The sequence below is a fragment of the Quercus lobata genome, chromosome 8, assembly GCF_001633185.2.
Source record: "Quercus lobata isolate SW786 chromosome 8, ValleyOak3.0 Primary Assembly, whole genome shotgun sequence".
NCBI classification, from domain to species: Eukaryota; Viridiplantae; Streptophyta; class Magnoliopsida; order Fagales; family Fagaceae; genus Quercus; species Quercus lobata.
In genome coordinates, this window is record NC_044911.1 from 32,011,911 (window position 1) to 32,083,999 (window position 72,089).

The 72,089-nt window shown below is 33.8% G+C and overlaps 2 protein-coding genes and 1 pseudogene across 4 annotated transcripts; all 3 read right to left on the minus strand.

Annotated features, from left to right (window-relative positions):
* Nucleotides 1-5,977: 5,977 nt before the first annotated feature.
* On the minus strand, nucleotides 5,978-11,346 carry LOC115957327 (annotated as a pseudogene). The gene is made up of 9 exons (XR_004084342.1): nucleotides 11,047-11,346; nucleotides 10,566-10,890; nucleotides 10,069-10,194; nucleotides 9,240-9,356; nucleotides 8,922-9,108; nucleotides 8,601-8,663; nucleotides 8,183-8,358; nucleotides 7,413-7,763; nucleotides 5,978-6,561 (listed from the first exon to the last, which is right to left on the minus strand). The product of XR_004084342.1 is annotated as a cellulose synthase-like protein H1 (transcript).
* Nucleotides 11,347-34,165: 22,819 nt separating this feature from the next.
* LOC115956738 lies at nucleotides 34,166-36,618 on the minus strand. The gene is made up of 3 exons (XM_031075038.1): nucleotides 35,743-36,618; nucleotides 34,681-35,646; nucleotides 34,166-34,552 (listed from the first exon to the last, which is right to left on the minus strand). The coding sequence occupies exons 1-3, from the start codon at nucleotides 36,616-36,618 to the stop codon at nucleotides 34,328-34,330; spliced, it is 2,067 nt and encodes a 688-aa protein (XP_030930898.1). The 3' UTR covers nucleotides 34,166-34,327.
* Nucleotides 36,619-51,547: 14,929 nt separating this feature from the next.
* LOC115956001 (cellulose synthase-like protein H1) lies at nucleotides 51,548-57,704 on the minus strand. Of its 2 annotated transcripts, none has more exons than XM_031074440.1 (9): nucleotides 57,324-57,704; nucleotides 56,777-57,116; nucleotides 56,391-56,510; nucleotides 54,501-54,617; nucleotides 54,174-54,386; nucleotides 53,920-54,013; nucleotides 53,517-53,680; nucleotides 52,679-53,029; nucleotides 51,548-52,397 (listed from the first exon to the last, which is right to left on the minus strand). In XM_031074440.1, the coding sequence occupies exons 1-9, from the start codon at nucleotides 57,581-57,583 to the stop codon at nucleotides 51,843-51,845; spliced, it is 2,214 nt and encodes a 737-aa protein (XP_030930300.1). In that variant the 5' UTR covers nucleotides 57,584-57,704; the 3' UTR covers nucleotides 51,548-51,842. The 2 variants fall into 2 exon arrangements, with proteins under 2 accessions (XP_030930300.1, XP_030930299.1); XM_031074439.1 differs by having other exon boundaries at nucleotides 53,899-54,013; nucleotides 57,324-57,703.
* Between the last annotated feature and the right edge of the window lie 14,385 nt (nucleotides 57,705-72,089).

The following is a 72,089-nucleotide window of genomic DNA, read 5'->3' on the forward strand; positions in this document are numbered from 1 at the left end:
ATACTCTATCTCACTCACTACCCTTACAACAAAACCCACCTAAATACAGGGTTACTAAATGCTGAAATACAAGCAAATTTGGCACGGAATAAAGCCAATAAGATGGTTGATTAAATTCAACCTTACAACTTCTCTCATATGTTCATTTGTTTGTTGTGGTTTTGTCATGGATTGCCAAAGGGGAGATTGTTAAGACATATATGTTTCACATGTTAAGAACATATGTCATGATTTTATGTAATTGGCTTACCCTTTGACAAAACACACTTTACTTGTATTTGGGTAGATTTAGGATGTTTTAAATACTTCAAGAAACCTTGTTTCAAGATCAAGTATTGAAACTTTCAAGTCTGTTCAAGAAAAAAAGTTCAGAGTGCAAAATCATTAAAGCTCGACAGCTGCATCTATCGAGCTTAAGGAAGCTGTTCTTCCTTTGGTGTTCTTGACAGCTGCTCGACACCTGCTATTTGTCGAGATTTAAGATTGTCAGAATTCCAATATGATTTTCTTGGGATTCGTGAATGTGTCTTTGGGCTTTCTTTTCTCCTAACCCTAAACATATAAAAGGATCAGTTTAAAGGTCGTCAAAGTGTTCACAAGTTGCACAAGCCTTGAGCAAACTCTGTTTAAACAAATTGTGACCAGAGATGAAGTTCTTGTCCTAGTTCATCTCTTTCTCTTGAAGAAGTTGTTGTGTATGTGCACCATAAGGTATTGTGACCAAACATCTTCTTGATCTTCATCGTGTGGATGAACTGAAGAACTTTGCAACCAACAACCTTCTTAGTTGGTGATTGAAGTCGCGTACTGGGATCCGCACAATTGGTTAGTCACGTACTGGGAGTCGTGCATCTGAAAGGGGAACTGTCACTACAGAACAAGTCCAATTGGGTATTGGGGTAAGGGTTCAACTGTAGGTTGGTAAGGTACTTGGATTCCTTTACTTGTAATCGCTTGTTGTGATAATAGTGGAGTTTTGGAAGTAGTGACCTGAAAATCACCCGATGGGATTTTTGCCATTAGGTTTTCCCATTCGTAAACAAATCGCCGTGTTATTTATTTTCCGCTGCATATTTAGTTTATTGGTGATTTGTTTGTGCTACCACACATTTGCATGATAAATTGATTAATTAATAACTTGGCTAATTAATTAATTAATTTATATCACAAGGGGTCATTCAGTTTGTGGCCTATCAGTGCCTATGTTTCCTCTCAACCAGACCATTTTGCTATGGGGTGTAATGATAAGAGATTTGATGTATAATGCAATGTTGCAGAAGATAGGATTTAAAGGCAAATGAAGTATATTCACCACCTCCATCAAATCTGAATGTTTTGATTTTAGAGGAGAATTGAGTTTCAATCATGGCTTTAAAAAGAACAAACTTGAAAAGGACTTCAACTTTAGACTTAAGCTGGTAAATCCAAGTAAATCTTATAAAGTGATCAACAAACAAAACATAATATCTAAAGCCATTTTTTGATTGCATAGGTGTAAGACCCCACACATCATAGTGTATAAGTTCAAAAGAAGAAGATTGAATAAACTAAGATTTTGGAAAAGGAAGATTATGCATTTTACCATACAAACAATATGTACAAGAATGATTCAAATTAGTATACTTATTCAATACAAACTTGAAATCAAGAAAAAGAAGTTTGAGAACTTGATCATGAGGATGACCAAGCCTCATATGCCAAAGTGTTTTATTGAAAATAGTGGACTTAGCAGCATTGTTACAGCCTTTTGAAGACAAAGTGAGTTGAGAAGCTTTGTAAGGATAGATGGGGTAAACTCCATCTTCACTCTTGCCTTGGTAGAGTACTTTACCCTTGGTCAAAGCTTGAATTTAAAAGATATTTTTATTAAAATAATACCAACATTTGTTATCATGACAGATTTTATTGACAGAAGCAAGATTTGAGGAAATGGAAGGAACTCTAAGCACATTATTTAGATGAATGGTTGAATAGGAAGAAGGAATGAGAGTGTTATCTATATGAGTGATAGGTAGGTTTTGCCCATTGCCAACAATGAGGTGGTCTTGACCATTGTAAGGCTTGGGAAAGCTGAGTTGATTTAGGCTTGAAGTAACATGATCTGTGGCTGCACTATCAGCAAGCCAAGGTTGCTCTTGTCCAAGACAAGCATTGGATGCAATAGTCATTATTGCAAGCTTGGTAGGTGGATGCTTGCCTTGATAGGCATAATCGATCCTATGATAGCAATCTATTGATAAATGTCCAAGCTTGCCACAAATCTGACAAGTTGGCCTCTTTGATCTTGGACCAACAACAATAGAATTGGACTGGTTTTGTTGGAAGTGAGTGAATTGATTATACGAAGGTAGTTGATTACTTCGACCTCTACCTCCTCTTACACCTCTATTGTTATAGTTCCTTCTAGCCCTTCCTTTGTTGTATTGATTGTAACTATTTCCATTAGGTTTTGAGGTAGCAGTTGCTGCCATAGCAAAGATAGGATCTTTGAAATCCAATCCTTCATTTAGAGACTCCTCTTCTGCATTTAGCATAGTTGAGAGTTCATCAAAGATTAATTGAGTACTTTTGGTCCGTATACCAGACCTGAAAGCATTGTACTCTTTAAGAGGCCCTTAATTGTAATATGCAGTAGCTTTTCATCATCAATGATCGCACCAACTCATAGTAGTTTATCTCTCACTACTTTGGTCATTGGTAGATAAAGATTCACAGTATCTGCTCCCTTCTTGAGATTATGCAGTTCACCTTTAAGGTTCATTATGTGAGATCTAGAAATGGAGGAGAACCTATTTTCCAAGACTTTCTAGACCTCCATAACAGAAGTGCAGTCAATTGTGAGTGCTAAGATGGAAGGAGACAAAGTAGAGCTTATGAATGTAAGCAAAGCTTTCTCCATTGATCTCCAGAGTAAGTAATTTGGATTCAAGATTGAGGTGTATTCACCAGAAATATCCTTAAGGAATTTATCAAGGATCAATTGTGGCTCTTCTAATAGTTCAAACATTCTAAAACCATTGAAATTTGATGCTTCCACACAATATAATTTGTGTTGTTTAGTTTGACTGTCATCATATTCGCCATGTTAGATAGAAGCAAAAGTGGCTAATTCATCACATTTACTGAGGAATTCGAAGATGTAGAAGAAGAAGTTGAAAAAGCCATTGTAGACACTCGATTTTGCACCCATGATTTAATCAAGGAAGATGACTACATAATATTATTAGCTAAGTTTATTGATAACAAAAAGCATATATGTTTTGAAGATGCAGATAATGCTAAATGGCAAATTGACGAAGGAAATTTCTGCTAGTCAAATTAAAGTATATATGATTATAACACTAAGTCAAAGGGAAACTAAACTTAATTTATTGGTAATCATAAATAATAATTTTCTTTTTTCTATAATCCTTCCATGGGGTGGGGTTGAGATGGAGGGGGGATCATATTAAATACATGCTTGCTTCGATAGATTTAAACTCTTGAACCATAATATCTCTCATGCATTAAGGAATATTATTACAACTTTTGACTTTCTAAATTATAGTTTGAGCCTAATGTGAGAAACATCATAATTTCATGACCAAAACCACAATCCATAATGGCCAGAAGCTTAACACCAAATACACACTACAAAATACCTCCCCTAGCCCTAACCCATACCCATCATGAGCTAGTGGTGGTTGCAACTTTAGCAAACTCACAACCAGCGCTGTCAAGTGCACCACCAAGATGGTTGTACCTGGCACGAAAATTGGGGACTCATTGAAGGTGAATCTTCCCACTTCAGCATCACTGGCATCATCATTAGATTGGTCTTTTTGTGTTACCTATAGAGCACCTATTAAACTACTTTATCAAACAGAAGAAAAACTAAGAAAACATAGAAAAGAGAAAGAGAAATAGAGAGAATAAAGAAAGAATCACAGATGTAGATGCAGATCTATTAGTTGTATTGGTGGTGTAATTTGTTGCTGATGAAGAAGAAAAGTGCAATGAAAAAAAAAACTCAATCTATTGTCAATGCCAAAGTCACAAAGAGAAGGTTTATTATGATTTTTTAATGAATGAGCAAAATTTTGAAACATTTTTTTTTCTTATAAAATTAAATATTTTCAGAGTAGTGTTACTAGCATAATACTTTTTTTAAAAAAAAAATTGCAACAAAATCTAGATGGGAAGTTGTTAAAGGTAAGTAAAAAAGTTATATTAGTTGTGGATCCACATAAAACTAGTTACAACTTATCACTTAAATTTTATTGTGAAAATATTGTGAAAGTAGTACTAAGATAATCATATTCAAGTTTATTTCAACTGAGTTTAAAAAAAATTAGGATCAAGGTGTTCAAATTTTTATTTTAAGGGATCAAAACAAAAAATATATATAATTTTTTATATAACTTTTTTTGGTCTAAGCTAGGGGCTCATTTGAACCCTCTCACTTGTATGTAACGCTACTCCTGGTTGAACAAGTAAAAAAAATTAATTGAAATCCTCTTAAAACTCTCCCAAATACTCTAGAAAATTCCTAAATCCAATTCCCACAATCTAAATCAAGGTCTCCAAGGGTATAATCTCTAAATTCTCCCTTATTGTCATTGTTTTCAAATTCTTTTTTGCTTAATTAAAGTGTTTGTTTGCATGAAGAATGTGATTGAACATGTTTTCATTGACATGAATGGGTACTGCCATGCATGATAAGATTAGAATTTGATTTCAAGCTGATATCTATCATGCTAATTCTTACAGTAATATGAATATGTTCATTACTTCATTCATCTTTGCAAGCATGAATATCATTTTATGCTTGCATCACATGTTATTTTGATTATATGGCTTACCCATGTTCTTTTATGACTTACCCATTATGTTCTATCTAGTTGGCTCTTGGAATAATATGTGATGGTTTTTTGAATAATAAGCTTGACTGATTGGATCGATTTATCTTTACATGTAGCTATTCTCTTGATCTGATCTAATTAAATTTGTACATGGAGGCTAGATGGTATTTTATTTGCATATATATGACATGCATGCATATATTTCGATATTAAAATTGCTTGAGTCTTGGTCAGGACTCAAGCAATTCCAATATCTAAATATATTATGCATACATTGTGAACTTAATGTTTGGTTCATAGATCCATTTATACAAGCATGATTTCATACAAATTTTCACTTCTTTAAATATGGATTTGCGTACTAGTTCTTTAGTTAGTATTGTAAATTCCACAATTCCCACACCAAAAAGATTGATCTAAAAGAAGTTTTCAAAGTGATTTTAAAAGCTTTTTTTTCAAATGATTTTCGAACACTTTTTTTCAAAAGTATTTCTCAAAGAGTGTTTCCAAATCACCTAAAGCTGCTTGTATTGTGAAAATAATTTTCATGGAAAAGTTTCTTCAAAAGTTTTCATGAAATCCATTGATTTAACAAATGAACAATCAAAACCCTTGGGTCTTCCTTTTAAAAGTCCTTTTCCAATAAAAAAAAAAACTTCTTCCTAAAAACCGTAGGAGGTCTTATAAAAATCAAGAACAAGTGGAAAGAAGAGGGGGGTGGGGGGAGGACAAGTAACAAGTATGAGGCATTGGAGTTAATGGCTTTATAAAATTATTAGCTACGTTTATTTATAACAACGAACATGTACGTCGTATAGATGCAAATAAAGCAAAATGGAAAATTAAAGTATGGAATTTTTGCTATTCAAATTAGAGTACATATTATTAAAACACCAATTCGAAGGGAAACTAAACTTTATTGGAAAGCATAAAGAAAAAAAAATCTATAATCCTTCGAGGGTGGGGTAGGGATGGAGGGGGAACATGTTAATACATTGGCGCCTACGTAGGGTAGATTTAGTCTCTTGAACCATAATATCTCTCACATCAAGAATTCATACAAGTTTTGATTTTCTAAATTTGAGTTTGAACCTACCGTGAGAAAGATCATAATTTCATGACCAAAACTTCAATCGTAGTGAGCAAAGAAAATAATTTCATGACCAAAGTCTCAACCTATTGTAGCCCTTCTACAAAAGTACACAAAAAGTAACGCTAAAGCAGTTGACTTGCATATTGTAGATGAGGGAATCCCATGTCTTCCTTTCCCAAATAATCCCTTCAAAAATGGCCAGAAGCATAACACCAAATACACACTACAAAATACCTCCCCTAGCCCAGATCCATGCCCATCACGAGCTGGAGGTTGCAACTTTAATAAACTCACAACCAACGCTGTCAAGTGCACCACCAAAATGGTTGTACTAGGCAAGAAAATTGGGGACTCGTTGAAGGTGAACCTTCCCGCTTCAGCATCACTGGCATCATCACTAGATTGGTCTTTTTGTGTTACTTCAAAAACTGTCTCGGATATTCCTAAGAGCTTAAGTATCACACTGAGAAATCCGAATAACCATGCATTCATTGTGTTTATTCGTGACATTCTTTGATTATTCCACCATGCTCGAATTGATTGTCCGCTTCTTAGGTACTCGGATAAAGTGTATACGTTGTAAATGATGAAGATAGCAGCTAGTACATATAGTGTTGGTTCTTGCACCTGAATATACATATGCACGTTTTAAGGTTGGAAAAACAGTATAAAACAAACAAAAAACAAAACTATAAAAACTTAATTTTGAATACATTATAGTTTCATGCAAGATTGGAAAAACAGTAAAAAAAAAAAAAACTATAAACTTAATTTTGAATATATTATAGTTTCATGAGCTTCGTCATGCAAATTTTGGACAATAGGAAAATTTATTACTTCGAATAGAGATTACCATATGCACATGATTTTTGTTTTGGTGGAAGAGTGGAACACATTTGCAAAAAATAAAGAGGCAATAATGATGACATGCACAAGATTTATACAACACAAAGTTTTGGCATGACACAATTGTAGCTCTATATGTCTTGTTATAAATAAACATCAGCGTAATGGTTTAGGGTTGCAGAATGACTTTTAAATGCATTTTTTAAGTTTAAATGATTAGCTTTTTTTTTTTTTTTTTTTTAATTGGATAATTCTATAGTTGATGGGAGGACTTTAATCTTGACACACAAGAGGTGCTTCACTGATTAAGCTATAATATTCTTGACAATTAACATTTCGTTCCTAAATTTAATAGCTAACAAATTGAGATTGTATATTTCTTTTTATAAGATGTTAATTTTTTATTAAAAATTACCCCTCTTATTATTTTCCATCTAAGTAAGGGGCTTAATTTTGCCACGCCAAAATTAGAGTCTTAAGAAAAAGAAAATTCCCCACCCTCAAAAAAAGCTATCATTAATTTATTTTAGTGGCAAATACGAACAGAAACATGCAATAAAAAGACAAATTAGACGTTGGAAGGTGCATATATGCAAAAGTAAAATTAGAGGCTTGCTGTGGTTTGTCCTCACCTTGGGCAAGAAGTGGGAGTTGGTGATGAGACAATACGCAGGCAAAGCAGCATAGCATAGCTCGGGGATGGAGCGTAGGCCCCACATGAGGACCCATAAATATGCCAAACATTGCCTAAATTGAAGCTCTCCAAAGAGAGTAGCAAATATAGGACAACTTTTGCTAAAAAGAATTTCAAGTAGGCCTGTTACCCACCTCTTTTGTTGGGTTGCTACGGAAGCCCCACCTGAGGGTGCGCACCCTAAAAAGGCCGGTGGGTTTGGTGATAAAAGGGCCGACCTCCAACCTCTTTTATGGATCATTAGTCCAGTGTGGATATCTTCTGTGGTCGATCCATATTTCCAGCCAACCTGAAATGGGGCACCCACAATCATCATATTGGACCGTAAAAATCAAGAAATTAAATAAATAAAAAAAGAATAAGGGAAGTAATTAAAAGTGCATCTTCCCATACATATTCAGTGAAATATACTGGCTAAACATCTTATCCAAAAAAAAAAAAACACTGAAAGAACATAACGCTTAAAATTAATGCATATAGTCGGCTAAACTTCAAATATTTTTTAAAGTAAGGTTTACATACGTTTAATGGTCCTCCTAATTCGTGATTTGTATATATTTGTTGAAAAAATTTAGGGATTAAATTTTTATTCATTTTTTAACTATTGGTAGATACTAAAAATAGATTCAGTAACGGCCACATAATTACAATTTATTTAGCACCATAACAAGTTTTGAAAAAAGTGGCATATTTAGCATTGTTACTGACCTTTGTACCCCAACTAGTACCATACTCATAACCAGAACCACTGACTTGGTATGATGCCTGAATAGAATTCGAAAGATTGGGTGGTGGATTTGTCTTCCCTTTTAAAGCATTAGCACCTGATTTGATCAACTCCTTTGAACTCCCAAAATTTGAAAGAATGTTATTAGCCGTTTTTTCTGCCAAAGGAAAGAGAAAAATAAAACATTAGTAGTACAAAAAGGAAAATCTCCACCATGATGATGAAGTGATTGTCCAATGGACCCAAAAGTTCACGTGTTGCCACTAAGAGTTAGTTGCTTATTGAACTTGAAGAAAATTGAAACAAACATGTATTTGTTTGTACCCCCATTATGGTTAATAGAGAATGACATTTTTTTTTTTTTTTTGGTAGGTTAAAATCCAAAATTAATTTACTTACCATTTTCCGAATCTACATCATCTGGAGATAGACCATAGATAACTTTCCGACTGTGAAAGCATCCTGTTCCACCATAAAAAGGTCCTTGAAGTCCTGCTATTCCATGCACCATATACTATATATGCACATAAAAGACAGTTAAGTACTTGACTAATCAAATGATAACTTTCTTCATATTATTAAATTTCCTTTAGTCACGTAACATATCCATGAAATTTGATGTTTATTTAATTATAGAGTATGAAAGAAAAAAGAAAAGACTTATTTCGTAAGATTAAGATTCAATTTGACTCACTTTAAATAAAACCACCATTTGATTACCATATGGGTCATCCTTTAATCCACCATAGAACACTTGTGGGAATTGAGAAAATGCAATTTTGTTTTCACTCTTGGAATCCAGTAGTGGGCACATTGCATGAAGAGCAGTTTTTGGATTGTTGACAAACATATCACAGTCTACATTCAGCATATAGGGAGCATTCGTCATCAAGCCAGAGACTCTGGCCTATATATGATACAAACGGTTCCAAAAAAAGGGGAAAAATGTGTTAGCCAATTAGAATACATCAATAAAGAGTGATAAGATTTATTAAAATAAAATCCTACAAATTTTATCGTCTGTAAAGAATATCTTACGAGAACATTCATGGCTCCTGCTTTGTAATGATGTGGATGATTTGGTCGCTTCTCTCTTGATATATAAACCAAATGTGGCAATCCATCTAGAAGACTTATCTTGTTCTCCCATATAACCTATTGTAAAATAATATAAATCAGAACAAAGTATCATACATATATCAAACTTATACATATGTAACATTTCTTTTATATAGAAATGGTTTCATGCTTATAACATTCATTCTTATGTTTTAAATAAATCCAATACACTAGATATCTTTCAGAATTTACATGTAATTTTAATAGGGCTCGGTTAATATATGTCTTTAGGACTTACATTAATAATTAATTTTAAAAAAAATTATGAAAAATTGAAAAAAAAAATTTGTTAAAAAAATTAGTTTATGTTTCATTTTTTTCATAAAACATTTTTTAAAATGATTTATTAAAAAAAGAAAAAGAAAAGGGAAACACTGAAGTCTCACGAGTCAGCAAGGTTACACTATGGTAAAGGTCAAAAATTAAATTCTGACAAACTACAATAGTGATAGCTGTTCAACAGTCAAAGGGGCGGCTGCCATTTGGAAATCATTGGTTAATTGATTTCTTCTTCTTTTTTTTTTTTTTATGGAACATTGGTTACTTAATTGATACACTATGAGTATGTAATCTAATATAAGCGGATTTTGTGAAAGGATAAGCCAACTCTTCAACTGAGTTTTGCTTTTTGTTTTTGTTTTTATGTTTTTTATTTTTTTATTTTCCTGTTTTGTCTTTTTTTTCCCCTGAATCATTGAGTTTTACTTCTTCTTCTTTTCTTTTTTCTTTATTTGGGAGTTAATGTTACCTTGATAATAGCTGGATGGTTTCTGCGTTCTATGTTCGAGAATTCTGCAAAGTCTCCATTAAAATCACTTGGCACGGACTTTTGGACCGCATCCTCAATTTTGTGGCTAAGTCGCTCATACTCATCCTACAGAAGAAAAAGTCGAACAAATTTGTATAAATTGCAGGCAAAGATCTCATCGTTGTCCCATTTCACAATTGAAAAATGCTATACTATTTCAGATTACTTTTTTACAAATTGATCTGCCAAATAACGTGATTAATAGACTTAAATAATATAATATATAACTTTTGAATTTTTTTTCTTAAATTTGTGATTGATGATATACGACTTTATGAATTTTATGTAACAAAATTTGTAATAATCTTACCATTAGATTACTGCAATATAGCAAACAAAAGGTCTTTTTTTTAATTTTTTTTTTTTTATAAGATATACCCAATTTGTGACTTAAGATGGAAAATAAATTTTCAGACATAACTCCAGATTTGGATTACCTTCATTCTTTTCCATTCCTGTTGAAAATCACTTGAACTACCACCGAAAGTTTGGGGGTTACTAGAAAAGTATCGAAAGGGGGCTCTAACATGAATATTGTACTTCTTACAAAATGGAACCCAAAGCTTGGCAAACTTTGAGGCTTCCACAAGAGAGTAGTAAGTGATTGGAGAACAACCATCATCTGATACGTAACAAGCTAGCTTGTGAGCTGGATAATCAATTGCCAACAAAGAGAGCACGGTGTTTACTGTGATGATAGGTGGTTCTAGCACAGGGTCCGCAGTTGTCACAAACATGTCCACCGATGGAAGTTCAGGTACCCTATATCAAAGTTATGAACATGAATCAATCATGTTAGACACCTGACCAGGTAAAGAGAATGTAATAAAAATATATAGAAGAAGAACAGCCAAACACAAATTGTAGTGGCAACTAAAATTAAGTAACGTATTATTGGCACAACATGTTATAGGTTACCGTTGTAAGAGTCGGTCTGGATGCGTTTTATATTCAACAGGATTCCATTTGGTGCTGATGACGAGAGCCCAAGTGAAGGTGAACCATGACTCGCATAGGAAGGCAAGCAACCAAGTGAGACCATGATTTTTGAGGAAGAGAAAACGATAAATAAGAAGAGAAAGGAGAAGGAAGAAGATTAGGATATCAAAGAGTCTTTGTAAAGTGTTTTTACGTGGGATTTTTTACGTGGGATTTTTTTATATAGAGGGAGAGCGATCGGGTTGGCCATGGAGTAGATAGGAATACAATTTTAGCGGCACTACTATGCTGGTCTGGTATTTGCATTGATGGCCTTGTATATATATGTGGCAGAGATAGGTGAGGACATCGTGTTTATTGTGGTCCCTCTTACATAGACGTGGATTTCACATGCATGGGTCCCTACTCCATTGTTACTACATGCATGGGTCGCTACTCCATTGTGCACAGTTTTCAAACTCTTTGGAATGGAGTGTGGAGAATCCTCTAGATAAAGATTTTACTGTTTCCTTTTTTTAATATAATGGAGTGGACAATTTTCATTGATCCAACTAGCTTCCCACGTTGATACCTCGTTGATGGTACAATACACAGAAAAGCGTTATTTATGTGAGTCGTAGGAGAAAAATACTGACGAGTGGCTTTCCATGATTACATGTGTGTGGAAGTGTGTGACCATTTAGAGGTTATTTAGATGGCTTGTTTCTATAACTCAATTCTTTGTTTTCATAATTCATAACTCAAAAATGGTAGGACCCATAGCTAGAAGTCCGTTTGGCTACATGATAACTCTGTTTCCATCACTCAATTATCTGATTTTTGAGTTATGAGTTATGAAAACTGAAAATACATTTTAGCTGCTTTCAGTTTCCATAACTCATAACTCAATGACATTTTTGTAATTAAACACATATGAGGGATCCCTAGTCATAATTTAGCCGCAATTTTTGACCACCTTTTGACTTTTTTTTCCTTTCTTCTTTTGGGTTCGGTCTTCGCCTCCTGGGTTTTTTTTTTTTTTTTTTTCACTGGGTTCAGGTTTCTAGGTCCTGGGGGAAAAAAAAAGTTGCACCGAGTGACAAGTATAGGGCCCACAAATAGTGTGAAAAATATTGAGTAATGGAAAGTGAGTGATAGTGCCAAACGGGTGTGAAAAATTAAGTGATGAGTGATGAGTGATGGAAATTGAGTGACGGAAATTGAGTGATAAAATTTTTGCATCCAAACAGCCTCTTAGCCGCAGCTTTTTTATTCTCACTCTGTCCATTATTTCACTTTTTTTTTCGCATCCACTTTTATATGTTAAATTATGGATATTTTTACATCGATTTTGGATATCATGCATACAATTTTATCTATTTATTTATAATACCATGTACACAACTTGTTGTTGATGTGTATATAATTCTAAGTAATATTACATTACTTAATAATTTATTATTTGATGCGAATTTTAAAAAATCTATCGTTGGAATACATTATATTCATATATTTTCTATGCTTACAAAATTTCAAAGTGATCTAAGATCAATAGTCATATTATCAATCAATTATTTAAATTCAAGTTTTAGTAATTTAAAATAATTCATAAAAGATGAGTTTATGGATCGCATGGTAAATAACATCTGATTGACATGAAAATTAACATGAATGTTAAATACATATAAAACATGTAATTTAACAGTGGGATTTTAAAATATGAATTTAATAACAAGTTATTGGGTAGTGTAACATTATTTAGAGTTACACCAAATATAACTTGAACCCAACCCCCCCCTCTCTCTCTCTCTCTCTCTCTCTCTCTCTCTCTATATATATATATATATATATATATTTCACATGCTTAATTTGTTGGATTATATATATTATAACTTCGTCTAGATGTTAGTCACATGATTATAGTCATTTATGTGAAATGCTAGCCTTAGCTATTAACTTAATTATACTCCTAAGGAAATTGAGAAAATTAAAACACTTAAAAGTAATGGTACTTATTAAAGATATCAAAGTCCAAATTTATAAAACTTCTAGTTTTATTTTATCTTATAATATTTGGAATGCAAATAAAGTATCTATATTCATAATTCTACTTTAATTGAAAAAAAAAAATTCAAAATCTTACTTGTAGTTCAAGTCATGTGATCTTAAAATTAAATTACTCTCATAACAAAATTATTGTATATTTCATTTAATGGTTATATTGTAGCATTTATTAAATAAATACTATTTAATATTAAAGATCTAACGATTAAGAACTTTTACTATGAATGTAAGTTTCTAATACCAAATCATTCTTCCTTATATTCTCTCTCTCTTCATTTTTCCTATCAAATTTTCTTACTAATAGTTATATATACCATGCCACATCTTTAATAACATAGCATCAATATTGTTCATAAAAAATAATAATAAATAATAAATAAATAAACATAGCATAATTTTCATCAGTAGCAATAATCATTTTATAATCCAGGAAAACAAGTTTACCATAGGATTTTTATTGATTTTAACATTTATAAAGAAAGATTTGCCGGTTGATTTTACCACAGCATCAATTGTCGTTCATTACTTGCATCATGGCATGCATAAGCTTTGCCGGTTTATCAAACATATTCCAAAAGTGAAATGACCTTTTTAAACCTCTACTTTTTGTTTCCTTAATTAAGGAGTACCCAAGAACATGTTTTTTTCCTTATTATATCTAAGCACATTGAAAATTTTTTCTTAAAAAAATAACTAATTCTTTCTTTAAAAAAAAAAAAAAAGGAAAACCCTTTATGCATTCAATTTAATCATGATTAAGTACCACGAGAAAACTTATGAACTCATTCCCAGGAAAATTCATTACAGGGTTTAATCCTAACCTCAAGGAAATTTTTACTATTTAGAATTAAAGTATTACAATTGAGATATACATAAATCCCTAATTGCTATCCAATAAATTCTTATAGACATGACCCCACAATCTACTCTGAGTCATTTGGACTCTTCTATATCATGAGACTCTCTCATCATGAACTGCATTGTGACAAACAATGAAGATTTTGTGGTTTAAGCTTGATCACCAATAAAAAAAACACATCATCTTTGGATTATCTATTTTAACTCAAGGGTTGTGATGAAAGAGAGGTCTTGTGATTTCTGCTTTTTAGATGAAAAAAATGGCTTTCTAGCCTCTTTTTTAGTCAATTATTATGTGCTCTTTTATACTTTAGCAAGTATTTCATCATTACCAACTGAGACCTGATTAAAACTTAGGTTTCCCATGTTTTAACCAAACGAGTCTCAGTCAAGAGACAATCAATAGGTTGATCTTGATTAATTGAGAGATGATGAGAGTCAGTTGAGAATACAATGATTGCCCTCTCTTGAGCTAAATCATGAAACATAAATGTTATATTTTAAACCCCTGAACAAACAAGGATTAACCAATTTTAAGGCCAAGTTGTTAATTATATTAATTATGCAAGACTTAGGTTAAAAAAATAATCAAACATATCATGCACAGTGGAAAAGTAAATAATGCAATGATATGATGATTCAGGAAAACCAAAAAACAAACTAGTTTCATAGTAAAAAACCTAGGGGGACCAATCCCAAGAAGAACAATCCACTATCAGATAGAAGTTTATAGTCAGAATATTTAATTCATAGTAAACCTAATTAGAGTTAACAAACTTAGCTCTGAATTCCACAGACTTCTCTGATATAGATTTGTTCCAAACGTGAACCTCCAGTCCACGACTCCAAGACCACCCTTGAAGGTTTTTTTTAACGTAGACCTCCAGTCTATGACTCCAAGATCACCCTTAAAGGTTTAGATCCAATACCTTTGATGACTGGTTTGTAGCAACTTCAGGTCTACCTGTTCAAATTGTATGTAGATTAATTGATTTCCGATAGTGACTTTGAAAGGAGAAGGCACAGAACCTTTTAAATCTCAAATGAGAAACTCCTAAGTCTCTGAAAACTTGCCTTAGGGTTTCCTTTAAATACTAAGTGAATTAAAACTGAAACCATAATCATCTGATAAGCTAATGGGCTGAAAACTGATTTTGCAAATACGGCTTTCAATTGTTTGAACTTAAGTTTTGATCAATCAAAACTGATGAAATTTCAATTCTTGAATAAGCAGCTTTCCTATTCTTGCACACTAACTAGCAGCACCTTGAGCATTGTTTAATACCCATATATAGACTTAGTAATCTATATTTAGACAAGTTTGTGCTCACGTGAATTGCCAACAAATCTATACACATATAGAAACTAACAAATCTAGTTTTTGAAGTTGAATTTGTTGAATAATTTTCTATTTCATATTTGACTAATGTATAAATAATGGAAAATGCTAGATATAAAGAAAAAAGTGGGGTAAACATTTTACAAATGTCTGAAATTTTTGGGATTAAATAATAAAGCGTGAAAAGTTTTATTAACCAAGTTGGATCATTTTATATAAATTTAAGGATTTGAGTGACATTTTTGAAACTCTAGATACCAAACTAAAAAATTGAACAAACTTTCTTTTTTGAGAAAGGAGGAATCCCCTAGGGTTGATTTCAAGTAGGAATGGCAACGGGTCGGATTCGGGCCGGGTTTTTGCATACCCGGACCTGACCCGCGGGCCAAGACCCATGGCTTGGACCCGACCCGTTTACTAAACGGATTTTTTCCAAGGGCCCGGACCCGCTCCCGCCGAGCCCCACGGGCCCTGTTAAGCCCAAGCAAAAAGGAAGCTTTTTTGAAACAAGCCCCAAACTCAACATCAAACCCACGGCCAACAACCAATCCCAAAAATCCCTTCTTTTCAAATCTCCATAGCCACACCCAAATTAAAATAAATAAATAAATAAATAAAATCCCATTTTTCAATCCTCAAACCCAGAAATAACCAAACCAACGGAGGAGATTTCAGATCAAACAAAAAATAAATATAAAGAAGAAGATAAAAATAGAAATGGAGAGAGAAGAGAGTCTTAGCCCTGAGTTAGAGATCAGAGAGAGAGAGCTTGAGGTCTTTGGCCTTGGGTTTTAGATCTAGAGATAGAGGGAAAAGTGCTTAGGTAACAAGCAGATCACGACCCAAAACCAATTCAAGAGGAAAGTGCTTGAGCGAGTGAGTGTCTGTGTGAGCTGTGAGATTGAGCGTGAGTGACTCAGAGTGAGGCCGAGGCATGGCTACGTGCTCTTATGCGTGGTGGCGTGCTCTTGTGCGTGAGTGACAGAGAGATTGAGGGTTAGGGAGAGGCGGATGGGTACTGGGTTATTGACTTAGGGTTTACAACTACACACACACACACACACACACACACACATATATATAAGGGGGGGTTTTTAGTAATTTGACTAATTTCATGGTAACCAGGTCTTATCCGGGTCGGGTTTCGGGCCGGGTCTCGGATTTTTTTGATAAAACCCGGACCCACTTCGGGTTTTTTTTAAAAACCCATACCCAACCCTATTCTTTATCGGGCCGGATAAAATCCGACCTATTAAGGTCAGGCTGGGCCGGGTATCCGCGGGTCGGATCTAAATTGCCATCCCTAATTTCAAGAAAATTTTCTATTACATATTTGATTAATGTAAAAATATTTGAAAAACACTAGAATAAAAACAAAGATAAAAAGGTCCATATTACAAAAAAATTATATAGTAATAATCCAGGTGGATTAAAAATACATCGTGGCAATTAAGATGGTTCACTAAACCACCATTACCATGTTGCGTTGATGCGAAACAAACAATGAAATATGGTTTTCTAGTTTCAGAACTTGAATTTGTTGAATAATTTTCTATTCCATATTTGACTAATGTAAAAATATTGAGAAAATACTAAAATATAAAAGGGAAAAATGGGGTAAGAATTTCACAAATTTTTGAAATTTTAAGAGCCAAAAAATAAAATGGGACAAATTTTAGAAACCAAATTGGATAATTTTATAAATTTTTAAATATTTGAGTGTTATTTTTTAAACTCTATATAATTAAAAACCAAGCTGAATAATTTTACCCTTTTTAATTTCTTTTAAAAACAAGTTTAAGAGTGCCCCAAGATGTGAGTTAGAGATTTCAAATATAGGATCTTATGGATGTTATAAAACTTTAAAGAAAAACATTAAACCAACCCCATTGAATTACAAATAGAATATACTTTTTTTTTAGAATAAAAAAATATAATAAAGTTTTATGGCTAAAGAAGTAGTGTTATCAAACTTTTCATAAATTATCTCAACTAAAATGTTATTAGCTAATGGTATTAAACTAGCCTACAAATTAATTGAGGCACACCTATTAATTTAAAAGACCACCAAATCCTTTGAGAGAACCGATGTACGTAGTAACAATTTATGTCACAATCTCATTAGGATTGTGATTTTTGACTAGTAAACAAAAATAAAAAAATTAGATTAATGTGAAAGTGATATTCAATCACTTATTACAGTCTGCCAAAGTCGAGAAACATATGGTAGACCTACGATAGAGCTAGAATAGTTATTGTATGAGGTTGATTCCTATAATTGTGAGACCCCTTTTTTATAATTTTTATAATATCTTCAATTTTAGAGCATATATTAATTTATATATCCCTTTTGGTCATTTCAATTTTAATTACAATTGGTTTGCTATATTATTAGTCTAGAAAAGGCATAAATTAATAAGAAATCGTAATAAATCATTAAAAAGAAAAAGAAAAATCCAAAATTAATGATTCTCATTCCTTAATGTTTTGAATATATCAATATGAAATTTAAGTAGAATAAAGAGTTTTTTTTATTACTAAATTTTTAAAATGATATATTTTGGTATGAAAAATTACCTATTGATAAATCCTTAATTTTAAGTATTTTTTAAATTGATTCTGTGGGGATTCGAGGACCAAGGAAGGATACAACAAGCTGGGAATATCATTATAAAAGAATTTCTAGCCCGAGGATAGAAGGAGAGGGGACAAAATACTTTCTAGAAGGCCAAATGGAGAGAATGGTGTTCAGCGAGAGTCAAGGTAGGTAAAGGAAGTTTCTAGTGAAAGCTCACTTACTGCCTCCACATTAAATGACTGGCAACAGCTTTATCAACTATATTAATGAGGAAGTGACTTAAATAGTAGAATTCACAGCTAAGCATCTCCTTCTACCACCTTCAACAGAAGTTTAAAGGGACAAGTGTCCTAAGGAGAGTCTTGGGGATTGTAGATGGAGGGTTAGGATATAGTAAGCTGAGGAGCATATAAAGAAAGAGGACTTCCAGATGAAATGGGATCTCCAGAAAATCAAGAGAAAGAGATTAGAACAAGAATAGTGATAGAGAGAGAGAGAGAGAAAATACATCCTTATGCAAGAACATCATCCTCAAGCAAGATTGTAAAGAACCATTTATATACTTAATCTTTGGCTTTCGTTCATTCCTTCTCTGTCTGAATCCTCGGGCTAAGCCCAACTTGTTTTACCCCACTCTCTTTACAAATATCTATTGATTTGAGCCTAGCCGAATAGCACAAATTTCACTATTCTAAGTGAGTTTGGGTCGCCATGATTTTTGTGTCTTTACAATTGGCGCCGTCTATGAGAAAACAAGGTTTTGTTTTTGGTTATCCATGGCCAAACTGGAACAGAATAGGGAAGAATCTGTTGGTTCATAGAGGGAAAATCAATTTGTTAATCTGAAGCAAAGGAGAGACAGACATCATATGCCAAGTGTTATGGTAGAGTCCTATCATATGAAGCGTACTAAGAGGAGTCACTCAAGGACAAGGAGCCATGTTTCGCACAAGTAGGAAACGAAAAAACTGAAACTTGAGATAGATCACTTGCACAGGAAATTGCTACGAAGGGAGAGTGGTAGAAGGAGTCCATCACCCCCATCAAGTAGTGGATCAGAGAAAAGTATGGATCGCTCATATCGCCATAGGTCTAGAACCTCATCCAATGAGTCCTTCTCAGCATCTTCACACTGGGATAAACTAAAAAATGGCAAGTTCAAGTGTGGGCAAGGGTCATCTCACCCTAGCATGGGGAATGACGCAATGAGTAAGGCACTTTGTCAAATCTCAAAGTCACCTTTCGTTAGGAGAATCAACAAGGCCAGGCTTCCCCACCGGTTTTTATAACCAATGTTCACCATCTACAATGGAAGGTTCGATCCCTTCAATCAGAAAATGGTAGTCTATTTTGGCAATGAAGCCTTTATGTGCAAGGTATTCCCTTCCAGCCTCGGGCCTGTGGTTATGCGATGGTTTGATGCTTTGGAAGATGGGTCAATAAGGTCCTTTGAGGAGTTGACAAGAGCATTTCGTGCTAGATTTGTGACGTGCAGTAGGGTCCCTAAGCCTTTAGACTCTCTGTTGTCTATGGCAATGAGGGAAAGGGAGACCCTCAAGACCTATTCGAACAAATATTGGGAAACGTACAATGAAATAGATGGGGATTTCAAGGACATGGCAGTGAGAACTTTTAAGGTAGGGCTTCCGACAGAGCCTAAGCTGAGAAAGTCACTAACAATGAAGCCTACCCTTAGTATACGCCAGCTTATGGATCGCATTGATAAGTACAAACGAGTAGAGGAAGATCAGGCCCAAGGAAAGGGCAAGGCAAAGGTTTTTCCTGAAAAGAGGGATCCTCGAGGAGGAGGATATCACAGTAACCGGCCAAAGAGAGATTTCCCCAACCAGACATCATTTACGGGTGCTCTGATGGTTAGTTCGTTGTTTAAAGAGCCTATCTATCAAATATTGCAAAAGATTAAAAAAATAAAAAATAAATAAAAAAAAAACCATATTTCAAATGGCCCAATAAAATGGGTGGGGACCCATCCAAGAGAAACCAGAGCCTTTACTGCCATTATCATCAGGAAAAAGGACACACAACTAAAGATTACAGGAATTTACGTGATCATCTGGGTCAACTAGTGAAGGCAGGGTAGTTGAGGCAATTCTTACACTAACCGGCTAGTCAATTTGAACAACCCGAAACTGGGTATCAAAGGGATGGAGCTCCTCGGCCAACCTTGGGCACAATTAATGTCATTTTTGCTAAGCCCAAGGGCGATGCTGGAACCTGCTCGAGGGTTATGTCTGTGGTTTCGGGTCCTGACTTGGAAGACAGGAGTCAGGCTTCCAAAAAGGCCAAAATGGTGGCTATGCCCACTTTAGGTTTTCAGAAGAAGAGAAGGAGGGGACGTTCTAGCCACATGATGAAGCCTTGGTGGTAACCATTCGAATCGGGGGGGTATGATGTAAGAAGGGTTTTGGTAGACTAGGGAAGTGGAGCGGAGATTATGTACCCGGAGATTATTCACCATTAGTGGGCTTTGATGGGAGATTGGTAATTCCCCGCGGAATGATAAGGTTACCTGTACAGGCTAGGGATGAACAGGTTCAAGTTAGCTTCATTGTAGTCGAAGCTTATTCCCCTTACACGGCCATCCTGGCTAGACCATGGCTTCATGCTATGGGAGCAATTTTGTCAACCTTACATTTGAAAGTTAAGAATCCCACATAGGGGAGAGTAGGAGAATTAGTAGGAATTCAAGCAATGGCTAGGCAGTGCCTGATAGTAGCCATTACACGGCAACCTGGGGATCAAGTTATGGCAGAAGAGGAACGAATCCCATAGCAATCAAAGGGTCCCCAAGTAGGACTTAGGATCAAGTTCGGGGGGGTGTTATTCGAGGAATTGGAAAAGGTTTTAATTGGTTAAGATGAGGAGAGATACTTTCAAGTGGGGTCTCAATTGCCACCCTTAGAGAAAGCAGCATTGGTGAAGTTTTTGGAAGATAATTTGGATGTGTTTGCTTGGAGTACTTATAACGTGCCCAGGATTGATCCAAAGTTTATATGTCACCAACTGAATGTGAATTCAGATGTGGTTCCATGGAAGCAACCACCTCGGTGCTCGTTAAAAGAGCATGCTGAGGCAGTAAAAGTTAAAGTGAATAAACTTAAGTAAGCAGGGGCAATCAAGGAAGTCTATTTCCCCGTTCCTCGAATTAACTAGTTGGTGGATGCAACAATTGGGCATCCTCGGATGAGTTTCTTGGATTCTTTCCAAGGGTATCATCAGATACCTTTAACATTACACGATCAGGAGAAAATTGCTTTCCGAACTCCCACTAGCAATTATCATTATCGGGTGATGCCTTTTGGCCTTAAAAATGCAGGGTCCACATATCAAAGAATGGTGACATGGATGTTCGAGTCACAGATTGGGAGAAATGTGGAGGCATACATCGATGATATGGTGATAAAGAGCAAACAGGTTGAGGAGCACTTAGCAGACTTGGGGGAAGAGTTTTTTGTATTGAGAATTGAAGTCAATCCCAATCAGATTAAAGCTATTAACAACTTGCATTCCCATCAGAATCTTAAGGAGGTACAGAAGTTAACAGGGATGGCAGCAGCTTTGAATAGATTTATCTCTCGTTCAGCAGATAGGTGTCGTCCATTTTTCCAGCTCCTCCACAAATGGAAGGACTTTCAATGGACTGAGGAGTGCGTATTGGCTTTTGAGGAGTTTAAACAGTATTTTCCATGCCCTCTTGTCCTCTCTAGGCCCGAGAAGGAAGAAATATTATATGCATACTTAGCAGTCACGGATTATGCAGCTAGTCTGCTTCTAGTCAGAAACAAGAGTGAAGTACAAAGACCCGTTTACTATGTTAGTAAATCCTTGCACGAAGCTGAGACATGTTATTTACCCCTAGAGAAGGTAGTGTTAGCCATTGTACACGCCACGAGGAAGCTTCCACATTATTTTCAAGCACATACTGTGGTGGTGCTTACCCAGCTCCCCTTAAAAGCTCTCCTACAAAAATTAAACTACATGGGTAGGATTGCTAAATGGGGGACCATGCTGGGTGCCTATGATGTCAGGTACATGCCTCGTACTGCCATAAAGGGACAAGTCTTGGCAGATTTTGTGGTGGAGTTTACAGAATGCATGGCTGATGATAGGAAAGGAATAGTTAAGGCTATGATGCTTTCGGTTTCTGCTGTTGTCACCTGGGAAGTGTACACGGATGGAGTAGCTAACCAAAAAGGATCAGGAATAGGAATCGTGTTGATAACCCCGAAGAAGCTAGTGATGGAGAAATCACTTCGTTTGGGTTTTTTGGCCACGAACAATGAAACTGAGTATGAAACTTTATTGGCTGGGATGGCAATGGTTAAAAAGTTAGGAGAAGAAGGGTGGAAGTGTATTCAGATTCTCGGTTGGTTGTTAGGCAAGTCAATGGTGAGTTTGAATGCATGCAGGGGTATCTTGTTAAGTTTAGACAGGCTCAGTCCCATTTCAAGAGCTTCACTTTAAGGCAAATCTCGAGGGGATAGAATTCTCATGCAAATTCTTTAGCTATGTTGGCAACCTCTTTGGGATCAAATCTGCCACAGGTCGTCATTGTTGAAGACATGGTCCATCCCAACTTTATAGAGAAGCCCTTGGTTGGAGTGCATAGTATCCAGGTTGGACCAAGTTGGATGGACCCCCTGGTAATTTTCTTAAAGCAAAGACTGTTACCCGATGATAAGGGTGAGGCAGAAAAGATACGTTGGAAGGCCCCACGTTACTGGTTGTTTGAATGGTAGAAGTTGTATAAACGATCTCATTCGAGGCCGTATCTACTGTGTGTACATCCCGAGGCAGTGGAGCCATTGTTAGAGGAATTGCACGAGGGGATTTATGGGAGCTATACAGGTGGGAGGTCTTTGTCCCACAGGACCCTTACCCAAGGATATTAGTGGCCAAGCATGCAGAAAACCTCTCAAAATTATGTTAAGAAGTGCGATCAATATCAAAGATATACCCCAAATATTCATTAACTGGGAAGGGGGTTCTGAACCCACTTTCTAGTCATTGGCCTTTCGCTCAGTGGGGCTTGGACATAGTAGGGCCATTTCCTCGAGCCATAGGAAACCGAAGATGGCTCCTTGTCAAACTATTTTACTAAGTGGGTAGAGGCTGAACTTTTATCCAATATTAGGGATGTGGATGCTAGAAGGTTTATATGGAGAAATATCATCACCAAGTTTGGAGTCCCACACACGCTAATCTCGGACAACGGGTTTCAATTTGATAGTAAGGCCTTCTGAAGATACTGTGGGGAGTTGGGGATTAGGAATAGATATTATACTCCTACTTATCCACAGGGGAATGGGCAAGCTGAGGCTACTAATAAGGCTATAGTGTCTGGATTAAAGAAAAGGTTGAATGATGCAAAGGGACGGTGGGTGGATGAATTACCCTATGTGCTATGGACTTATTGCATTACCCCCCGAAGATCAACTGGGCAGACTCCTTTTTCAATGACTTATAGGACTAAAGCAGTAATTCCCCTTAAGTCAAGGTTCCCAACCCTAAGAACTGATCAGTTCAGCGTCGAGGAGAATAATTGCTTGCTCCCGACCAACTTGGAATTGGATGAGGAGAGAAGAGAAGTGGCTGCAGTGAAAATGGCACATTACTAGCAGAGATTTAAACAAGGGTATGACAAAGGAGTGAAGTTAAGACCACTAGCCCCGGGAGATTTAATTCTGAGAAAGTTGGTTGGAACAGCTAGGAACCCGTCTTGGGGGAAGTTGGGCCCCAACTGGGAAGGTCTGTACAGAATAATATCAGTGGTGGGCATTAAGGCTTATTATTTGGAAGACCTAGATGAAAATGTGATTCCACGACCTTGGAATGTAAACAATCTGCGATGTTATTACTATTAATGATATGAAGTTCTTTTTATTCATGTCTAGCTCATTTATGTCTCACTATTGCTATAGATTGTACTATTAGCACTTTATACAAAAAGTTTCTAAATGTTAAATAGAATCTTGGTCTTGTTCGACTTCTTGGGTCACAAAACTTGGGTAAATTAACCTTTATACAAAAAGTTTCTAAGTGTTAAATAGAATCATGGTCTTGTACGACTCCTCGGGTCACAAACCTTGCTTAAATTAACCTTTATGTAAAAGTTTTTAAGTGTTAAACAGAACCTCGGATCATAGACCTTGGATAAATTAACCCTTACGTGAAATTTTCTAAGTGTTGGATAAAATCATAAGTCTTGCCCACCTCCTCAGATCACAAGTTCTGGGCAAATTGGTCTTTAACATCCTAAGTCCAAGTTAAGGTAAGTCTCACTTGAAATTTTTACCATGTGCCAGAATATCATTGCAAGTAACATTAAGTGTCAATCCAACAACTTTATTAAGAGTCATTCAAAATTGGATGGAGTAGTGTTGGGAATAAATTAGGTTAAATATAGGTTAGCACGTTTCAGATAATATTAAAAAGGGAAATAATAGAAATTATACTTAGACAAATTATACTTGGATGAGTAAAAATTGGATATTCATTGATGCTTAGGAATGGGTTTACAATAAGAGAAAGATAAGGGCATCAACAAAACTTGGCTTGGGTACAAAATTTCATGATAGTTCTTAAACTGAGACTAAGGTACGCTGAGACCTCTTTCTCTTTCTCTTTTCCCTTCTCTTTATTCTTCCTCTTTAACTGCCTAACTTCAGTAGCCTCCTCTAAGTCCACATCCACAATAGATAATGGAGGAGGCTGATCTTGCTCTTTTTCCACAACGGGTGTAGCAGCTGAAGTAGTGGTGGGCTAGGTCGAGGCAGAGGCAGTGGCAAAGATGGGATCAGCTGCAGGTTGAGTGGGGCTAGGGGCAAGGCGCAGAGCTGGAAGATAGTATACTTTATCAAGAGCCCTAGGCTCTAATTCAGTACTAATTCCAGCTATGGTTAAGGCCTGACCCCACACCTTGAGGCAAAAGGCCCGAGCAATGTCCCGGAGCTGGGCTATCAGACTTTGGGCATTCTTGGTTATGCCCGCGTCATAGGCTACTTGCTCGGCTTTAGCCTTCTCAACGTCCTTGGCCTTCAGCTGTTTCTGTTGCTGTTTCAGCTTCACCATGGCTAAGGCCATCTGATTTTCGGCCTTTTTCTAAGTAGCCCTGGCCTCCTTAACCTGTTTCTCATAAATGGCCAAAGCAGATTTAGCATTCTTTCGAGATTTCTCTACCTCGGCCAGGTGGAAGAGAGCGTCTTTAAGCCTCTTCTCAGAATCAACATGGGTATTCTCAACCGTTTCTAGCTTACCCTCAGCTTTGTGGGCTTGACCCAAGGCATGATCCACCCATTCCTCAGTTACAAAGGTTGCTTGCACCGACTGCAAAAAATGTTAAGTATAAGTATCTGTACAAATTTTGCATAAGTGTATAAGAGTAATGGATAGGTATATACCTTAACAAGGTCTCTCTTAAGTGAAAGAAAGACCTCACGCATCCTCAAGGATTGCAGCTCATGCATATCATCGAGAAGGAGAAGAGCCTTTTCAAGGCATTCTGAAAGGATGCCCGACCTACCCTTCTGGGAATCCCTCAGGGTGGCGTTATCCATGACCGAGTTCTCGGAACATAAAACAAACGAGGGCTTCCATACGAGGGAGCACTCTTCTTCTGCTGAGCCCTAGTTGTTCGGGCCTCCTTAGTTGGGGGCTGCTGCGAAGGGCATATAACCTCTCCCTTTTCAACATCCTCAGATTCCTTGCCCCCTTGGCCTCTTTTTCTTTATTTATCAACGGCGTCACCAGAGGATGCACACGTAGGGGTAAAAGTTGGTGGTCGAGCACCACGGGAACTGCTGGGGAGGCACCCTCAACGTGGGCTGTGAGCAATGCCAGCAGGTCTAGAGTCTTTTCCTCGAGCACCATTCCTTCAGGGATGTTGGCTTTTTCTTGGCTGGTGCCGATCTGGGTAAGAAGTAAACGGCACTGGGAAGGGCCATGGAGGTCTTCGGGGTCTTCTTGCTTGTAGAAGACTTCAAAGTCCTTATTTGTCACCTCCTGGGTGGCTTCGGGAGTGCGTTCCTCAGCTTCGTTGTTTGAAGGTATGGGTGGCTCCTGAGAGTAAGGAGTTTGGTTATGAGCGAGGCTGGAAGTTGGTCGTCTTGTGTTCCAGATGGAGGAGAAGCTGTTGTTAGGAAGCCCGGAACTGCTACGTCAATTAGAGCTAGCCTTGGATCCTTAGCTCTAATTATGTGTTTAGGGCTTTGGAAATGTTTGGAGATAAGGTTGAAACCAAGGATCACGTGCAACTCCCAAAGCTGACCATCTCTGTGAACAAAAATTTCTGACTTAAGGATGCAGTTTAGCTCAGAAAAATTCACTAAGCTCTTGTTCGAGGTGGTGTGATGTTCGTCTGCCAATAAACATGCAACATAAGTCATAGATTAGAAAAAATCCTTATAAAAGTTTTCTTTATCTGAATGTGAAAATCTTACATGCATCTAATGTCTGTAGGAACCCTACCTAGTTCCCCATCTTAGGTAGGACAGTGCAACCCATCATGCCAGTCTCCTGAGACGATGAGAAAGTCCTCGTCCATGCACTTGTTTGACTCAGGCATACAAGAAATTAACCTAACAGCTAGGACCCTACATTTGATATAGTAGTTGGTTTCCTTTCCTTTTTGGCAGTTGTATATTCAGTTCGCATCATGTCATGTGAGGTTAGTCCCCCATCTTATGGTTTATCATATCTACGCTACTGAGAACCCTAAAGACGTTGGGGGAGCATTATGTGGGGTTCAACCTATAATTCATAAAGAAGTCTCTAGTAACCGTGCCCATGGGAATTTCCATCCTTCCTTCTATGAAGGCAATCATCGGAATCACTATTGAGTCAGGAGGTTTGTTCATGACCAGCCATTTGCCTAATTCAGTGCTGGAGTTCAACACTGTTAGGAATCCTATATTGAGCCCTAAAGGCGACCATGCCTTCGGGGGTATCCACTAAACTAGCAAATCTACCCATGGAAATTTATGGTGTAGGTAACGAAGAATCTACGTATAAAAGTAAATGAATTTGGACGCACCTACAAGCAATAGAAGAATCTCTCCTCGGACTACTGCTTCAACGAAAAAGTTGCAAAGTGAATAAATAGAGTAAAATCAACCTCAACCTCTCTTTATATAGGGGTGAAAAATGAGCGGTAAAATTCCCTCTTGTAAATATGGGTAAATGAGGATCGTAGGATCATCATCACACCGTAGAAGGTGGGAGGGGGGGGGGGGGCAAGCAGCTGCCTGACACAATAAATACAAGATCATGGATACTGAAGCGTCAGGAATGTGCTGAAGACAGATGAAGAGATGTTACCATGTGGGAACGTGTCTGGCACGTACCAATTAAGGTTGCACAACTAAAACCTTACTTTTTTATCTCAGGGCTAATAGCAAGGTTTTAGGGGGCTATTGTGGGGACCCGAGGACCGAGAAAGAATACAACAAGCTGTGACTATCATTATAAAAGCATTCTAAGCCTGAGGAGGAAATTCGCTTGAGGATGGGAGGAGAGGGGACAAAATACTTCCTGGAAGGCCAAATGGAAAGGATGGTGTTCAGTGAGAGTCAAGGTAGGTGAAGGAAGTTTCCAGTGAAAGCTCACCTACTACCTCTACATTAAATAATTGGCAACAGCTTTATCAGCTGTATTGATAAGGAAGTGACTTGAACAGTAGAATTCACAATTAAGCATCTCCTTCTACCACCTTCAATAGAAGTTTAAAGGGACAAGTATCCTAAGGAGAGTGTAGGGGATTGTAGATGGAGGGTTAGGATACAATAAGCTGAGGAGTATATAAAGAAAGAGGACTTCCAGATGAAAGGGGATCTCCAAAAAATCAAGAGAAAAAGATTAGAACGAGAGAGGGAGAGCCAAATGTACATCCTTGTGCAAGAACATCGTCCTCGGGCGAAGAACCATTTATATACTTAATCTTTGGCTTTCGTTCATTCCTTCTTTGTCTGAATCCTCAGGCTAAGCCTAACTTGTTTTACCCCCACTCTCTTTACAAATATCTATTGATTTGGGCCTAGCTAGATAGCACAAATTTCACTATTCTAAGTGAGTTTGGGTCGCCATATTTTTGTGTCCTTACAGATTCAATTGTGAAATAAAATATCACGACATGTGTATCTAGAGAGAATTTGCTTTGCAACGACTATTCCCTAGATGCATCTCTACAATAATTCAATTTTAGATCAATTCTGAGTCATGGATTGTGCTAAAAATTCAAAACCCCTTTTTTTTTTCTAAAATTGACAGACAACTAAGTCCAAGATCACCCTGGAGTCTGGAGTTGTCTTTTGCTTTTTATTCTATAGGTTGTGTTAACGGCGCCTATTAACAACAATTTTTTTTTACTTTTTTCTAGCAATTGTTGTCTTTTTTGCAGTTTTATGTCATTTTTTCAACTTAATAAGTACTTTTATGTCTTTTTTCTTTTATTTATCTCATTCTCATATTATGTAGAATTCACATTAAGGAAGCCGCATGGTGCTTGTTAACATTTTCCATAATGTATTATTTTTGTTGTTTTATTAAACTAAAGGCCAAGGGGAGCTCAGAAATGATTTCTTATCTTCTGCAACTTAATTCGTTTCTTGTAGGGCAATTGATTGGTATGACATAACCAGTGATGCTTCACTCTCCTGGAACATACGATACAAACAAGAAGAAGCGTCTAGATATCTTTCTCAAACAGAATTTCTTATGCGTGTATTACTATTATTATTAATTATTGACTTAGTCCATGAGTGACAAGACAGTATGCTGTAAGGGAAAAAACCATAAAGATACGTGTTAAATTAACAATCTTATGTTCAGTGAACATGCATGGTCTGGAAGACGCCAAATTCTTATTATACTGCAACTTCTTTTGACCTGTTCTTTATTTTACTTTTTTCTTTTTTTTTTTGAGAATACTTTTATTTCTTTTCGAGTCAAAGCTTTTGAGTTTTCTCATATTCCAAAACACTATAAATTGTTACAGCAAAGCAAACACTTAAAAATTTAAATTTGATTTTATAAATCAATTAAATTTCATATTAATTACTTTTTTTTTTTTCAAAGAATTGATTCATCTTTACAGCACCGTCCGTATATATATTTATATACAGGTCTCTTTCTTCAAACAAATGATAATCAATATTATTTTTGGAATAATAACTAGTATCTAATTAGTACCAAATTTGATATGTGTTGGGAATATAATAATCTAATAGTAAGATTTTTGAAATATTAATTCAATAAAAAGTTATTAAGTAGTATAATGTTGCTTAGAATTATATTAGATATAATTCTAAGTTATGTTATACCACAAAATATTTTTTATTAGATGATAAATTCATAAAATTTACCGTTGGATTACAATTTTTTTTTTCTCATACTTTATATGCATGAAAATTTTCAATATGATTTGAGATCAATAACTATGTCATTCATCCAATATTTAGATTTCAAGTTTTTGTATACAAAATTCTGCATAAAAGTTAGGTTTCTAAATTGAATAGCAAATAGCATTCGATTGACATAAAACTTGTTATGTGTGTTAAAAATATAGAAAACATGTTATCCAACAATGAGATTTTTAGAAATTAATCCAATAAAAATATATTAGGCAATATAACATTGCTTAAAGTTAAATAAATCAGTTGTAACTTGAGTCCAACTTATTAAAGGAAAGAATATTTATTTAAAAGAAATTGTTGCAAGAGGTTTCAAATTTCAACAACTCATTTATTTTATTTTATTTTTATATTGAATTTCTTTAGTCTTCTATATTAATTATACTAAAAAATTATTATGTTAATACACTATTTATTAAAAAAATATTAAATATAAAAATTTATTTTTTCAAAAGTTTGTGTAATATATTTTTACTGGTAATTATTTCCTATGAGATATTATTATGTTGTCATTTTTAAAACTTTTTAAAAAAAATTCACAATAAATGGGGCCAAACAAACATTGTTCTGCATCGTACATACGTAATCTTATCACAATTATGTCATGCTGGATAAAATTTAAAATGTTGTTTATTATTTTCTTAACTTTACTTCATATTTTACATACTACAATAGGTACACATGATGTGGATATTTAGTATGTAGAATCCGGTTTTTTTTTTTTTCTCTCTTTTAACAGAAATTATTAAAATAGTGAACTTAGAATAATAAATTGAAGAATTTATGTACGTTAGTTAAGATTCATGTTTGAGTTTTTTTTTTTTTTTTTTTTTTAAATTTAAAAGAGAGACTAAACAAAACTCAAATTTTTTTTTAGTTTTTTTTTTTTTTGGTAAAAATTATATTTAAAATCTTATAGTTTTGGGATGTAACAAATCCATAATTTCAAAAGTAATAAATTAAACCTTGATGTTTTAAAATCTAACAAATTAAATTTTATAATTTTAAAAGTAACAAATTAAAACTCAATCTATTTAATTGAACAGAAATTATATTTGTGCATTTGTGGTTTAATATAGACTGATGAATGTTTAATTTGTGAAATTTGAAATGGTTTAAGGGTCCCCCTTCCCTTAATGTACGTATCGAATTATCAAAAAGAAATGACAAAGAGATCTTTAATAAGGCGATTGATTATGATTTTTATATTTTTTTATGATAATCAAGGAAGAGTGATTCAAATCAATTTGTCTTTCACATAAAGACAAAGAGCTATCTTGGCACATACAAACTTTTCCTGGCACCATTATCTCAAATTCCAAATGTCTAATAGGGAAATTATTATAAGTGCCAAAATGTTGGTCTTCCTCAGCTTAATTTTCAATATTTAATGAACACATGCAACTATAATCTACAATATATATGAAAGCCAAACATAATTGAAAGCAAAACATTGTCTTGACCTCATGATATTATGTAATACAAGTTTTTAATACCTCACAATTTTATATATTATTATTTTAATATAATATTTTAATTGTGTTTAAATTATATTTTATATATAAACCTTGCTATATCATATTTTCTTTAAATAGTTTTAAGACCTCATAAGCTGTATCTGACCAAATAATTAAAACCTAAGCCCGACTAACTCTTAACTATAGATACAAGCCATATCTTTTATTGTTGTACTTATATACTCTGGAGTGATTAAATTACTACAAGCTAAGAGACTCAAATTCCCCTTCCCTCAATGTAATTATCAGAATGAAATAACAGAGAGGTCTTTAATAAAGCGATTAATTACGATTTTTATATTTTATTATCATAAGCAAGTCCAGTGTGATTCAAATCAGTTTGTCCTTTCGCATAAAGACAAAGAATTGTCATGGCACTTACAAAATTTTCCCGACATAATTATTACAAATTCCAAATATCTAGTCGGGCACGTTGGTCCTCTCCAGCTTATTTTCAATATTTAAATGAACACATGCAGCTGTATGAAAGCAAAAGCGAAACATATTATATGTATCGTAACTTTTTGATACTTCACAATTTTATATATTATTATTTTAATATAATTTTTATGTTTAAATTTTATTTGATATTTAAACCTTGTTACATTATATTTTCTTTAAATGATAAAATATATAATTTCACATACAAAAATATTTTTTATTAAATTTAAATTCTCTATAAATCTTGTCACATCATTTTTTTTTATTTAAATGATAGGGTAATAGTCAGAGGGGCGAAACTACCCTTGGACTTTTTTTAAAAAATATTATTATTTATATGTGTATTAATTTTAGCAATTTTGTTCTATAAAATTACATTTTATTTCTCTTTAACAATATCATTGATTCTTTTAAGAGTAATGTTATATTCACAAACTTTTTTATAATATTTTTACAAACCTTTCTAGTAGCAAATTTTTATTGGCTCGCATATGGACACACCACTCACATCATTTTTTTACTTACCAATAACTACTTATTACATAAGTAATTTATAAAATAAAATAAAATAAAAAACTTGCAACTCTAGCATTTTCCTCATTTTAGTGACCATAAAAAAAATTTATAGATCTAATATCTAAAACAAAATATACAAGCCCAAAAATAATAATAATAATAATAATAAAGCACAGCAACAAAAATTACTAGTAAAACTTAAAACAAAATTAAGCTCAATTAACTAATTTTATCCAAAATAAATAACCCTGCCCTTTAGAAAATTCTAAACAAAAATAATTTTGTTCTTACCTACAAAAGTAGCAGAATCAAAGGTTGAAATCACTGCACACAACCAATAGTAAAACCGCATCCCCCAACTCAAAGTTCTGACTCTGTCCCTGATAATAATTTTATTAAATCATAATGAATGTATATTATTAATTATTATAATTATTAATTCATATTTAAAATTAATTAAAAGATAAAAATAATATTTTCTAAAGTTTTTTTTTTAATGCATTGAACGGATTAGTGGTTAGTATTAATATATTCACTATCATAATTATTAAAATTCATATCTATTACTTCTCAAAAAAAAAAAAAAAATTCATATCTATTAGGGATAATTACACATAACCCACCTGTGGTTTGAGCGAAAATCACTTTGCCTACCCGTGGTTTGAAAAGTATCACTTAACCCACCTGAGGTGTGTTTCCGTCACTCTCCGTAACCCACCTCGGTCTTTGCCGTTACAAAAACACCTTTTAACCCCAAAACAGAACATAACGCGAATCAAAACCCCCAAACTCAAACACTTTTCGAGAGAGAGACCTGGGGTGCGATCAGCTTGTTCTTCGTGGTTTGGAGCGTGTGGAGAGGGAGAAAACACTTGTTTTGCATCATCGAACCTAGGCAAGGTATGTGTGACTGCTGTTCATCTGCATTTGGGTCTGTTCCTGATTTAGGGTTTCAGATTTTGTTCAAGTGTGAACTTACTGTGTGAAAGTCTAAATTTGTACTTCCCAGGAATCGTGTTATGTTGAGATGTCTTCATCAAGTGGTAATTTCTCGGGTTCATGTGGACATATGTGCAATGAGCAGACTTGTGTTTTGAGAACAAGTTTGAGTTTGCACAATTTTGGGAGGAGGTTCTTGGGTTGTAGCCGTTATAAGGTTGGTCCTAAGTGTCCTTTCTTTGTTTGGATTGATAACCCAACCTGTCCTCGTGGGAATGAAACTGCACCTTTGGCTCTAGAGAAGATGTCTAGGCTTCAGATTGCTCTCCAACTTGCAAATGAGAGGGAAAAGACAGCTCTGAAAACGGCAGAAGAAGCTAGGCAAATGGCAAAAAAGACTCTTGAAGAGGAAGCCAAAGCTAAGGAGAGGGAGAGAAAGGCTCAAGCTGTCTGTGCAAAAGCTAAGGAAAAAGTCATTCTTGCTGAAGAGAAGCAAAGAATGTGGAAGTCTGCATGCATTTTGTCATGGATCTTTTTTGTTATTGTTATGTTTTTGTGTTTTGGCTCAATTGAGTTCTCTGGAGTGAAGAGACCTAGATTGTTGCCCCTGAAGTAGTTAATTGGTTAGTAGAGATAGTTATGGTAATGGTGAATGAATTTGCATTGTAATAGCACTAGCCTACTGATGTAATGTTTTGATGTGTCAATGAATGAAGAATTGGTCAATTATTGAGTATTTTGTGCATATCATAACAACCATTCAATGGAAGAAGTAATGGTCAATTATCAATTTGGCTGTGCATACCATAACAACCATTCCACAATAAAAACTTCCATACACTATATTAGAAAAATATACTTGGACACAATTTGTAGTAGCAATAAATAAACTTCCATATAATTTGGCTGTGCATACCATAACAACCATTCCACAATAAAAACTTCCATACACTCTATTAGAAAAATATACTTGGACACAATTTGTAGTAGCAATAAATAAACTTCCATATAATTTGGTTGTGCATACCATAACAACCATTCCACAATAAAAACTTCCATACACTCTATTAGAAAAATATACTTGGACACAATTTGTAGTAGCAATAAATAAACTTCCATATAATCTAGTTTGGACAAATATTGTTCCATACAAACTGTAATATCACAACTTCCATATAACAACCTGGAGTGTATTGTACCTTAATTACAAAAAAGCACATTCCAAGGCCAGCAGTGATTGTTTTTTACACTAATTAGTAATTACAAAAAAGCACATTCCAAGGCCAGCAGTGACTATTTTTTACACTAATTGATAATTACAAAAGGCCAACAGTGGTCTTCACAAAAAAAAAAAAACCAAAAAGGCCCACATGTTCCCACTAGCTTTACTCCCAATGCTGGCATGCGTACCCACTAACTTCATTCATTTCTTGCCTTTACTCTTTCCTCTTTCCACCCACTGGATTCATTTTTGGTGGCCTTTGTGCAGCAAGCTGTCCTCTAGTCCTCACACCACCAGTGCTCCCACTTGCATGTGAAGGCTACAAAATAAAAAATAGATCCACTTGTTAAAAAATATCCCAAGCTACACAACCATCCAGGACTAAGTTACCTGTGAAGAACTTGGTAAGGTATCCCAGGTCTCCCTAGGTGTGTGAAACTCTGTTTGTGAGGAAGAGAACCATCCTGCTCTCTTGTGAGATGGCCTAGGTTGATTTCCTTGCTGTGAGGATGAAGGCTGAGTGGCAGACATCATGTTGTAGGTCTGGGTAGGCTGCTGGGATGGTGGCTGAGGTGCAGATCTAGGTGCAGGCACCCCTTCCCTTGCCTGCAACAAAACCCAGTTTCAATACAGTGTGTATTGTAAGTTTAAAAACCCAGTTTTTTTATTTTTTTGTAGGTCTGTAAGTTCAATACAGTGTCTATTCAATACAGTGTTTTTTGCCATTTACTTACAGCTTTTTCTCTTTGAAGTCTCTGTCTCCTCTGCCATGGTGTCTCCCCAGTGATGCCAGCCTTGCACCCTCTTGAGTTATGCCCTTCCTTTTTGCATTTCCCACATCTTACAGGTCTGTTCTGTCTACTTGCTTTGTAAGGGTTCCTAGGCTCATCAGAAGCCCTCTTTCTTTGCTTGGGTGGTCTGCCTGGTGGTTTGTATATGTGAGGTGCCAGGGGAGCAGGCTGTCCAGTCTCAGCCCATTCTGACTGGCCAGGCATGGGAGGAAGTACCTCCTTGTATATCTCCATGTAAGTTTCTTTGAAGTAGCATGGGTGGGTATAGTCTTCTGGTGTCTCAATGTTTGTATAAATGGCTGTTATGGCATGTTTGCAGGGAATGCCATTTAAATCCCAAGACCTACAGCTACATGTCTTCTTCACCAAATCAACTACATGCCTCTCATACTGACTGCCTACCTCATAAAGGAAACTACCAGCTGGGGTAGCACTAAATGCCTTACTTTCAACCTTCAATTTCTCCAACCTATCTTGTATGCTTGGACACAACTTTCCAGCATACTTCTGTATCCCTTCCCTTTTTGTGTAAAGTCTAGTCATAAGTCTAACCCTAATCCACTCCAACATTGCCAAGATAGGCTTGTCCCTAGACTTCAATATCATTGCATTAAAAGACTCACTCAAATTATTTACCAAACAATCTGTTAAGGCCCTAGGAGTGAAGTGTGACCTTGTCCACTGTGCAGGTGCAATGTTTGCAAGATACTCATATGCCTTTTCATCCAAATCCCTTATGTACTGCATGCATCTCTCAAACTCCCTTACTGTTGTGGCAGCAGCACACCTCCACAATGCATCCTTCAGCTCCAATCCCTTGTGATCAACTTTGAAATTGTTGTAGATGTGTTTCACACAGTATCTATGCTCCACGGTAGGGAATAGTGTCTCTATTGCAGGTATAAGCCCCTGTAAATAAGCAAGCAAACAAACAAACAAAACAAGTTAGTTCAGCAAACAAAGTCAACTATTCAAGTGTAACTGAACAAAACAAAACTTGCATACCTTTTGCCTATCAGAAATGAAGACCAACTGAAGCTCCTCTGGCCTCCCTATATCATCAGCAAAAATTTCCAAAAACCATATCCAAGACTCCCTGGTTTCTTGTTCCACAACAGCCATGGCTACTGGAAAAATGTTGTCATTTGCATCCTTGGCAGTGGCAGATAAGATTTGCCCACCAAATCTGTGCTTTATGTGACAACCATCTAAACCTATAAATGGCCTGCATCCACCTAAAAATCCTACCTTCTGAGCATTGAACCTAACATACATCCTCTTAAATTTTGGCTGGGAAGTCTCCTCAGCCATTTCTGTCTGCAATATAACCCTACTCCCCTTGTCTACAGTGGTTATCATTTGTGCATAGTCCCTAAGGACACCATATTGCAGTTGCTCATCTCCATTTATCAAATCCTTTGCCTTTCTCTTTGACCTATACACTTGGTTTACACTTAGGTCAACAGGTAAATTTTGCATCACATGGTTGTGTACACCACTCACCTCCCAATTTGGATTTTTGCTAAAATCCTCAATGAACCTCTTAGCAACATAAGCTGATGTTGCTTGACTGTTTTTGAAAGACTTAGGACAAGTACAGTCATCAGTCAAGGTCTTAATTTGAAATGTTAGCTCTCCACTTATTTGAGATGCATAACATCTCCACCCACACCCATTCTTGCAGTGAACTGATATCTTGGTCTTCTCATTAAGCTTGAATTTGATGTCAATAGGTTTTTTGATTGCATACTCCCTCAAAGCAGCTCCGAACACCTTTGCATTAGGGAACTTCATCTCCTTCTTCAGTACAACATTTCTTATGTCACTCTTAGCATTAAACTCTACTTGCTCAGGTACCTGCTCATCATCAGACCCATCCATGCTTACCAGGTCATCCTCAAGGGCTGGCTCAGCCCACTCAGGGTCTGTGTGGGGTGCATTGCTTGATTCTGGGGCTGTGTGGCGTGCATTGCTTGATTCTGGGGCTGTGTGGGGTGCATTGCTTGATTCTGGGTTTGTATTGGGAGCAGAACCTTATGGAGCTGAGTTTTAAGCAGCAAATACATCATCACCAAAGCCATCCCCCTCTAGGCCTTCATTTAGCCAATCATCATCATCATCATCATCATCTCCTTCAACATTCTGTTCTTCATCTCTTGCATCAATGTCAACATCCTCAACATCCTCTTTATCATCACTCTCATCATTATTCTCATCATCATTCTCATCATCTTCATCATCATCACTATCCAATTCTATTTCAACCCTTGCTGCATCACCACTTACATCACCACCTGCATGACCACCTACACCATTTGCCACTCCCCCTCCATCACCACCTACACCACCATCTGCCACTCCCCCTGCATCAGGATACTCAACTGCCAATGGCTCCACATCTATGTCAGTATAGATTATGATTTTTTCAGCATACCATGCCTTATGAAGGTTAGTCATGTTTACGACATCTGTATCTGTTTTTATGTCTCTTAAATCATGCTGTAGATCACCATCAGGAATTAAATACTTATATCTACTGTGTTCCTTAGGAGCACCAACTAGATGGCATAAATCCCGAATTTCAAAGTAACTCAACTTGTCAGGGTCAATCTCTGTCAGTAAACGTACAGACCCACCCACATATTGTATGGTTGGCTCCTCCACAAAACATCCCCCAACATGAATTTCAAGGTCAAATGTGAAGTCAACCATCTGCAATTAAAATAAGTATTTTGTTTACACACACTGACATGCAGAAAGTGACAAGATGCCAAAAGAGACAACAAGCCAACAAATTGACAACAACACACGGACAAAGGACCACATAAAGCACATGCAAAACCAGATTCCCAACAAATTCATAGGGACCACACTACCCACACTTCACAAACAAGTGCAATCATTGACAAATAAACTTGATTCCTTCAGGTATATGCATTATAGAAACAACCATAGCAAAATGCATATCCTAAGCGATTCTACACATAAATAGCAAAATGCTAATTTAACATACAAAAAAAATTTTATTGTGCAGATGAACAGCAAAACCTAACTACGTGGGTGGGTCACCATAAAAAAATGACATCAAGAACCCAAATGCAGATGAAAAACAATCACACATACCTTGCCTAGGTTCGATGATGCAAAACAAGTGTTTTCTCCCTCTCCACATGCTCCAAACCACGAAGAACAAGCCTGATTGCACCTTGGGTCTCTCTCTCGAAAAGTGTTTGAGTTTTGGGGGTTTTGATTCGCGTTATGTTCTGTTCTGGGGTTAAAATGTGTTTTTGTAACGGCAGAGACCGAGGTGGGTTACGGAGAGTGACGGAAACACACCTCAGGTGGGTTAAGTGATACTTTTCAAACCACGGGTAGGCAAAGTGATTTTCACCCAAACCACAGGTGGGTTATGTGTAATTATCCCTATCTATTAAAGAATGTATAGATCATGTATGGTTTGACACGCATCTGGTTTGGTGCAGTCAAGATTTTGAATAAGGCTGTGTTTGGTTCGTGTAAAAGCATTTCTGGAAAATATTCCATTTTCCGGAAATGCTATTTTCCGGAAAGGAAAACGTTTTCATGTGTTTGGCTGTCACAAAATTCGTTTTACGGAAAATTAATTTTAGTGTTTGGTTCATTCAAACATTTTTACAGAAAATGCATCAAATCCGGCAAAAGAAACAAAACGCAGCAAAAGAAAATGAATCAATTCCACACTCATTCACAAAAGAAACAAAACCCAGCAAAAAAATTCATCAAATCCGGTCAAATTGAGATCGCGCGGCGGAGGAGAAGATGAGATCACGCGGTGAAGGCGACATCGATCGGAGGCGAGGTCGGTGTGATCGTTCGACGAGCGGCGCGATCGACAATCGCGATAGTGCCGCTCGTCGGACGCGCACCGCTCGTCGATCGCGCCGCTCGTCGATCGACGAGCGATGCGATCGTCCGACAAGCGCGCTCATCAATCGACGAGAGACGGGCGCGCTCGTCAATCGACGAGAGACGAGCGCGCTCGTCGATCGCGATCGTCGATCGCACCGCTCAATCGACAATCGCACCGCGCGATCTCATCGATCGCGATCGTCGATCGCGCCGCTCGTTGACGCGGTGCGATTGTCGGACGAGCGGCGCGATCTGGGCTCTCTCTTCTCTCTCTCTCTCTCTCTCTCTCTCTCTCTCTCTTTCCGGAAATGATTTGAAGTGAAAATGAGGGTGGAAAATCATTTCCGAGTCAAAGGTGAAAATATTGGTCAACCGGAAGTCATTTTCCGGAAAATATCATTTTCCGTGATAGCCAAACATGCGGGTTTGGGGGAAAATGATTTCCTGAAATTATTTTCCCCCCAAAACAAACGCACTCTAATATAAAAAAATTCAAGCTTTCGACTGTTTCTATGTGGAGTCTTTCTTTTTGTCTAGCGGGTAGGTACGTATTATCACCAAAAGCAGCCTCTGCTGGATGCTCTATCACAAGTGACAACTAGAACTGGTTAATAGTAAGTTCATTTAAAAAAAAAAAAACATGAACAAATGGAGGAGAGAATACATACTACTTTATTTATTATTATTTTTTTTATATATGAACAAGAGAATACATACTACATAGTCAATATATTAATGAAAAAAATTTCCTGACACAATTATTACAAATTCCAAATATCTAGTCGGGAATGTTGGAGAAATTATAGAGTTTGTCACTTGTCCGTCACTTGTCCGTCATCTATATATTTATATAAAACCGAAACTTTTGAAGCTTCTACAATTTTTCACGTCAGCACAATATTAAAATAATAATAATAATAATATAAACCGGATGCTCTGCTTCTCTATATTACATAAAAAACGACTAAGAGAGAGAGAGAGAGAGAGAGAGAGAGAGAGAGAGAGAGAGAGAGATATATATATATAAAGAATAGAGAGCTTTTGTGACCGTGAAACACAAAAAAATCTGATACGATGCAAAGAGTGTTGGAGAGAGAAACCAGAGGGAGGCCTCTTCACTACTGTTAGACCGATCTCCCTCCATCTTCTAGTTCCACACAGTTGTCGGTAAGTTTCAGTTTCATGTTCTGTTCTATTCTATTTTGTTTTTTATTTTTATTTATCTGGCTTGATATCTGGGTTATTAGACAAGAAGGTAGTGGAGTAAATTTCAAATCCACAATGTTTCTACTCTCTCTCTCTCTCTCTCTCTGAATCTTTCTATTATTTGCCTTCTGTTTTTTGGTTTTTGATCTTAGTTTCATATTCTAGGGTTTTTAGGTTTATTGTGTTTATGCGATCAAAATTTGGGTAGTCCTGATTGATTTATAATCTGGGTTTGCTTTCATTTGATTAAAAAATGGGAAATTTCGTTGTTTTTGTTGGGCAATTTGGGTTTTAATCTAGGACTTATTATCTGATTTTTGTTTTCCTCCTTCCTGTTTGTGCTTTTGATTTTAATCCTATCGGGGGGTTTCTCTACTTGAAAAAAGGGTCAAAATTAATCAAGTCCTTGCTTTTTATGAATACAAGTATATGACCTTTGTTTTGACGCTGAGAAGAAATGCAAGCTTTTTGTTGTTAATTTTCTGTTCCAATTTTGTTTTCAGCTATTTAATTTTGATTTCCTTTTTTTTTTTTTTATTGTGCAAAGAGAGTTGGAGAGAGAGAGATCTATGGGAGGCCCTTCACTACTGTCAAACCGGTGCCCTCTAATACTGATGAAGAGATTGTTGTATTAGAGGGCACAACCAGATGAAGCATGGAGTTGAATATTATGTATATGAGATTGTTCTGGTATTGGACAGATTCTTTTTCTTCTCTTTTAGTTTTATACTCTTGCACAGATTGTTTGTTCTTCTCTTTTCCATTATTATTGTTATTTTTTTATCTGAATGCAACCAAATGACCAATCTTTGGAACTCTGGCATATTTTTTATATATGTTTTATTTAATTATTAGGTGTCTATGTGTTAGGAGGAACTGGAGCATGACTATAAGAAGAAGAATGAAAAGCCACTTCAATCTGCATATTTTATAATTTTAATGAGAACCAAAGCAGTCACATTGAATCTAAGAGGAGATATGATAAACTTGAAATCTTTGACTTTCAATTCTTTTATTCGTTTGTATGTTATATGACTAAACAGGTACCAAACATTGACTTTGTTATCATGTGATTGCTCATAATTGTTGGCTCATTCTAAGAAATCACAATGTGTATCACTATTGCACTCTTTTCTCTGTAAAAAAAAGGGGGTATTTGGTATCGGATGTTGACTGAACTCTTTCCTCTGTAAAATAAAAGGGGGGGGGGTATTTGGTATCAGATGCTGACTGGTAAAAATAAGCTGAGTGGATGTGTTTTGTTTGATTAAATGATGGAGATTACTAACAAATTGTTTCTTATGATTTAGTATTTATTTGTGTCTTACACATTACAATTAGGTGTTGGATTTTGAAAATTTTCTTGGTTTTAATAATTGAAGGATGGGAAAGAGGAAGGTGCTAGACAAGTACTACTCACTTGTCTTCAACCTAGAGGCTTTTGAGGGGTCAAGCATGCATGATGCTCCCCATAAGTAGATGTTATTGGTGACAATTATTTAGGTATTCAAAGGTTCTGATTCTACTTCAAATGTACAGATGCTTTGCTGAGCTTACCATCAAGACTGACCCACAAAATTTCAACTATATTGTTGAGTCTGGTGTTACCAAAAATTTTGAACCTGTGTGAAGAGGATGAGGTAAAATAAAATAAATAAAAATAAAAGTCTTGCAATATTTTGTACATATAACATGGTTTTTGACTAAATATTTTGATTATTCTTTTAATTCATTAGGCAGCAGCGACAATAACCATAAAAGAGAAGTTGGAGAGATGGAAGATGCAATGAAATCTTTAGAGAAGAAAAGCCTTGGATTTGAAAAGAAAAATGGACATCATTACTACATTGGATGGGATGAAATCTATGAAGGTATTATTTGCTTTACCAATTCTATTTTTATTTATTAGGGTAGGCTATCATCTCACAGTGCCACAAATGGAATCTTTAAGTCTCAAATAGCCTCTGTAAAAGATTATATGATTATAGATCAAAGTAGGAGGCCATGAAGGTTGTCTCTGGCCTTTCAGGTATCGGTTTTTATTTTTTGGGATGCTCTTCAAAGCATATACTTGGTTATGTGATGGCAATGTTTCTTTTAAATTTTCCTTCAAATTCACTCACTTTCTTAAAGTAATTTTTATTTTCTTTAGTTTATAATATCTGGGTCTTTATTTTTCGTTCAACTTTTATGGGTTCAGTTCTTTTTCTTTTATTTCATGGACTTAATCGGCAAACAAGGTACCCCCATGTGGTACTGCTCTTTCTTATCAATTTTCAGCTTCAATCTTCTTGGTTTAATCCTTATTCAAATATGTTAAAACTTTTAAGGTTTTTGTCTTAATTGGTGGTAGTTGAGACTTGAGTGAGGATCTTGCAAAATATGCAAAAGTGTTAGTAGTAGGGGCTGATGGATTGGGCTGTGAGCTACTAAAAGACTTGGCTCAGTCAGGTTTCCAAAATCTCAAGGTTATAGACATAGATAGGATTGAGGTTTACCAATTCATGTTTTTTTTTCTTTTCTTTTTTTTTTAAATCATCACACCCATGTCATAGGTAATTTAGAAGATGTTACCATATAATAATAATAGAAAATCAAAAAAAAAAAAAAGTGATTTGGAAGATGTTTGCACTTGGCAAAGTAGGTAAATGAGATCTATCAAGTATTTATCTTCCTATTTAATGATTAATTGTAAGCATATAAAACAGGCAGTCATGAAGGTTTCAGTTGCAATAGTGAAACTTGGGATAGTATTTAACATTTTATGGCTTTTACAGAAATTATGAACTTGAAGTAGAGGAGTGAATTTTGTTGCCAAGTTGTGATGGGTGTGAACCCTCATCCCTCAATTTTTAGCAAAGACAACATTCTTGGTGGCTATGATGTCAAAGTTTACTTCATGCTTTTTCATTTCATTTTTTACAATTTTGTGGAAAGAGTAATGGAATTGAAGTTGAATAAGACGAAAGAGAGAATCTTTTTTATGGTATGGCAATGGTATCTTCTGCATCGTCACAATTTGGCATTCCAACTTCTATGATTGGTGAGAGCATGTATTGGTAACTGTTTCTTCACCGTGTTGGCGTGCTTGACACAGCAATATGTGATGGAAATGTATGGTGCTGAGGACATAGATATAGTTGTTTCTTCAAGTAATTTCTATTTGAAACCAAGGTAAACTACATATAGTTTCGATAATGTTTTATAGAAAGAGAATGATTGAAACTTTACTCTTAGTTTTAATATAGAGCTACATTCCATTTGCAATGAGATGTTGACTCCAATTCCATTGATGATTTATGAAAGTCCCCTCTCTATATACCTGTTATCAATAAGTTATTTATGAAATGTTTTCCACATTGTCATTTGACCCTTTGACAATAGATTAATAGTTTTGTACATGAGCTATGATGCTACTTAGATTGATTACTTGATGAACAAATTAGTCTCTTATTGGTTTTTTTAATTTTTAATTTTTTTTTTACCATGTGGTTGATTAATTATCTTTTTATTTAACTAGCCCGTGCATCGCACGGGTTAGCGACTAGTTCTACTAAAAAACTTTCAATTGTTTAAAATTGCTGAGTCAGTAATTAATTTCTGTTTAAAAAAAAATTCGAACTAATAATTTTAAACAGATGGAAGGCTTTTAGTGAAATGGTGGACCACATCACTTGTCCACCATGTGGATTTTATAATTTCTCGGAATGTTGGTCCTCCCCAACTTATTTTCAATATTTAAATGAACACATGCAGCTATATGAAAGCAAAAGCGAAACATATTATGTATCATAACTTTTTGATACTTCACAATTTTATATATTATTATTTTAATATAATTTTTATGTTTAAATTTTATTTTATATTTAAACCTTGTTACATTATATTTTCTTTAAATGATAAAATATATAATTTCACATACAAAAATATTTTTTATTAAATTTAAATTCTCTATAAATCTTGTCACATCATATTTTTTTTAAATGATAGGATAATAGTTTTATTAAATCATAATGAATGTATATTATTAATTATTATAATTATTAATTCATATTTTCTAAAGTTTCTAAAGTTTTTTTTAATGCATTGAACGGATTAGTGGTTAGTATTAATATATTCACTATCATCTATATATATATATAAAACCGAAGCCTCAGCCGCTCCCACAATTTCCACGTCAGCACAATTTTTTTTTTCTAAAAAAAAAATAATATATATATATATATATATATATTAAAAAAAAAACTTTTCTGAAACCAAAAAAAAAAAAAAAAAAAATTTCCGAAACCCGATAAATACAAAACCAACCTTCTTTTTTCTCCAAAGCGCAGATGGCAGACCCCTGCCGTTCCTCTCTCTTCTCTATTTCTCTACCCTCTCCTTCCCCAAAACCTAACACTAAAAATCAATCTCGCCAAGAAGCCATCCCCACACTGTCAGGTTCGAAATAGAAAGAAAGCATCACTAATCTTTCCATGGTGCTACTCACAAGGACCGATCTCCACCTTTGAGCACTGACTACAGCCATCAATACTAGGTAGATTGCATCAGATGGTTGAATTAGAACTTTGTTTCAGAAAATTAGGGTTCGTTTTCTTCTTCTTCTTCTTCTTCTATTTCTTATTTTTTGAGATTTTCGAACCCTAGGTTTGATAATCTACCATAGTTGTTTGTCTCCATAACGAAGTCCGAAGGTTGTTAAAACCGCAATTAGAGTCTTCTAAGTAAAAATCCCAACCCAGATTGTGGTTTCTTTTAGAGAAACCTTTAAATTTAACATAGTCCTAAAATAGGGACCCCAATTTGGTAGCATTTTTTTGGACTTCTCTTTTGGGTAGAGGGTGGAGTGGGGGAGAGCAACAACCCAAGTTCCAATGACTGTAAGTCCGTTTGTGTTTGTTTGTTTGTTTTTTTTTTTTTTCTTTTCTTTTCTTTTCCATTTGTTGAATAATTGAGGGAAAAGAAAGAAAACAGAAAATTTAATTGAATCTAATTTTCTTGTGCTATATATAATCAACTATGGGTTGATTATATATTTCAATTTTCTATGTTCTTTTTTGGGTTAAGAATTATCATACTTGCTAAGATTCTTCACATATTTTATTTCATTACAGCAATTACTACAATTGTCACAATCTCTGAGATTTTTGAAGAACAATGGACAGGCTACTGCGAAAAGTAAGAATCCTATTGTCCCAATGCTGATAATCATTCCATGTACATGATAATAGTGATGATTTTTGTTTACGGAATTGAACAAAAGTTTTGACATCTACTGTTGGCATGAAAGACGAGAACAAGGGTCATGGTGTTCAAAAGGCCAAGTTGGTTTTTCTTTTTCTTTGGGGGAAAGGGTGGTGTGCATTTGGGTATCTTGGTTCAGTTTGTTGAATTTTCTTTTAAAAATTATGATTATTTCTGATCTCTTTCTTTTTGGTTTTTGACTTTCTATTCCCCTAAATTTAGATTGAAATTGTGCTGGGGAAATCTGAGAAATTTGACTCTCTGTGACTCCTGCTATGACTCCTGCTACAACTGAGCCTTCAACTGCCTATTTTTCTGGGTTTGGGGGGGGGGTGGTTGGGGAGCTAGAATGACCGCTGTGTTAAGGTTTTGTTTTGAGAATCAAATGAAATACAATTTCTGCTCAGCTGCATAGTCTTATGTACATTTGATATATTGCAAATATTTTTGCAATTAATTTCTCTTGGTTTGATACTTTTTTACTTAGTCTTTTAGACATATAATTGATCTTTATAGATTGATTTATATTTGTATGGAGGGCTGTCCCTTTGCTGAACTCTAATGCTAACAAGTGCTGGCATGAAACTTGAGAAAGGGGCGAAGTCTTCTTGCCAAAAACTATGTTTTGCTAATTTTGCTAATTTCATTTTCTCTGTTGCTATGAGGTAGGAACGCAAAGTGGAGGTCTCCACAAGCAACAGTATTACCTAATTTCCATCTTCCAATGCACAGTTTGGAAGTTAAAAAGAGGTAAATTATCAAATGACATTTTCTCCATATAGATGCATTTTTCATACCAAATATGTGGGCTGTTGTGTCATCTGTAGTGCCTTGTGTTTAATGTTTTAAATGTCTGGTGTGTGAATGTGTATTGTACTTATAGTTTGTCAGTGCTACAACTGCTAATACTACTGCTACTACTGTTGCTAGAATGCAACCAAGTGTGTTGTTCATAAATCACTGTTGTTTGGTGCCCTTGCAACTTATTGAAGCATACAAATATATATGCGTTATTTAATCACACATCCCTACATTGTGCAATGCTGGAATGAATTTTTTAGAAGTTTTCTACTTTTATTTGTTATTGGCCAGAATTTGTGACTTTTTAAAAATAAGTGGCAAATATAGTAGGCACCCCCAAGGTTTTTTCCCTTTTAACTCACACCCTTTTAATTTTCATTATTAAATACCCATCTTTTCACATATTATCTGCATCCTTATTTATTTATTTAGGGTTCTTTTTTAGTTTGGAAGACCACACAGATTTTGACTCTTTTTTTTTTCCCCTTTTGGATTTTTTTGTTTGTTTGGAAGACTGCACAAATTTTTACAACACTACCAAGCCACACAGCCTTTGTGAACTGCACTCAGGCATGCCTTTAGTTTTGGTTTGGCATAAACTTGAAACAAATGCCATAAATATCTAGATTTGGGACTTTTGTATTTTTAATGTTTGAATAAAACCATATAGTACAATTTAAACATGTTTCACAAAAAGATAATACGTTTTTGTGTGTGAATAATCTATTTTGTTATTTATTTCTGAATTTCATGACGAAAACCAATGGAATACTTATTTTCATGAAGATTATAGACATATTGAACTTTTTTAATCATTCAATAGTTGGGGTGGAGTTATTATGAAATTTATTGACATTAAGAGTGTTTGGTTATACATTGTAAATCTTTGATGAATTGGTATAATTTGGTGTTATACTTGATACTAATTTGGCGAAAAATTAAGTAGCTTGAAGAAGTTGAGAAAAGAGAAGAGCCTAAGAAAGGGAGGAAATAGATTTTTGAAAAGTATTGGATAAAAGCTTGAAGATGTAAGCATAATTATATATTTATTCTATTTACTGGTTCTTTTGTAATACTTATTAAACCAAATGTAATAGCACATTATGATTATTGTAATATATTACTTCATAATATTGTATTTATCTCATTTTTAATGATTTTATGTGTAATATTTTGATAGTTTCATCATAATTACACGTTTCATCTTATATTAGAGCCAATTTAGCTTTCAATAATTGAAATTAGAGAAATGTTTAAATTTGAACATGTTAACATTTGATTTAAAACAATCTCGTGCATCACACGAATTAGCTACTAGTAATTATTAAAATTCATATCTACTAAAGAATGTATAGATCATGTATGGTTTGACACGCGTCTGGTTTGGTGCAGTCAAGATTTTGAATAATATAAAAAAATTCAAGCTTTTGGCTGTTTCTATGTGTAGTCTTTCTTTTTGTCTAGCGGGTAGGTACGTATTATCACCAAAAGCAGCCTCTGTTGGATGCTCTATCACAAGTGACAACTAGAACTGGTTAATAGTAAATTCATTTAAAAAAATAAAATAAAATAAAAAGAAACATGAACAAATGGAGGAGAGAATACATACTACATAGTCGAAAAAAAAAAAAAAAAAAAAAAACAGTTCAAAAGAGGAGGAAGAGAAATCGAGGAGTATCATCCGTACCTGACATACTCTCACCGACATGCAGAACCCATGTAGAAGGCAAGCGCATTACGCCTAGATATTTATATAATCACTGTTTATTTTGTTTGATACGATTCTGTTTTTTTTTTTTTTTTTTTTTTTGCCTTTTTGATACGACTCTGTTCATTTGGTTTTGAATGCGTTATCTAATTTGATGCATTCAAGCCGATATATTGGGACTAATATAAAATATTATAGCTTCCTTGTATTCACAGAGCATTTTTTTTTTTTTTTTCTAAGAGGAAAAAATTATTTAGAACTCTTAGAAACACCATTTTATTAAAAAAAAATTCCACAAAAACTAATATATTCGGTTGTAATTAAAGCAACATTATTGTTATTCATATACCCCTACTTAAATCCTGCTATAGCTGTATGAGCCTTCCTACACAGATCGATATACACACAATGCCTAGTATCTATCATTTATGGCTAACATAGGAATTAAAACTGAAATGAAAGGTATAAACCATAAATATTGAAAATTTTATTTTTATTTTAGTGATAGAAATTAATTTAATTTAAGATAGTAATTAGAATAATATCAAATTTGAATGGTATAAAATTAGAGAACTTGTGCTTCATTATAAGAATCATATTTATCTACTTGCATATTGGTGTTCTTATATATATATATATATATATATATATATATATGTTGATGTTGGGCCTCGTGTGGCTTGAATTACCCAAGCCCAATTCGGTCTTCTAAACCGAATACAACTAGGAATATACATTCTAGTATGGCCGACCTATGACATATATATATATATATATATATATATGTATGTGTATATATATATATATATATATATATATTAGGTTTGGGTTGTACGGAAAGAGAGAATGAGACAATTCCTAAAAACCTAGTAGCAGCCGCATAAGAAGAAGAATAGAGTTTTCTTGTCTTATGGGTGAGAGAAAGTTAGGGTGTATTGGGATTTGGGTTTCTTGAGTGTGTTCTTGTGTACTATTATATCTCCCTATTTTATAGTGAAATTTCTCCATCGTCACCGTGGAGGTAGGCAGTTTGCCAAACCACGTAAATTCTTGTGTTCTTTGTATGTGCTTATTATTTAATTTTCGCTTATTTACTGTTATTGATTTGAGTCTTAGGGTTCTATCTACACAACAATATATATATAGTCGAATCACCCTTCCACCTCTTTGATTCCTTTGTCCAACCCACTATCAACATTGTACGCTTACTTTTCTTTGCCTCTTACAATTGATTTTTGATGCATTTGATGCTTTATGCTTGAAAGTTTAAATAGTATATAAAACACCTTTGAATGTTTAGACCCCCAATTACGGAATAACCAATTCAAGTTTTATGACAAACAACTAGTGTGCGGAAAATGAACAAAAGCTATGAATAGAATTGGTAAACAATCTAAGCCAATTAAAATCACATCCACAGCAGAAAATAAAAGGTAAAGATTAAGGGAAGGAAGATGCAAACACAAGGACAACACACGATGTGTTATCAAAGAGGAAACCGAAACCCTCAGCGTAAAACCTCTCCGCTGCCCTCCAAGCGGTAACAAGCCTAATTTACGCAGCGTACCTAAGCCCCCCAAGCTTCTTGCTCCAACGAGGTTGCGCCGAACCTATTTCTTTTCTAGCTTCCCGAATTCCGCTACTTGACCATAGCATCAACCAATGTAGATTGGTTCCTTCCTAACTGCTTCCCAGAACACCAAACAGTCCTCTCAGAGTAATGGATATGGTGAGAAAAAGTTTTGGTAAAAAGACCTCTCAAGGGTTAACAATGGAGAGGAAGAGAGTTGAGGAATTTGAAGAGTCTTTTATGTGAAGATTGTGGATGAATCAATCTTGTATAACACTAGGGTTTCTCTCTCAAAATTCTCTCTGGAAGCTCTCTTTCTTTTGTGGATATAAGGGGTATTTATACTGGGGTGAGAATGGAATGTGAAGAGTCAGGTTTTTCAAAACAAGGCTGGCTCGCGGCTTGACTGAGTCGCGAGATCCAGCCGCGAGATAACAGAATGGCCAGTTGTCCTATTTTGTCCTGTAGTGCTCCAGCTAGCATGACACTTCAACTTCTGGCATGCTTGGCACGTGTGCATCTTCTAGCGGCTTGTAGTCGCGAGTCACCCGCGAGATCCAGTCGCGAGTCTCTGTTTTCTTGCACACTCTTGAGCATTTCAATACTCTATCTCACTCACTACCCTTACAACAATCCCACCTAAATACAGGGTTACTAATTGCTGAAATACAAGCAAATTTGGCACGGAATAAAGCCAACAAGATAGTTGATTAAATTCAATCTTACAATACTCATAACCATTATTACGATGTATTTAAATATTGAAAAAATAACTATCCAATTTATTATTAATTATTTAAAATTGATAGGAAACTATTGTAGGGTTTTGGAATCTAAACACGTAACTTTCAATCTTCTAAAACTAGTACAAGTGCGTGGGACAAAATGGGCTTCTGCCCTTTTTGGACAAATTAATTAACATTTTTCCCTTCTTTCCAAACTAAATAGGAAAATGCCCCTCTTTTGAAAATCGAGTTTTTCAAAATCGATTTAAGCCCTATAGTGACGTTGTCAAAGACCTATAGTGACGTTTATAAGGACCTATAGTAGCGTTTTGTAACTTGATATCCATGAAATCGAGTTATAAGCAATAAAATTACCTATAACTCGATTTCCTTGATATCAAGTTATAAAACGTCACTATAGGTTCTTAAAACGTCACTATAGGGCTCCAGAATTTTTTTTTTTTTTTTAACTAGATTTTGAGAAACTCGATTTTCAAAAGAGTGGCATTTCCCTATTTAGTTTGGGAAGAAGGGTAAAAGACTAATTAATTTGCCCAAAAATGGCAAAAACCCATTTTGTCCCAAGTGCGTGTATAAATAGTGTCACTAATTCATTTCAATTATTCGTGCATTCTCATTTTTGTACATATATATAGTCACCTAAATGTGCATGGAGATTATTGTGCTTCTTATGTGTGTTGTGACCATTGTATATTAGAAAACAAGCACCCATACAAGAGACTCAAAACACAATTTATTATAGACGAAATATGTCTTAAGGAAATAATGACAAACACTATCTTTGATTAGATTTGCATCAATTAATTATTATGTTTTCATCCGTCTATGTCTATGAGTATACTTAATTGCTCTTATTTATTTACACATCATTCTATTTTCATCAATTATGTGAGCTAGATTATTAATTTTTTTAATATATTAACAAATTAAATATTATTTAATTTTAATATTTGTTGTTTATGTTTACAAAGTCACAAAAGTTTTTTTTTTTTTTTTTTTTTTTTATTATGCATTATGTCTTCTCCTAAAATATAATTTTCAACATCTTAAGGACGAACTATTTCTTAAGGAAATTGCGCAAACACAATCCCATGTTAGGTTTGCATTAATTATTCTATTTCATCCAATTTATGAGTATATTTAATTGTTTTTATTTATTCACACATCATTCTGTTTTTATCCATTCTGTGAGTATTTTTAATTTTTATTTATTTATTAACACATTAAAAAAAATTTGTTATGTTTGTTGTTGTTTACAAAATCACAAATTTTTTTTATTTTTTTTATTTTTTTTTGCATTATTTCCAATAGAAACTTGCACTAACAAGAAAAAATACTCCTACAGAACTCAAGGTTTAGAGGAGGGAATCAAAATAGAGCAACCAAATTCAAATTTGAAATAGCTACTTCAAATTGCATCAAAGTTGCTACATAATACTCAATGCTCTTACTTTTGCGAGGTAACTTTGAGGGCATTGGTGTTAATTGATGGCATATGATGCGTGATAGCACATAATATACATTCAGATCCCGTCAAAGTAAAATGGTGAAGAAATTTTCGGGTAGTTAACCTCAAGTTGTTAGATTTGAGTACATATGAACAACAAACAAATCAAATGGGACATCGAGCTTTATGATACGAACGTATAAGAGAAAATTATTACCACGATTCTTTGGAGGGCCATTCAGAACCTAGCTATGAACCAAGGATAAAAACTTAATCCCTATTCCAGCTTAGTGGATTGAACAAATCTATACTGACCCTTAAAAATACCTTCCTCATCAAGAAGGAACATACCCTAAATCACCTACTTCAATGACTAACAACTCAGTACAGCTTTTGATTTTCTAAATTAAAGTTTCAATCCATTTTGAGTTTATAATTTCAAGGACAAAGTCTCAACCCACTGTGAGAAAACAAAATAATTTCATGACCAAAGTCTCAACCCATTATAGTCATTCTACACAAGTGTAGAAATAATAACACTAATGCAGCTGACTTGCATATAGTGGATAAGGGAATTCCATGCTTTCCTTTTCCAAATAGTCCTTTCAAAAATGGCCAGAAGCATAGCACCAACCACACACTACACAAGACCTCGCCTAGCCCTGAACCAAGCCCATCATGAGCTGGCGGTTCCAGATTTAACAAGCTCACAACGAGCGCAGTCAAGTGCACCATTAAAATGGTTGTGCCTGGCACAAAAATTGGGGACTCGTCAAAGGTGAACCTACCGGCATCTACATCATGAGCGCCATTACTAGAAGTGGATTTGTCTTTCTTTGTAACTTCAAAGACTGTCTCGGATATTCTTAAGAGTTTGAGAATGACACTTAGAAATCCAAACAACCATGCAGTCATTGTGGTTATTCTCGCCATTCTCTGGTTGTTCCACCAAGCTCGGACTGAGAGGCCAGCTCTTAGGTACTCGGATAGAGTGTAAAGGTGGTGGATGACAAAAACAACTATTGCTATATAAAAGGCTTGCTCTTGGACCTGCATGAACACAGTTTTAGCTTCCAATAATGTAAACAGCTGTATCAAGTTGATTGACCTCTATTAATGACATGAAAAATGAGTGATTTATATTTTCATTGTCACAGCATCAATATGATTTGTCAAATTTGGACTTATTCCACATGTATTCTATTACTATATGATGAACATGATCATTATGCATGATATAAGATATTAAACTACTTGTTTAGCAAAAAAAAAAAAAAAAGATTTAAACTACTTAAATGTACATAAAAAGAATAAAATGCATGGGAAGGTACCTTGGGCAAGAAATGGGAGTTTGTGATGATACAATACGCGGGCAGAATAGCGTAGCATAACTCTGGGATAGAGCGTAGGCCCCACGTGAGGATCCATAGATAGGCCAAGCACTGCCTCCAATGGAGCTTTGCAAAAAGGGTGGCCAATATGGGACAGTCTTTGCTTAAGAGAACTTCAAGCAGACCGGTAGCCCACCTCTTCTGTTGGGTCATTGCGGCAGGCCCACCAGAAGGTGCACACCCTAAAAAGGCCTGTGGGTTGGGCCTTGGAAAAGCTGACTTCCAACCTTTACTATGAATCCTTAGCCCAGTGAGAATATCCTCTGCTGTGGATCCATATAACCAACCCAGCTAGAAAAAATTATAATAATGATGAGAGTGGCCCAACCAAAAGAAAAAATTAACAAAAGTATGAATAATATCATGTTAAACAAGATTTCAAAAAAAAAAAAATTGAATGTTTACAACAATGAGAGTGGAGGATTCGACTCTAAATCTGTTTATATAAAATACTAATAGGCAATGGCACTAAACTACAAGATTTTTGACTAATTTAATTCCACCATAAAATAGAAAGAGAATTAAAAAATAATAAAATAATAATAAAAACTATCCATTAATATAATGAGGACTACCAATTCCAGGTGTTTCTAATAGTGATAACTAGAATTTAAAAATGAGGGAAATTTTAGATATGAATATAAATGGTTTCAATATTATGTCTTATATAAAAATAAAATAAAATAAAAATGTAAATATATAATGCATAGTTAGTATCTTTTTTTTTTTTTGGTAAACGCATTGGTAGTAGTCAGTACCATTAATTTTATTCTCTAACCTGTCTACCCCAGCTAGTACCATGCTCATACCCACAACCGGCAACTTGGTATGCTGTGTCAATTGAGTTTGAAAGATGATCTGGTGAATTTGTCTTTCCCTTCAAAGCATGAGCAACTGATTTCATCAACTCCTTTGAACTCCCAACTCTTTTTAGTATTTCCTCTGCCAAACCCAATGTATTAAAATATATATACAGTTGATGATGCTATAAAAAATTAAAAAAAAAAAAAAAAGGAATAAAAAATTACATTACTAACCTTATGCTTATCATTTCAAGTGTTACCAATAAAATTAATTCACATAAAACTATTAAAAATAAATTTTCTATTTATTTTGTTTGTAGAGGAATGGTAAATGAAAATTTAAATTTATTTTCTTACCATTTACCGAATCTATATTATCTAGCTGTAAGTCATATATAACTTTTCTTCTATGAAAACATCCTGTTCCCCCATAGATGAATCCTTGCAGTCCAGAAAATCCGGGTGCCATATACTAGCAATACCAAACCAAACCAATTAGTGAGTACTTTTCGTTAGTGCATATATAGCACGCTATAATCTATATTCTATATATGGTACAAATTACATTGTTTGTAGTTAGGAGAGAGAAGGAAAAAGACTCTTGTTTGTGAAGATTTGAAAATTTGACTCACTTCAAGCATAACCACAAATTGATTGCCATAAGGATCATCCTTTAATCCATCATAGAAAGCCGGTGAGAACTGAACAAATGCTATTTCCTTTTCACTATTCGAGCCAAGTAGGAGGCACATTGCATGAAGAACAATCATTGGATTATTGGCATACATATCGCAGTCTACATTTAGCATGTAGGGGGCATTTGTCATCAACCCAGAGACTCTGGTCTACTCACAATATAAAAACAATAAAATGGAAGTTAAATAAATATCAAAGCTATTAGGTTTTATAAAAATCATATAAGAGTTTTTGAAATTTCTTTGGCGTAAGAAACATCTTACTAAAACGTTCATAGCACCCGCTTTATAATGATGTGAATGATTTGGCCTCTTCTCTCTGGATAGATAGACCAAACCTGGCAACCCATCTAAAAGACCTTCCTTGTTCTCCCATATAACCTACAATAACAAAACCAAAATAAGCCTTTTAGATGGTATACTAGGCTTCATTACCATTTTACTAGTGATTCTTAACGTAAATTTGAATTCACTTTGAGTTTGTGCACTTTCATTCATAGTTAACCATGGATTTTCGTTTAAGGGTATATATACATATACATGGTGTGTATATACATCTTAGGGCTGGCTCGATAAAGTTAGGGCCTAAGATGATAAATTTAAGTGGTGTTTTATATTTAAATATCAATAAAATAAATTTATGTAACACTAACTAAACAAAGTTTAATTTGATGAATTAATACTATGCAAACTAAATTTAATTTTATATAGGGAATCAAATATCTTGATTCAAAGGTTTAATAAAAAGAAATAAAAATTTATTATTCTTAAGAAAAGATGTTTACTTTACCTTAATTAGATAAGATGATGCATTATTACAACTTTTGATGGTGTTAAGAAATAGATAGAAATTGTCTAGTGTGTGACCATGTAAAAGATTAGGTAACTAATATTGACAATCTACCATATATAATATTGATTAACGAAATTTAAAGCCAACATTTTTTTTTCCCCAAGGTGCTTATCGTTTTCAATTGAGTTGAGTTTTTATTAGTCTAATATTTCATCGACCCTTTTGGAGGTGGGAAAAATTGTAGACTAACTCTTTTTTCTTTCTTTTTTTTAAACCGATTATTATCATTAAATTTTGGAAAATGCTAAAGTCATTAAAACTTTTAGGATAAATTGCAAACTACACTCCTATAGTGTGTATATAAATCTTAAGGCTAGCTCAATAGAGTTGCCTAAGATGATAAATTTAAGTGGTGTTTTATATCTAAATATCAATAAAAACAAATTTATGTAACACTAACTAAAAATAACCACTCTAGATCTATAAAAATAAAATAAAATAAAATAAAAAGAATAATCACACACTATATTGGCACTTTGTAAAAAAAATTGTAAAATAGTTCGTGGTTTTAACATTTTTTATATTATTTTACAAGTAATATTACAATCACAAACTATTTTATAATATTTTTATAAATTGTTATTGTGACTAATTCTTATTGGTTCTCATATGAACTCATCACTAATATTACTTTTTTCATTTATTAATAACTACTCACTGCATCAATAATTTATAAAAACATTAGTATTTCTAGCATTTTCCATTTTTTACACTAAAGATGACACGTGTCCTAAAATGATAGCATATTAATCCGGAATACTGCCTAATGCTGGAGAGATTATACCGTTTTCATGGTGAATCACGTCACTTATCTACTATTCCACTAAAAGACTCATACCTATTTAAAATTATTGAGTTGTTAGTTACTCTCTCCATCCTACTTTGTTTGTCCTGTTTGAAAAGTCAAATATTTTAAGGGAACATCATTTATTATCTTGTCTGTCTTATAAAAATGTATAAGTTTATAAAACTACCCTTAAATAAATTTATCATCTTTTTTTAAAAGGAGTTGTTCTTAATGAGGCTTAGGGGTATAATAGGAACATGAGTAAATTAATAACTTTTATTTTTAGAAACAGGACAATATTTTGGGACATTCCAAAATGAAATAGAGGACAAACAAAGTAGGACAGAGAGAGTAATTTTTATTTAAAATTTTTTTCAAACTCAATATTTTAAAATAGAAAAAATCTTTTAGTAAAACCGTGTACAAATAACTTGAGGATATTATAATTTTTCCTAATGCTATATGCATGCACGCGCTGGACGAAAGCCTAACTGCCGACACTATAAAAGAGTACCTTGAGTATGGTTGGATGATTTTTTCGGTCTATTTCGGAGAAAACTGTTAAATCACATGGCGCGATGTTTTGGTTTTGGACGGCATCCTCGATTTTTGCACTAAGCTGTTCATACTCATCCTACAAAACATGAAAGACAAACAAGTCAACAAACAAGAAGATAAGGCATTCTGTATCTGTTGTCCCTTGTATTAGAGACAAAACTAATTCCCTCCTCATCTCTATTCACTATTTCACCTCAATAATTGTAAATAATTGTAGAAAATGTTGTCCTTAGATTTATCGTATTAAGATACCATTGACAACATATGCTCTCTAAGATATTCCAACTTTTTAGATTTAAGATAATAATCTTCAGATCCAAGTCTACTACACCTTTAAATTACCTTCATCCGTTTCCACTCTTGTTGAAAGTTACTTGAAGTATCACTGCCACTGGCAGTTGTGGAATCATCACCTGAAAAGTATCTAAAAGGAGCTCTCACTTGAACATTGTACTTGTTACAAAATGGAACCCAAAGCTTGGCAAACTTTGAGGCCTCGACAAGAGCGTAATAGGTGAGAGGAGAACAGCCATCATCAGATACATAGCAAGCTAGCTTGTGGGAAGGGTAATCAACTGCCAACAAAGAGAGTACAGTGTTCACGGTGATGATAGGTGGTTCCAGCACTGGGTCTGCGGTTGTGACAAACATGTCGACTGAGGGAAGTTCAACTTCGGGTACCCTTACATGAAAAAATCACAAATTAAAAGTCAGGAGCAACATAAAAAATCATTCATATGTGCTTCAAACCAAGTAAAATTCATAGCAAAAATGACACATCAGAGATTTCACTACGATGAAGGAAAAGCAATGCAAAATGATAGTGTAATCATTAAAATCATAGCATGATTGAAGATTAGAGAATTGTAGGCAACAGGATATTTTATACCTTTGCAAGAGGCGGTCTGGATAGGTGTCGTAGTCCACAAGAGTCCATTTGGTGCTGATGACAAGAACCCAAGTGAAAGTGAACCATGACTCGCATAGGAAGGCTAGGATCCAAGTGAAACCATAATGGTTGAGGAAGTAGAGACGATAAACAAGGAGTAAAAAAAGAAGAAAGAAGATAATGATAGCAAACCCTCTCTGTATAGTATTTTTACGAGGGATTTTCTCAAATAGAGGGAGAGAGGTGGTAGCGTTCGCCATGAAGGAAATAAGAAGAGAATTTCAGTGAGATTTTAGTTTTACAGCTTCCTAAGCATCACTACCACTTTATTTATCTCCCACTCATTCCTTATCATTAACTGTTGTTATTGAACCCTCTGAATTATTGTTGCACAGTACCATTGCTCTCGAAGTATTACGAGTAACGACAATGCTCTTGGAAGTACTACCACGCGATAAGTACAGTCATTTTTCTACTGTATTAAAAAAATACATATACGTATATATATGTTTCTATTTTCTTTAACTGATAAAATTTATGAGAGTTAAATAAAAGATTTAAAGTTCAAATACCAAATTTATGAGAGTTAAATAAAATATTTAAAGTTCAAATTTCAAATTTTACCTATACAAAAAATCGATTAATACCTTATTCTGATGATAAAGAGTATAATTATTAAAAAAAATTTAAAAAAAATACAATTATTTCTCTTTTTTTTATTTCACTATAAAAAATAAAAACAACATCAAATAAAGCATAATGCTGATTGTTGCATCCCTTTTGTAGCATTGTATCACGTGCCGCTGTGACTGTGCTCAATAGTCATTCAAAAGCGGATACATCTCCTTTGTCCACCAGTAGTTTGAAATGAGTTGGGTAACCGTGGAGAAATTATAACGTATACATGGTAGACAAGTGTTATAGTCCATCATTCCACTAAAAAACTTTCACCTTTTTAAAATTGTTAGTTAGAAAAAATTTTTAAACATAAATTAGTTATTGACTCAGTAATTTTAAACAAGTGAAAGTTTTTTAATGAAATGGTAGACAAATGACGTGGTGTATCAGACTCTATAATTTCTCGTAACGGTGACTTTTAGTCAAATCAATTAGTAAAATTTTAGTTGTCTAATAATTAGAGATTTGAAATTTAAACTATGTTTATAAAAAATAAACCAATAGGTATTTTTTTTAGAAGATTTAATTGGTATTTTAGCATAATGATAAAAATCATTTATTATAAAGTGAATATTATAAGATAAAATCCTATTGTATTTATAAAAAGAAAATAATCATTTATCCACTTGACCAGAAACCTACTTTGACAAAACCTACACATATAATTAAAAAAAAAAAAAAAAAAACAAAACAAAACAAATCTACATATACAAATCACATGCTTTTAAACGTCTCGGACTTCCCAGATTGATCCTTGCTGGTTCAGTTTGAGATATGAATGGCCCAAATCTCTTTTGTATTTGTTTCTTCCTTTCGTCTTTCTCGTTAAATAGGAATTATTCACTAAAGAAGTTTTTTTTTTTTTTTTTTTAAGTAAATTTCTTATTATCTACTTATGATTTAAAAAATAGTGATGCTAGAGATATAACAATTTTATTACATAGTTACAAATTGATTTGTCACAAAACATTAAAAGAAAAAAAATTATACATTCATTTATTAGGTAATTGAAACTCTCTAAAAAAAAAAAAAAGGTAGTTGAAATGTACCAACCATATTTGTTGTCATATCAATTTATAAGTTCTATGTGGTAAAACTTTGCAAAAATGGCCAAATACCAGCTTTGGCCAAAATAATTTGCATTTTACCATTATTTAAGAAATAATTAGTAATCTACCATTGTTTTGAAACTTGAGTTCAAAAAGGTCGAGTTCTACATGGAACTCGAGTTTATGAAAATCAAGTTCTAGAAAAAATGACACGGTGACACAAGCTAGCCTGGAATTAAAAAATATATATAAAATGCCACTGGAACCCGAGTGGTAAAAACTAGAGCTCTATGAAGGGTGGAACTCGCTTTCTTTAAAGTTGAGTTCCACTCATACACTTTCATCAAACACCCACTAACTCATTGACACACACACTTTCTCTCTCACTCTCTCTCTAGAACCATCACTCTAGCTCTTTCTGTCTCTTTTGGAGGCCAACGCAAGCTATGCTTTCAACGGAAAGATCATGCTAGCCACAATGATCTCTTCCTTCGTTGTTGTAGAAGTATAGTTGAACGGATTTTTGGCTAATAGTGAGCGGGAATATGTACTTATAAAGGTGAGAAATGTTGGAAAAATAGCATAAAGTGAATAAGAAATTGATGTTTTCTATATTCACTTGAAGATGTTATTATAAGTGGTGAAAATCCTTGAGTCCTACATTGGAAATAATAGAAAATATGAGCTTTGGGTTGGATATTGGATTGGGCTTTAGGCATATGTGGACTAGGCCCACTTATCCAATTAATAATAATATTTTATTATTTTATTATTAAGTCAGTTAGTCTATGCACAACAGTTATCTCTGAAATAGGGTTTCGGTTTTAAGTTAGGTATAGTTTCATTGTCCCTTATTCATGAAAAAGAACTTTTCAGAAAAAACTCTCAGAGTGAGAAATTTTTGTTCATTCATTTTGTGTCAAAGAATGAGAAAGAGGCATTGAGTAGTTCGCAGAGCATGACCTTGTGTGCTTCATTTTCGTGCTGAAGATCATTTTATCCTAGGTGGCAGATGTCCACGAGTCTCAAAGCACCACAGTGAAAGTGTGAAGGGCAAAATTTGCTTTAAGGAGATTGTGTAAAACATAAGACTTGATCTCAATTGTTCATCCTTTCATGCATTATTCATCCTTTCAAGCATCTGGTCTGTGAGTCTTCAATTATTTGTAGATTTCTTATTATATATATTCAGTATTTGTTTATTACTTTTGCCTATTATGTCTATTTGTGTTATTATTTAATTTTAGTTCTGTGTATTGTTCCTTTTGTTTTATCACATAAGTAAGTTGCTGAAATATATTCAACAAGAAAGACAAGGCCTATGGTATAGGGTAGTTGGAAAGAGGTGTGGAAGTTAATCATATCAGACATCTCTAAATGAAATGTGATCTTATGCTTATGTGTGTGGGACACACTTAAGTGATAGAAGAAGAGCTGAAGGAGGTACATGCCATAAATTTGCTGCCATTTAGAAATATGGACCTCAGTTTTATGGTACTCGAGTTTTATAAACTCAAGAAATACATTACAAAGAACTCGAGTTTCATAACCTTGAGTTCCACATGACATTTTTTAATTAAAATAATCCAGGTCAACGGGTGCCATCACAATATTTATGGAACTCAAGTTTTTAAAATGTGGTAGATCTCTAAGTATATCTCAAATAGTGGTAGAACACAAATTATTTTAGCCAAAGATATTTGGCCATTTTTGTCAGTAAAATCTATAGTATCTTTAGCATTTTTCTTTTGGAAAATTGTGAAGTACACCCCTAAAGTTGGGGTTATTTGGATTTTACACCCTGAAATTTGAAAAGTTAACAAAAGCAGCCCTCCAACTGCCTTTTGTGTTTGTTTGGGGTAAATTACAAAGTGCACTACTAAATTTTGGAGTTTTTTAAATTTTACAACATGAAAATTTGAAATTTTGGATTTTACACAATGAAGTTCCCCTTTGTTAGCAAAAGCAAGCCCTCTGATATTGGACTCGCATACATGGCCATCATGTGAGACATTGCCTGCTAAGAGATATGATTGAAAGGACCATTTTATCTTTTAAATTCTTTAGACCAACATTTAGTTTGAAATCTCAAGTTTTCAATTTTAGTGAGACTAAATATGAATTATTTGAATCCAAACTTTCAAGTATTTGTTTATATATTCGAGCAACATTCAAGAAGGTGGATGGTCTTCACGGTCCCCCTTGGTCCAAACTTCCCTCCATCCTAAATAAATTTGTAAATCCTATAATTGGATGTAGCTTGCGGTATATTCCTCTAATGTTATATTGTAATCAAAGATCTATAAAGAAGTGGGTTTCAATTAACTTAACTGGTAAAGTCTTTAATAGTTGAATAAGCGATCTAGGGTTCAATTCTTGCTACGTTCACCAAAAACCGATTGATATCTTAGTTTGATGATAACTGGAGTTCAATTCCCACTACATACACTAAAAACTGATTGCCAAAAACTGATTAGTATTTTGGTCTGATGATAAAGAGCTATCATTAGGAACGGATGTTATAAATTGAAACTCCCTAAAAAAAAAAAAAAAAAAAAGTTCTACACAAGAGAATCATAGTTGCTTGATTTTTCTATCACCTAAATGGAAATTGCACTCACAGAATATGGTTGTTAGGATCGAGATCCTATGCATGATCGATGGAGAGGCCATATGGATCAAATGAGAATCATAAAATTTTATTTTTAATTTAAAAAAATAGTAATGAAGATTTATAGATAATTATTGTTTCTTTAAAAAAAATATTGGATAATCATTATAATTGTCAATAAAAAATTGTTTAATTCAATTTAATGCAATTTCTTCATTTTTGTAGTGTTGAACGAAGGATGGAACTAACTCACTAATTGCCAAAAGCAAATAGGAAACATATAAATTTACTTAAAACTTACTTTGAAATTTATAATTAATGGACATATCCATTTTTTTAAATCCCAAAAAAAAAATAATTTGGAAAAAAGGTAAATACTAAATGGAAAAGTCTTATTTTTGTGTTTTGTTTATAAGAAAACATACTTCAGAACCCAATTTTACCACCTACATTAATTTTGAGCTAATTACAAAATTAAGCCCAATTGTTAATGTGATTAGCCAATTAACATATGCATGGATACATAATTGTAAAAGTAAATCCCAACCAACAACACAAGTACCCAAACACCACAAAGTGTTTACGAGGAGGAAAACACACAATAAGTTCGAGAAAACTCTCTAGGGCCTATAGCACGAAACAAATTCACTAACAAGAGTAGTTTCAATACACCTCATTTACAAAGCTAGTAAATGACGTTCGTGTATTCGAGCTCTCCACTCTTGCTCGCAACTAATTCCACAAATATTTTTTCCTTACTAGTCATCAATATCACAATTGAGCCGCCAATCATTGCAAGACCAAGTCTCCTTGGCCACTCCAAGACCTATTGGAGATTTTAGGATTGCTCCAATTATTCTCAATACCAAACAACAACAATGAACGCTTAAGGATTTAGTGTGTGTAAGGTTTTAATATCCTCTCAAAGGATTTGGAAATTAGAGAGGGAGAAGGTCTGAGAATAAATGAATTTTTGCTCTAAGGTAAAAGGTTACTCTCCAACTTTCTTTTTTTTTTTTTTGGATACCAGGTTACTCTCCAACTCTTCAATATGGGAATTGCATGATGAATCTCGTCTTGTGGGTTAGAATGGTAAATGAGAGCACTTGATTGGATAAGTATATTAGAGAAAATTATAACAAAAAATTTCTCATATTTTGTCAATCTCGCTCGACCGAGAGAGAGGCAAGATTACTAGTTCAACTTTTTTTCAAAAAAATGGAATTTGCCTGTCATTTTGCTTGACACTTACAATCTCACTCAACTGAGATTCTTCACATTACAGTACCAACTTTAGCACTTTGACCTCTCAAACCAATACAATGTAGCCCACAGTTTTGCACATTATAATGGAAATATTAATAAGAAAAATACATGAAAAATTGAAGTGATCTATACCAACACTAATATCCTAACAACTTCCTCTTTTGTTTATATATATTTAATTAAACTCGTTTGTTAATTTATTTTTTAAAAATTGAAATAAATCAATATTTGAAAGAAAAAAAAATGAAGAATGCCGAACAAAATAGTCTTGTTTGTTATTTTTCCCCCTTTCTCAACATAAATTAACATATCTACTTAATGAAATTTATATCTTAATCCTGATGGTTGAGTGGGGATTTTAACCATGGACGTCTCCGTTGAAAATACCAAAAAGTACAAGTTGAATTACAAGGTTCTACCTTGATCCATTGTTGGTTTATTGGACCAAGCCTATCTGAATAAGTGAGATTATGTTTAATTATTTCTCAAAATGTTGATCTGACCATGAACATTGTAACTCCTAAATCAAGAGTTATAATTTTAGAGTCACCACTTAATTAAATTATGAAAGAATAAGAAAGTCATACAATAAAAGAATTTTAATTTTATAAAATAAAAAACTTTATAAAATAAAAAAAATAAAAATAAACTTTATTCTTAGATACAATCAAAAAAACTACATGGCTTGGGATCTTGAGTACATTATAAAAAATGAAAATTATATGATAAGAGTTGGTTTATTAATTATGTTCTAAGATACTAGGGGGATCAATATTTTATAGTACGGTAGCACTACAAGAAACGAGGGCTATAGCCGCGTTTGTAGAACGCAGCTATTAACCCTAAAAATGCAGCTATAGCCCCATTTCTTCTATAGCCACATTTTTTCTAGCCGCGTTTATACGCGTGACTTATTTACTGCGACTATAGGTCCAGCGGGCCTATGGCTGCATTTCTGAAATGCAGCTATAGGCCCTTCGTAAAAATAAAAAATAAAAATAATTGTTCAACCTTAGCCGCAATCTAAACATGCGGCTACAAGACAACACTGTAGCCGCAGTTATGAGAAACATAGCTTTAGATGTGCTTTGGCCACGTTTGTTTTTTTTTATAAAAATAAAAAAAAAATTTAAAAATTTAAAAAAAAAAAAAATTGGTTGGACCTATAGCTACGTTTTTCAAACACGGCCATAGGCTCTACCCAATAAAACGCCGCTACAAACACAACAAACGCGGCTACAGAATAGCCCTATATCTGCATCTTATAGAACGCGGCTATAGGTTTATTGTTTTAGCTGTGTTTTTTATAAACACGGCTAAAAAAAACACGACTATAGCTAGCGTTTTTTGTAGTGTAGTCACCATCATTTCATGTCACCCATTCCACCAACATGTCTAGAAAAAACATAAAAATGACATGTCATTCAATCAACCTAATCTAGCATTCTTTTATCATAAATCATAGACCATCATAGTTTTGATTATTTGGAATCTATCAAACAAGATCGAACAAATGAGAATTGCCCTTTCCAAGTTTGAACAGGGGCAACAATGCGGCCTAGTTTTTACGCCTTCAAAAAATTGAAGCAAAAGAGATCTAGGCCTTAGACATGAAGTATCATGTTGAGCTTAAAAAATTCTTGAAAAGAGAAGAGCTCGTGATCTTAAAAAGAGAAGAGCTTGTCAAGAAGATCCCAACAATAAAAAGATTGAGGTATATGATAAACTAATGTCATCATATAAGGTAACACATTTATCTCTGTCTCTTTTATATTTGTCTATAAAAATTTATGCCTAGTAAGGTTTTAGGCAAAAATGTATGTACTACTAGACAGATCACAAAAAGAGGGAAAACTCTAGGATTGCAAGAAAATAAGAAAAAGGCCCACCTAAGCCATTGGAAACTTATTATTCATGTATGAATTGTTCCAAAATTATTCATGTATGAATTGTTCCAAAATTCTTGTTTAAACAAGTCTTGGCAAATGCATGTGCTACTAAATGTAGATATCAATATGGCCTCAAGAAGGTCCAAAACGACATAACATAAAGAAATCTTTCTAGCAAAAAATTATACAAATTCCCCAAGTGGGAATATAAATCATATGACCAAAGCTAAGTGATAAAATTCCTTAAATAGATGTAAATCACCTAAAAAAGGCTAAGTGATAAAATTCCTTAAATTGATGTAAATAACTGACAAAACCAAGTGATAAAATTCCTTAAATGAATGTAAATCACCGAAATATGGCTAAGTGATAAAATTCCTTAAATGGATGTAAATCACCAATGAAATTGAGTGATAAAATTTCTTAAATGGATGTAAATCACAAACGTAACCAAATGATAAAATTCCTTAAATAGATGTACATCACTTAAAAAATGGTTAAGTGATAAAATTCCTTAAATGGATGTAAATCACTTGAAAGACAAGCTAAGTGGTACGACCCCTAAAAGGATATGGATCACTTCAACGAGGCTAAGGGAGGTAGACCATATGGCAAAGGTCAAACAAAAAACAAAAAAATTCGCGTAGCAATTAATGGAAGACGATCATCATAGCCTAAGCAACTTCGTCAGCCTTCATTTCTTTACGGACTCAAAGTCCAGGTTCTTCAAATCAACCCCCGGACCATGCTTCACCGAGTACCTCCTCAACAGTTCAACGTCTTTGTAGTATCAGCTGAACAAAACAGTATTGTATTCTTTAGTGAGCTGGAACGCTTGGATAACCTTGGCAGCCATGGTCTTGATCTTCTGATTGGCCGACTAGAGCCGCTTGTCCTTCTGCACCATCAACAACTTCTTGGTCAGAGCTTTAACTTTCTCCACAAAATGCAATTACTTGGCGAGCAACAATAGAAAACTTCAAGTCTTCCCTAAAGCCTCATCGTCAAAACAACAAATGGTGTGGCCAAGGTAATATAAACACTTTAGCATTAAAATTTAATTAAATTGATAGAATAAAATTGTGCAATCAATGAATGATAAAAAATTTTCACACAAGAATATAAATCTTGTAAGAATAATATCATCCAAATATCAAAATTCTTCAAGTTACAAAAGAATGATGAAGGGATCCAAAGAGGAGACTAAAACCTCACACATGTCGTCTAAAGAAATCAGCTCACTTTCAAGGTATGATCCCTCAAACGTCCAAAAAGACCTTCAAAAGGTAGATACTAAGAGGTCATCATAGAAATACTAACATTCCTAAAATGAAAGTAGTTGAAGATAAAGAAGCCTAAATCTAAATAAGAACATTCCCTAAGTCTGACCAGCATAAAACAAAATCAAACTTGGGACTAGGGGGCAACTGATGAGTTCAGAAAAATCATTAAGGTCGTCCCTTAATATGAATGACCTTGCTTCATTAGTAGGCCATCAAAGATAACCACTCAACATATTCAATAATGACAATCAAAGGTCTTAAACTCTCATCAAGACAAAGAATGTTACAATCAAGGTAATAATCATCTTAATTTATGTACAATAGCTACTTAAGTCACCTATAAAAGGGACAGTCTGTTTCACTAGATAAGGTACTTCAAAAACTACTACAAAACACTATCTATATACGAAAGATATAAGATGATACTAACTTATTTCTCCTTTATCTTGCAGGTCTTACAAGATCGTCTATTGCTCCAGATTGAACGAGTGACCCCACTAACGATTTTGGCATCATCAGTATCTAATTAGTACCAAATTTGTTATGTGTCAAGAATATAAAAAATATATAATCTAATAGTAAGATTTTTGAAATATTAATTCAATAAAAAGTTATTAGGTAATATAATGTTACTTAGAGTTATATCAGATGTAACTCTAAGTTATGTTACATCGCAAAATATTTTTTATTGGATGATAAATTCAAAAAATTTACCATTGGTTAAAAAAAAATTCTCATACTTTATACGCATGAAAATTTCAATATGATTTAAGATGAATGACTATTTCATTCATCCAATATTTAAATTTCAAGTTTTTGTATTCAAAATTCTGCAGAAAAGTTAGGTTTCTAAATTAAATAGCAAATAACATTCGATTGACATAAAACTTGTTATGTGTGTTAAAAATATAAAAAATATATTATCCAACGATGAGATTTTTTAGAAATTAATCCAATAAAAATATATTAGGTAATATAACATTGCTTAGAGTTAAATAAATCAGTTATAACTTGAATCTAACTCATTAAAGGAAAGAATATTTATTTAAAAGAAATTGTTGCAAGTTTCAAATTTCAATAACTCATTTATTTTATTTTATTTTTATATTGAATTCCTTTAGTCCTCTATGTTAATTACACTAAAAAGTTATTATGCTAATACACTATTTATTAAAAAAATATTAAATATAAAAATTTATTTTTTCAAAAGTTTGCGTAATATATTTTTACTGGTAATTATTTCCTATGAGATATTATTATATTGTCATGTTTAAAACTTTTTAAAAAAATTTCACAATAAATGGGGCCAAACAAACATTGTTCTACATCGTACATACGCAATGTTATCACATGTCATGCTGGATAAAATTTAAAATGTTGTTTATTATTTTCTTAACTTTACTTCATATTTTACATACTACAATAGGTACACATGAGGTGGATATTTAGTATGTAGAATCCGGTTTTTTTTTCTCTTTTAACAGAAATTATTAAAATAGTGAACTTAGAATAATAAATTGAAGAATTCATGTGTTAGTTAAGATTTATATTTGAGTTTTTTTTTTTTTTTTTTTTTTTTTTTTTTTTTTTTCATTTATTTGTATTTAAAAGAGAGACTAAACAAAAATCAAAATTTTTTTAGTATTTTTTTTTTTTTTTTGCAAAAATTATATTTAAAATCTTATAGTTTTGGGATGTAACAAATCAATCATTTCAAAAGTAGCAAATTAAACCTTGAGTTTTTAAAATGTAACAAATTAAATCTTAAAGTTTTAAAAGTAACAAATTAAAACTCGACCTATTTAATTGAACTAAAATTATATTTTTGCATTTGTGGTTTAATATAGACTGATGAGTACTGTTTAATTTGTGAAATTTGAAATGGTTTAATGGTCTCCCTTCCCTTAATGTAAGTATCAAATTATCAAAAAGAAATGACAAAGAGGTCTTTAATAAGGTGATTGATTATGATTTTTATATTTTTTTTATGATAATCAAGGAATAGTGATTCAAATCAATTTGTCCTTCACACAAAGGCAAAGAGCTATCTTGGCACATACAAACTTTTCCTGACACAATTATCACAAATTCCAAATTTCTAATCGGAAAATTATTATAAGGGCCAAAATGTTGGTCTTCCTCAGCTTAATTTTCAATATTTAAATGAACATATGCAACTATAATCTACAATATATATATATATATATATATATATATATATGAAAGCCAAACATAATTGAAAGCAAAATATTGTCTCGACCTCATGATATTATGTGATACACGTTTTTAATACCTCACAATTTTATATTTATTATTTTAATACAATATTTTAATTGTGTTTAAATTATATTTTATATATAAACCTTGCTATCCTATATCATATTTTCTTTAAATGGTTGTTAAGACCTCATAAACTGTATCTGACCAAATAAAACCTAAGCCCGACTAACTCTAAGTATAGATACAAGCCATATCTTTTATTGTTGTACTTATTTACCCTGGAGTGATTAAATTACTACAGGTTAAGAGCCTCAAATTCCCCTTCCCTCAATGTAATTATCAAAATGAAATGACAGAGAGGTCTTTAATAAAGCAATTAATTACGGTTTTTATATTTTATTATCATAAGCAAGTCCAATGTGATTCAAATCAGTTTGTCCTTCGCATAAAGACAAAGAACTGTCATGGCACTTACAAAATTTTCCTGACACAATTATCACAAATTCCAAATATCTAGTCGGGAACGTTGGTCCTCCCTAGCTTATTTTCAATATTTAAATGAATGCCTGCAGCTATATGAAAGCAAAAGCGAAACATATTATGTAACGTAACTTTTTGATACTTCACAATTTTATACATCATTAATTTAATATAATATTTATGTTTAAATTTTATTTTATATTTAAACCTTGTTACATTATATTTTCTTTAAATGATAAAATATATAATTTCACATACAAAAATATTTTTTTATTTAATTTAAATTCTCTATAAATCTTATCACATCATATTTTTTTCTAAATGATAGGATAATTGTTTTGTTAAATAATAATGAATGTATACTATTGATTATTATAATTATTAAAATTCATATTTAAAATTAATTAACAGATAAAAAATAATATTTTCTAAATTTTTTTTAATATATTGAACGGATTAGTGGTTAGTATTAATATATTCACTATCGTAATTATTAAAATTCATATCTATTAAAGAATGTATATACCATGTATGGTTTGACAAGCGTCTGGTTTGGAGCAGTCAAGATTTTGAATAATATAAAAAATTCAAGCTTTTGGCTGTTTCTATGTGGAGTCTTTCTTTTTGTCTAGCGGGTACGTATTATCCCCAAAAGCAGCCTCTGCTGGATGCTCTATCACAAGTGACAACTAGAACTGGTTATTAATAGTAAATTCATTTAAAAAAGAAAAGAAAAAAGAAACATGAACAAATGGATGAGAGAATACATACTACATAGTCGATATATTAACAAAAAAAAAAAAAAAAAAAAAAAAAAAAAAAAAAAACAGTTCAAAAGAGGAGGTAGAGAAATCGAGGAGAATCACCGATATGTGACATACTCTCATCGACATGCAGAACCCGTGTAGAAGTCAAGCGCATTACGCCTAGATATTTATATAAGGGGAAATTACACTTTACCCATCTGTGATTTGCTCAAAAACACTTTACCTATCTGGGGTTTAAAAAATGACACTTTACCCACCTGTGCTCTAATCCGTTAGCAAAATGTTACCCACCTCTAACCTTGCCGTTACTCTAACACCAATTCACTCAAAAAAACAATAGCAATTGAATCAAAACTCTTTCGTTTGAAAAAAAAAAAAAACAAACTTCCTTGTACCTGTACACTCCCTATTCCACATTGTGATCCACTCCATCAAGATAAAAACTTAAAACTCTCAGCATCAAGAGAAGTTGGCAGCCCGATCATAACCCATGTGAAGGATCTTGAAGATTTTCTGTCTTGATTTAACCACAAATACGTTTTTGATAATTAGGGTTCTTGATTTCTTTCTCAAAAATTGCTGGTAGATTTTTTTTTTTTTTTTTTAATTGCTGGCAGATTTCTACTGCAATTTTGATTTATTTTGAAGTTTTTTTTTTTTTGAAGATTTTCAACTTATTGCTGGCAGATTAAGTTGTTAATTTGTCTTGGTATTTGCTGGTAGATTTTTTTTTTTTAAAAAAATTGCTGGTAGATTACTTAATGTGTAGTGTGTTAATGAAAAAAAGCTTTTCGAGAAATTGGGTCTGTGCTATACATTTTTTTACTCTGTGCTATATATTTTCGCTGACTTCTCATTGGAGTTTTGATCTAATTTTTGTGCTCCACCCACCTCATATTCTCATGCTTCACCATCTAATTCTATTTCTAAGGCGCTTTCTCATATTTACTACCTTTGCTGACTTTTCATATACGTACAAAAACAGAACAGATCCATGATTGCTGTTATCTCAATGTGTAGCATGTTAATGATTTTTTTTTTTTTTGGAGAAATTGGGTTTGTGCTATACAATTTTCTGCCAAGAACGAAAAAAGAACTATTGCTGTTATCTATGCCATACATTTTCTTGGGTCAGCGTCTGTGTGTGTAAAGGTAGGTTTGGAAATTGCAAGATATGCTCTGTAATGAAATTGCAAGTCATGTTATGTTATGGTTTCTCAGAGGAAAGAGTTTTGATTCAATTGCTATTGTTTTTTTGAATGAATTGGTGTAGAGTAACGGCAGGGTTAGAGGTGGATAACGTTTTGCTAACGGATTAGACCACAGATGGGCAAAGTGCCATTTTTTAAACTACATGCAGGTGGGTAAAGTGTTTTTTGGACAAACCACAGGTGGACAAAATGAAATTTCCCCTTTATATAATCACTGTTTATTTTGTTTGATACGACACTGTTCATTTGGTTTTGAATACGTTATCTAATTTGATGCATTCAAGCCGATATATTTGGACCAATATAAAATATTATAGCTTCCTTGTATTCACAGAGCTTTTTTTTTTTTTTTTTTTGGGTATAAGTGGTAAAATTATTTAGAACTCTTAGAAACACCATTTTATGAAATTTTTTTTCCCACAAATATTAATATATTCGGTTGTAATTGAAGCAACATTATTATTATTCATATATCCTACCCAAATCCTGCTATAGCTATATGAGCCTTCCTACATAGGTCGATATACACACAATGCCTAGTATCTATCATTTATGGCTAACATAGGAATTAAAACTGAAATGAAAGGTATAAATCATAAATATTGAAAATTTTATTTTTATTTTAGTCATATAAATTCATTTAATTTAAGATAGTAATTAGAATCATATCAAATTTGAATGGTATAAAATTAGAGAACTTGTGCTTCATTATAAGAATCATCATTATGTGAGTCATATTTATCTACTTGTATATTGGTGTTCTTTTATATATATATATATATAGTCGAATGACCCTTCCACCTGTCTGGTTCTTTTGTCCAACCCACTAGCAACATCGTACGCTTACCTTTCTTTGCCTCTTACGTACAATTGATTGTTGATGCTCTATGCCCATAACCATTATTACCATGTATTTAAATATTGACAAAATAACTATCCAATTTATTATTAATTATTTAAAATTGACAGGAAACTATTGTAGGGTTCTAAAATCTAAACAAGTGACTTTCAATCTTCTAAAACTAGTACAAGTGCGTGTATAAATAGTGTCCCTAATTCATTTCAATTATTCGTGCATTCTCATTTTTGTACATATATATAGCCACCCAAATGTACATGCATGGAGATTATTGTGCTTCTTATGTGTGTTGTGACCATTGTATATTAGAAAACAAGCACCCATACAAGAGACTCAAAACACAATTTATTACAGACGAAATATGTCCTAAGGAAATAGTGACAAACACTATCTTTGATTAGATTTGCGTCAATTATTATGTTTTCATCGGTCTATGTCTATGAGTATACTTAA

Excerpts from the sequence above, each read along its gene's own strand:
- LOC115956738 (XM_031075038.1), bottom strand. The coding sequence starts at position 36,618 with ATGGATGGGTCTGATGATGAGCAGGTACCTGAGCAAGTAGAGTTTAAT. Across the intron at positions 35,647-35,742 it reads TCATTTCTGATAGGCAAAAG|GGGCTTATACCTGCAATAGA; the intron begins GTATGCAAGTTT and ends GCTTATTTACAG. Across the intron at positions 34,553-34,680 it reads GACTTCAAAGAGAAAAAGCT|GCAAGGGAAGGGGTGCCTGC; the intron begins GTAAGTAAATGG and ends GTTTTGTTGCAG.
- LOC115956001 (XM_031074439.1), bottom strand. The coding sequence starts at position 57,583 with ATGGCGAACGCTACCACCTCTCTCCCTCTATTTGAGAAAATCCCTCGT. Across the intron at positions 57,117-57,323 it reads CCAGACCGCCTCTTGCAAAG|GGTACCCGAAGTTGAACTTC; the intron begins GTATAAAATATC and ends TTTTCATGTAAG. Across the intron at positions 53,681-53,898 it reads TAATATAGATTCGGTAAATG|AGGAAATACTAAAAAGAGTT; the intron begins GTAAGAAAATAA and ends TGGGTTTGGCAG.